General features: G+C 38.2%; 3 protein-coding genes across 3 annotated transcripts; 2 read left to right on the top strand and 1 right to left on the bottom strand.

Annotated features, from left to right (window-relative positions):
• Nucleotides 1-732: 732 nt before the first annotated feature.
• On the bottom strand, nt 733-9,756 carry LOC124170045. Its single transcript, XM_046548728.1, has 2 exons — nt 5,799-9,756; nt 733-767 (listed from the first exon to the last, which is right to left on the bottom strand). The coding sequence occupies exons 1-2, from the start codon at nt 9,754-9,756 to the stop codon at nt 733-735; spliced, it is 3,993 nt and encodes a 1,330-aa protein (XP_046404684.1).
• Nucleotides 9,757-12,247: 2,491 nt separating this feature from the next.
• On the top strand, nt 12,248-13,748 carry LOC124170043 (piggyBac transposable element-derived protein 3-like). The gene is made up of 2 exons (XM_046548727.1): nt 12,248-12,424; nt 12,651-13,748. The coding sequence occupies exons 1-2, from the start codon at nt 12,248-12,250 to the stop codon at nt 13,746-13,748; spliced, it is 1,275 nt and encodes a 424-aa protein (XP_046404683.1).
• A 17,456-nt stretch (nt 13,749-31,204) lies between these two features.
• Nucleotides 31,205-34,694, top strand: LOC124170042. Its single transcript, XM_046548726.1, has 6 exons — nt 31,205-31,459; nt 31,607-31,934; nt 32,350-32,445; nt 33,683-33,837; nt 34,121-34,334; nt 34,445-34,694. Exons 1-6 carry the CDS (start codon nt 31,205-31,207, stop codon nt 34,642-34,644), a joined length of 1,248 nt encoding a protein of 415 aa, XP_046404682.1. The 3' UTR covers nt 34,645-34,694.
• The last annotated feature ends 24,942 nt before the right edge of the window (nt 34,695-59,636 follow it).

The raw sequence follows: 59,636 nt of genomic DNA, 5'->3' as shown, positions 1-59,636 counted from the left end.
TAAATTTGTACATAAGACCCTGCCTTTTCTATCTACATTCTAAAATTAGAAACGCACCTATCACTGCGGACCTGCATTGAAAAGAGCGGGGGAACCCCGCTGGGAGCGGGCGCATTACGCTCATTTTTATACTAAATGGAGAGTGAGTATGCTGATCTTCTGCTGCATAATGAGGTACAAATGGTTATCAAGAGGGAACATTTAAAAATGTTTCGCGTCCCTTTTTCTGTAAATTAAAGCATTTCTCCATGAGAAGGGCACTCACTCTGCAGAACTACCAGACGATCAGAAAATCCAAAACTTTTAATTCCTGATAGACATTACGTCTCATCTAAATCAGCTTTATCGTGAACTACAAGGGAGAGGAAACTTAAATTTTTTGATGATAGAAGAAACAAATTATCCATATTTGATCATGATTTTGAAAGGGAAACATTGTTTCACTTCCCAGCCTTCTGAAGCAAGAAAGCAATTCCTCCTCTGATAAACACCTTTTTAAAACAATAATTTTAAACAAGAGGTAAGCATTTACCAGCAGGTTTCAGGAATTTAAAAACGGCATAGCAACGCAAGCATTTGTCAAAAATTCTCTTAATGATGACCGAGTGAAATTTTTTCCTTTTGAAATTGACATTGGTAGCTTTGAAATAAAAATGCTGGATTTAAAAAAGGAGATATGGCACTCTAAATTCGAATGTCATTGTGTTGAATTGGAGAAGAACATATATGATCTTAGATCACAACACAAGTGGTCTGCTTTGAATGACCTGGAGAAGGAAGACAATCATTTTCAGCTGATCATAAGTCAGGAATAGTAATGCTGACTCTTACAACCAGCTGAAACAGCTCATGTTTTCTGTTCTTTACCTTTTCGGATCTATATATACGCAAAAAATCTTTTTCACGCATGAATATTATGAAGAGTAAACTGAGAATTCGTCTCATTGGTGAGAGCTTGGAATCATGCCTAAATTCAAAACTACAACATACAAACCTGATTACTCATACTTTCCAAGGAGATGCCAGCACATTGCTCTCATTAATAAATATTTATTGGGCATGAAATTTAGTTTTATTAAGTGTAATAAAAGTTTACTAAACAAGTAGATTTGCCTCCCAGTATGTTTACAATGGTTAAAATGATCATTTTTGGCTCCATGGCTAATTAAGTTTGCCAAACATTGTTATAGAGCAGCTGCTATTTGTTTGTTTCCCATTGTTACCCAGATTTGTTGTCCATTGCGATGTTAAAACTAAACTCAATTAAATTTTATTGGTTAAAACATTGTTTCACATTAATTCCAATTTAGAATAAGGAAAAAATTATTCTTCATGAAACTTTAAGCATACGTAGAGAGTGAGCAATTTAACCACCAGTTTTAACATTGTAAATATTTTAATGACATTTTAATACATAAATAATGAACCAATTCCAAAATACACACTCAATATTTTCCTAACGCTATATGAGATTAATACTTGGAATACAAATTTTATCATTCATGTGTACACATGTCATAGCAATAAGAGTGGAAGTCTTTGAGTAAACACTGCACTTGTTAAGTCTTAATGTGTTCGCATGTGTCTTTGAAGGTTACCAGAGAGTGAGCAATTTAACCACCAGTTTTAACATTGTAAATATTTTAAATGACATTTTAATACATAAATAATGAACCAATTCCAAAATACACAATGAATATTTTCCTAACGTTATATGAGATTAATACTTGGAATACAAATTTTATGATTCATGTGTACACATGTCATAGCAATAAGAGTGGAAGTCTTTGAGTAAACACTGCACTTGTTAAGTCTTAATGTGTTCGCATGTGTCTTTGAAGGTTACCAGAGAGTGAGCAATTTAACCACCAGTTTTAACATTGTAAATATTTTAATGACATTTTAATACATAAATAATGAACCAATTCCAAAATACACACTCAATATTTTCCTAACGTTATATGAGATTAATACTTGGAATACAAATTTTATCATTCATGTGTACACATGTCATAGCAATAAGAGTCTTTGAGTAAACACTGCACTTGTTAAGTCTTAATGTGCTCGCATGTGTCTTTGAAGGTTACCAGAGAGTGAGCAATTTAACCACCAGTTTTAACATTGTAAATATTTTAAATGACATTTTAATACATAAATAATGGACCAATTCCAAAATACACGATGAATATTTTCCTAACGTTATATGAGATTAATACTTGGAATACAAATTTTATGATTCATGTGTACACATGTCATAGCAATAAGAGTGGAAGTCTTTGAGTAAACACTGCACTTGTTAAGTCTTAACCCTTTAGCGCCTAGCGTGTTCATATGATCACAGCAAACATTACTTACTCCACGTAACCCTCCCTTCCGCATTTCCCAAAATTTCGTTGTGGGTTTTTGGTTACAATATCTCGATACATTTTTGTCCAAATGACGAAATATTAAGTCCTTTCAACTGAATGTTTTTGATACACAGCTTTCTTAACCCTTATCCAGGCACCTCAAATTTCTAACGTAACCGGGCAAGCAGGGCCCAATGGACCCTCCTTGTTATTTTTTTCTTTTTACTCAAGTGGGCCAACCTGCTAGCATAAATATCATTGTTTTTTTTCAAATAGTGCAAATTAATACAAAATCAATGATTTCAAAATATTTTTTAATGTTCATAAATGAAAATTTTACATGTTAACTAGTAACAAAAATTTGAAATCTAAAAAAATTATGATTCATCCTTCATAAAATTGATCTCTGGTGGAAATAACTCAAATTTAGAATTAATTGACATAAGGGATAATTAAATATTGTTTATTTATGAAACGAGACACTGTAGAACATGAAAACTTATTGTTTGAGGGAAAAAACAAAATTTTATCTACGAGTCCAGGATAGGCTACCCCTCAAAGCTTTTTTCACTTTTGATTTAAACGTTTTACCTCACCATGTTCATTGCATACCGATTGCTCACAGTTGTTACACAATTGTTTTTATTCATATTGTTTCTATTATGGGCATATATATTATCTCATTTTTTGTCATACTATAATTTGATGAATATCTTGGCTCAGAAATTCCTACATCAAAAAGTCCTTAGCCTGTGTTCCCAGACAAACCCAAGTTGGAACGTCTTTCAATGTGGACCTTAACCAGAATATTGGAGGAACTTTGAATTAATAGTCTTCTTGAATAATGTTTACTCACATTTCAATCTAGATCAGTATTCATCCACGCCACATACACTGCTACTCTACTCAGATGCAAGTCACTTATGAAAAACGCAAAAGGCCAACCATTTGTGCGTCTTTTACTCATGTGCGTATTTATCAACTCATCAAGGAAATCGACTTCACCTCTGGTGCAGTTGTAGTGACTGATAATTTCAGGTTTAGCATTGACATCTTCAATATTTTCATTATGATGCATGAATCATTGAAGAACTACCAGCCAACTTTTCATCTTGGGCAATGACACTAACATACCATTTTTTGTGACACCAAACAATGAAGAAACGACTTTACCACTTTTATTGGCTTGAAAATTTCCTGGAATAAATCGCTAATACTTTCCCATAGTTCCAACATAACTCAGAAGGCTCTATGCAAAATTTATAACAGAGAAATGTTTGTCACTCCTTTCATTTCTGTTCTTATTTTGGTATGGTTCAGTGAGGTGCTGTACAACTCTTCAATCCAAACACGGCATTGCTCTTCATTGGAACTCTCCTCTTCGATTGGCTGGTCATCCAAATCATCGTCACTAGTTTATTCAATGTTCAGCAGTTTTTGTGTGCCATTTTGAGACAAAACTTTTGTCTAGCCATGATCTAATAATTATAAAAAAATATGCTTTTTCATAGAATTTCTCTAAAAATACAAATTACTTCCTCAGAACTCATCTATTAGAACTTACATGAGCATGTGATGTCTTCGTGAAGGAAACTTGTAAATACTTGCCATCACTCCGATGACTGTGTTACTTTTACCCAAAAACAATTGCATATTTAGGCGGTAGTTCCGTATAAAGCCCATATTTTGGAATCAGTTATGTGCAACATCTTATATGCCTTCATCTACGTTGCCCAGTAGCACTTTGCTAGCACTCTACTCTTTTTTCACACATACCGTAGTTTATATGGGAAACAAGGATGGAGGATGTAGAGGTGAAAGATGGTGGAAAGATGGGCGGGGAGTGCAGGAGAAGGAGGAAACAGGGATGGATGGATTGTCATCAATGCGTTAGGGTTTGGAATACAGGTGGAGGATTTTTAGGAGACTGATAATGAACAGGAGCGTTCAAATTCGAAGCGAAATCATCTGCATGCTTTCTGTATAACAGGATATATCCTTTCCTTTATCCCTTGAATGGACGCTACAAATAAATTCCGAGGAGCAGTGTTTTTTTTTAAACAATTGGATCGTTTTAGTGATCATTCCCTAGGGGTTTCCCGGTGACTCAATCCAATTGAAGGAAAATTTCTCTTAGCATATGCCCTTCAACGACCGCCACGGTACAATAGCAATAAGCGAAAGAATGAAAAAAAACTGTCTCCATCCTAAATTTATGGATAGAGATAATGATGTTTGTTGCGTATTGTTCATTCCTCTCCCATCTCACTCTTCTTTACCAGGATTTTCCAACCGTAATGCACCAGTGACTCTCCAGCCTACTCTATAATCCCTTTTCACCTTCCCCTATATCTGCCCCTATCTTACCACCCATGCTACCTAGAATAACATTCTGCGTACACAATCTAGTTATTTAATTTACACTTATTACATTCTCCTGCCTTGATAGCAAAAATAAACTTCGTGATTGAAGCTAACACAAACTGGATATATATGCTCGTAAGCATCCAAGTGCAGCGTGTTGCATAACTGGTGAACACTCACCTCCTGCCATACGCCATTGAGTTAGGGGTTATATAGATGTATATGTGAACATTCCCAAATAATACTTGAAAAATGACAACATAATACCTTTTATATTAACCATCTAATGATGTGCAACTGATCGCGTATGTGAAGGGTCCATCAGACCCAGCTTGCCCGGTTACGTTAGGAAAAGTTTAAATTTACCATAAACAAAAAAGAAATATTTTTAAAATTTAAAAATATATTTTTCTTATTCCATTTATCCGTATAAACAAAGTCACAGAAGTTCACAGCACTGGGATATTTTGTTCTCATGTTATAACCTGAAATAAAGGCTGTAGGGTCTGTTGGACCCTCCTTGCCCGGATAAGGGTTAAAGTGGTGGTCTACCCTTCACTGCTCCGCGTGAATGCATGACTTCAGTTAACTACATAGTACAAGAACATTGTTGCGTATTACAAAAAAATAAAGGCACGTTAGCTCCTTTCTGAATAGATTTAATACTTCAACAGTAGAGTAAGGCGGACGAGACGACGCGGAGTACATGAATAGTTAGGGAGAGAAGAGTTCTTTACTGCTCTGAGGTCGGCGAGAGAGAGAGAGGGGACGAGCGAACAGGTGCTCACCGCAACGTGAGGTGCGCGGACAATCTGCGCCGTAGTCTTCCCCTAGCGGCGAGAGCAGGGACTAAAAAGCCCGCAAGGGCGCACAATTGAAAACCAAAAAATATCTGCAACATACCGCCCGCCTCGTCCATGACGAAACAATACATTTGATACATTTGAAAAAATAAACATTTAAAGTAAATGAAAAGAAACCTTATCAACAACAAAAGAAATGCCGCCCGCCGTGAAAAAATAACATTTTTACATATTAAATAAAAATCTAATTTTGAAAAAGGTTCAGGCAAGGCAATTAATTGACAGAGAGGCGTTGAAATTTCTTCAGAAGTCAGCTTCTGGTCTCCATTCACTCTTCGGAGATGATGCTTCACAGATTTGACTCCGGCTTCCCACAGGCCGCCGAAGTAAGGTGCATACGGAGGATTGAAAATCCAATCAGTCCCACAGGTGCTGAGATCTGCCGATGCTTTTTCGTAGAAGGAGGAAGCTGCTTTAAATAGGCTTCTCAGTTCCCTGTCAGCACCTCTAAAATTGGTGGCGTTGTCGCTGAAAAGTTTCAAACAACGGCCTCTCCTCGAAATAAATCTGCGAAAGGCAAGAGTGAAAGCATTAGAGGACAGATCAGAGACACATTCCAAATGAACTGCTTTTGTGGACATACAAACAAATAGACAAATATAGCCCTTATAACATTTATGTCCTCGACCCTTCGTAGTTCTCAGAAGTACAGGGCCAGCAAAATCCACACCCGAAAAGGAAAAGGCCTTTTGGGGCTTCAGTCTCTCCACAGGTAGGTCCCCCATCAGCTGATGCGCAGTTTTAGTGCGGAATTTGGCACAGACACCACACTGTCTTATTACTTGTTTTACTAGAACCCGGTTTCGGATTATCCAGTACTTTTGAGCAAGGTGGCAACGGGTGAGTTGTTGTCCCCCATGAAGCGTCGCTGCATGAGCATGCCGAGCAAGTAACAGTGCAAGATGGCATTGCTTGGCGATGATTATGGGATGTCTCTCGTCATATGACAAGACAGCGTTATTTAATCTGCCACCCACTCTGATGATTCCTTTCTCGTCGAGAAAGGGTTGCAAAGGCAAGAGAGGTGAGGACTTGGGCAGAGGCTTGGAGCTTTTGAAGCAGTCAAATTCTAGTCCAAAATATCGAGACTGCGAGCATTTAATCAGGCAATCTAAGGCAGCGGCACGCTCCTCGGCAGTTATGTGGCCAAGGCGTGCACGATCTTTGTTCCTGTAATTATACAAAAATCTTAAACAAAAGGAAATTATCCTTAGCAAACGTAAAATACAAGAATATTTAAGGAAAATGTCACCAAAGTCTGACGCTTGAGCGACATGACATGTCAGTTTCTCTGCACCCTTTAGCTCCACATTTTCGGAGCCATCCGAAACTGTAGGTTCTCTGCTCCAGGCTGTCTCCTCTTTTGCAAGCCAATGTGGTCCATTCCACCACAAAGGATGCCGAATGAGTTCATCAGGGTCAATTCCTCGGGTGGCTGCATCGGCTGGGTTGTGGGCGGTACAAACGTACCTCCAGCTGACCGTGGGCAGGGCTGACTGGATTTCAGAAACTCTGTGTGCCACGAATGGTTTCCACTTGGACGCGTGGCCTCGGATCCAGGAGAGGGTGACCTTGGAGTCAGTCCATGCGAAGACAGCAGGAACCTTTTCCAGGCGGAGTCCACCGATGAGCTTTACTAAAAGACGAGTTAGTAGCACAGCAGCACACAATTCTAGTCTGGGGACACTAATTGTTTTAACTGGGGCCACTTTAGTCTTCGCTACTAACAAATTTACTGATACTCCATGCGTTCGGTCTGACACACGTATGTAAACTGCAGCCGCATAGGCACGTTCTGAGGCATCACTAAACCCATGAAAAGTAACATTTGACAAATTTTCATTTGAAAATTGAATCCAACGAGGAACACTTATTAATTCTAGCTTCTTTAATGACGAACGGAATTTTTGCCAAGAAATAGCTAGGTTAACTGGCAATAACTGATCCCATTCCAAATTAGCTAGCCACAAATCTTGCATAAACACCTTTGCAAATACTAACACTGGCGCCATCCAACCTAAAGGGTCAAAAAGACGAGCAACATCTGACAAAACTATTCTCTTTGACAGTAAAGTGACTTCTTCTGGATATTTAATAGTTCTAAGATGAAAGGCATCAGTCTCAGGATACCAATGAAGTCCAAGGGCGACAAATTTATCAGTTTCTGTGAACACTTTATGTTCAATGCGAGTATCCGGGCAAATTTCAGTGCTATTTGATGCCCATTTACTTAAATGAAAGCCTGCACTTTTTAAAATATCTACAAGTTGCTCTCTGACTTCCAACGCCTCTTCTAAGGTATTTGCACCACTTAGAATATCATCAATATACATGTGGTTTTCTATGACCTTTGCTCCTATTGGAAATGTGGCCTGCTCATCTTGAGCTAATTGGCGCAACACGCGAAGTGCTAAAAAAGGAGCGGAAGCAGTTCCGTACGTAACGGTAGTCAGTCTATAATCTTTAATAGGCTCTGAAGGACTACATCGCCAAACAATTCTTTGAAGGTTCATGTCGTCGGGGTGCATTCTTATTTGACGATACATTTTTATAATATCTGCAGTAAATGCAACACGAAAGAAACGCCACCGTGTCAGGATTATCCATAGATCAGGTTGGAGCTTAGGTCCTGACAATAGCAAGTCATTTAAAGAATAACCAGAAGCAGTTTTGAAAGAAGCATTGAACACCACTCTTATCTTTCCTTTCTGATCGCGATTTTTTACCACGGCATGATGAGGCATGTAATAGCCCGAAGCCGTTTCACAATTAGCGGCCTCCATATGATTCATATCAAAGTATTCTGACATAAATTCAATATATTTCTGCTTGATTGAAGATTGAGTTGCTAAGCGCTTCTCAGACATTTGAAATAATCTTAATACGGATGATCGTGATGAAGCTAAATTAGAAACATCCGCTTTTAGAGGCAAACGCACAACATAACGTCCATCTGAATTTCTTGTATGCGTTTCCTTGAAATGATTTTCACAACGAGTGTCCTCTTCTGACATTGGAGATTCTGAGGGAACCTCCTCCACTTCCCAAAATCTTTGCATTTCAGCTGTTAGGTTATTGTAAGCTTCAATATGCATTAAGGTCACGGAATTTTTCACCAGACAGTCCTCAGAAGAACATTCCACTGGACCTAACAATACCCATCCAAACGGTGTTAGCCTAGCGTTAGGAGAGCCGGCGGGCCCTTGGCGGAAACCATCTAAAAATAGGGGTCCGCAAACATCTGCTCCCAGTATGAGGTCAATTTTTGATGGGATTGCAAAGTCAGGGTCAGCAAGCGTTATGTCAGTTAAGTGAGGCCAATGTTCACGTTGAACATAATTAGACGGAATCAAAGAGGTTAACTTTCTAAGAACTAAAGCTTGTACTTTGAGTTCAAAACGAGGATCAAAACTTGAAAGAATACGTAAGTTCACTGCACTAGTTGAAACACCAGTTTCACACCCTTGAACACCCGTAACCGGAACATTTACAATTGTCTTTCTGAGTTGTAAAGTTTGAACGACCCACTCTGAAACAAAAGAGGAATCAGAAGCAGTGTCCATCAAAGCTCGAACTTTAAGCAATTTTCCAGACGGGGCTTCAATTTTAACGCAAACTGTGGCTAAAAGAACAACCCTTTTTGTAACCACCGAGCAACTAGATGCTCCTGCCTGTTCCGTGGGTACGGGAGCTGGAGGAACTAAGGCCGGTGACTCGGAAACAAAATAACTGTTCGTAGGAAATTGAGTTGTTCCTTGTGTCCTAGGGGGAAAGCACTGATGAAGTAAGGTATGATGTTTCTGATTACACACCAAACATCGGCCAACAGATTTGCAAAGTCTTGTCCCATGCTGTTTAGATAGGCAATTAAAGCAAAGTGAATGTTTATGAACCTGTTCTTTGCGTTCATTTGGCATCATACTTTTAAACACAGAGCAGTAGCTCAAAGGATGCCCATTGGAGCATAAGAGACATCGCAAGGCGTTCTTGTGCGATCGCTTAGTGGATGACGTATGAACTAACGATCGCGTTTTAGATCTTTGGTTACTAGAAAAATCACGTCTGGCTTCGCTTTGAGATGCAGAAGTACTTGCAGAATCTAACTCCTTCGACGCGTCCAGGGCATGAATTCTAGTCTCCAAAAAAATAGAAAATCCCTCGAATTTAGGAACAGTATTCATGTCTGTTTGTGACAACTCCCACATCAGACGAGTAAACGAATCTAATTTTCTTGTCAGAAGAAACACAAACCATTCGTCCCACTGTTCAACCGGTTTGCCAAGATTTTGAAAAGCTCTTACAGTCTGACGAAACTGATCTAACACCCTTTTTAGTTCAGCGGAGGTGGGCTTTTGCACAGGAGAGAGTTCAAATAAATTCTTCATATGAATATTAGAAAGAATCCTTTTACTCCCATAGCGCTTCTCAAGATCATTCCATGCGCCCTGATAATTAGCACTGGTAACAGGTGTATTTTCAATCACTTCTGCGGCACTACCACGCAAATGAGTTTTCAAATAAAGTAATTTGTGCACATCAGACAGTTCTGGCACTTCATGTACTAGTTTTTTAAATTGATCGCGAAAACTCTCCCACTCCAACACATTACCCGAAAAAGTAGGCAATTTAATTTTCGGAAGTTGCGAATGAATACTGACACGCGATATATCACCCGATGCGTCATGCTTGACGTCGGTTGGAGCACATAAGGAATTCAAACACGAGGCTATATTAGAACACGCGTCAATGTAATGCTCTTCTATTTTAGAGAAAATATCTTCAGAAACGTAGGTAGTCTTGGCTACCTCGGGTTTCTCTAGCAGTGCGTAGTGCTTTGACAAGAAATCATCACAGTACGAAGAAATTAATATTTTTCGCTGTCCTAGGACAGTGCACGAGAGATTATCTACCCCTCGTTTTAAAGAATTGGCCCAAAATCTTGAAATTAATTCTCCTCTCTTTAATTGAGATTGAATAAGTTTTTCAAGTTCCTCAGACATAGCGTTAAGCTAAATTGACACGGTCATTCAGATTAAAGGAACTTAATATGAAGACTGAAGTGAATAGAAAGCACATAAGGTCCCATTGGAAGGCACAATTCAGTCCCGTAGTTCAGAAAATGTTCTCAATCAAGTTTTCAAGGTCGGCATGAAAGTGGCCGTCGACGTTAGTATCATAACCCCTACGCCAAAAGTGACTCAGAACAAGTGTTGAGAATGAAGCACTTCAAGTCAATGAATAATATTTGATGCAAAATTTCACACGTGACTCAATAGAAGCAATATCCACGTTGAGGTTTAAATGAAAGTTCACTTAAGTTCACATAAAAGAAAGTTCTTACCGAAAATTTCACTTGAAATTAAGGCAGACACACTGCTGAAGAGGAGGAAAGATGATTTCTTTTCTTCGTAGATTCAGGAAGCAGAAGACAGGAACCAGCAATGGTGGATCAGGAACCACGTGGTCTCTTGAAAGTCGACGTTATTAAAGTTCACTTTCGTTTAGCGAAATATTTTAATAAAAATTATTAATCGGCAAGTTTTACTTCTCTCCTACCGCGATCTCAATCCGGCCCGAAGGACCAAAAATGTTGCGTATTACAAAAAAATAAAGGCACGTTAGCTCCTTTCTGAATAGATTTAATACTTCAACAGTAGAGTAAGGCGGACGAGACGACGCGGAGTACATGAATAGTTAGGGAGAGAAGAGTTCTTTACTGCTCTGAGGTCGGCGAGAGAGAGAGAGAGGGGACGAGCGAACAGGTGCTCACCGCAACGTGAGGTGCGCGGACAATCTGCGCCGTAGTCTTCCCCTAGCGGCGAGAGCAGGGACTAAAAAGCCCGCAAGGGCGCACAATTGAAAACCAAAAAATATCTGCAACAAACATTTTTCTTTTATTTCTGATAAATTCTGGTTCATGAGTTTAGAATACTTCAATGTACTCTACATAATAATATTTTTATAAAATGTTTGTAAATAATAATAATATTTAGAAGAAATTTTACCCGTGATAGTACGATCACGCTAGGCGGATACCGTAGCAATGGAGTTCCACGGGGAAGGCAGCCTTACGAACGCTTCTTTCGATAAAGGTAATAAGGTATTTCTCATTCGTGACAATGTTATAAGGCACTGGTGTTTCATAGCTTTTATGTTTTTCTTTTCACTTTATGGCTGCGAGTGAAGAATTGTATGCCGATTATTATTTAGCGTGTCTGCAGTGAAGCTACTTTGGATCACAATTTTCACATCTGTAAATACTCTCGTTTGAAGCGTTGCTACAAATTATATTTAGGTTCTCCTTTACAATGTAGCTACAAATAAAATAAGCCATGCAATACTATGTAGCAATATCAGGCAGAAAGCCATGAAACCGGAGTGTGGAGTTTTACAATGTAACAAAGGTGTTTCACGGTTTTTTTTCTGTGTAATGATTCGACTGAAATTTCATTGATGTGTGGGTCCCTTCAGGAGGTAGACGTTCTTTTCTTTAACTAAAAGGCTGAGATATAATACAATCACTCGCTTTTTATTCAATATTGAACGTGACGTGTGGGATACACGTGCATCGGAGACAATGAACTCTAATATGTAAGTATGCTTAGATTTACCACGGCAATTATAATTGAAATCTTTATAGATTATTGATTCAATGCGACTGTTTTTAGAGGAATGACTCTTCAAGAAGTTCTATCTGCACTGGAAGATGACCAGGACGATGTTTTAGGCATCTACATAGAACCTCCAGAGAGTAACGTGTTATCTGACAAAGATTCAGCGGAGGAGGATGGCGGTGGCTTCATTGATAATCTGTCTGGTCGTCAACTTCGAGCAGGTGCTGAAATATCAGTGAGTACTCTACAAGGGGAATGAGAAAGTGATGGACTTGAGACGAGTGACAAACGGGCAAACCCAAAGAGGAAGAAAGTGAAACGAGTATTGACTATTTGGAAAGATGAAGATCTCTCTCTCAAAAATTCATTATTTCCGGACGTAAATTATTGTGACATTGGTGAGAAGTCGCCTACAGAAGTTGTTTTTTGATGATGAATTAATTAACTTCCTAATTTTGCAGTCAAAAGAATATGCCGCATTGCAGAATTTTCGTAATTTGAATATAACAGCTGCTGAAATTAAGTTCTTCCTGGGAATTTTGATCCTCTCGGGTTATAATAATGTTCCCAGTAAACGTGATTACTGGGATTCATCTGGTGACTTACGTAATGAATTTGTTGTGAATGCTATACGCCGCGATAGATTTTTACAAATATTTAGGTTTTTACACTGTACAAATAATTGCCAGCCTCATGCAGAAGATAAAATGTGGAAACTGAGGCCAATTATGAATATGTTGAAAAACCGATTTCTAGCTATGTTCTGTCCTGAGGAGCATCTGGATTTTGATGAGTGCATGATTGAATATTTTGGACGACACCCGTGTAAACAGTTCCTACGCGGTAAGCCTATTGGGTTTGGCCATAAAGTATGGTCTCTAAATACCACTGCCGGATATTTAGTGAACTTTGATGTTTATCAAGGTAGAAACCCTGCATCAAATTCTGAGTACGAGAAAATGGTAGGGAAATGTGCTGCATCTCTTCTGCAAATGCTTGACGAAATTCCACAAGAAAAAAAGAACCTTGCTTATAAACTATATTTTGATAATTTATTTACCGGGTTTGAACTTCTAAAAGAGCTAAGGTCCAGGGGCTATGGAGCCACTGGAACTATTAGAGAAAACCGTATTCCAAAAGACTGTCCAATAATTCCATCTAACGAAATACGCAATAAACAAAGGGGTTTTTATGATCAATGCCTCAGTAAGGAGGACGGCATCCTTTTGGTAAAGTGGGTAGACAATTCCACAGTTCGCATGGCTACCACCTGCCATAGCATTCAGCCCGTAGCTCCTGTGCGGCGATTTTCACGGGCAGAAATGAGGAATGTTCGCATTCCTCGCCCATCAGTGATTTCAGAGTACAACTGTTACATGGGAGGAATGGACGAGAATGTGTCCTACTACAGAATAGGGATAAGAGGTAAAAAGTGGTGGTGGTGCATATTCACATGGCTAGTGGATATGTCACTGAACAATGCGTGGGTTCTTCATAAGAAATCAGGAAAAACGCTCTCACAATACAGTTTCGTCGTAGCATCATCCAAGTGTATCTGACAAAATACAAAAATCCTCCTATTAGTGTAGGGCGGCCTTTGATATCAAGGAATAGTAGTATCCACGTCCGAGTAAGTGATGAAATTCGCCTTGACGGTATTGGCCATTTGATTGAACCATGCAATCGACGACGCTGTGCAGGTGAATATTGCCAAAGTACTATTCGTACGCAATGTGTGAAATGTGGCTTAGGGCTTTATGTACCATGCTTTGCAAACTTTCACAAAAATTGAATTTCTTTGCTGTTCACATTACGTTTATGCCTTTTTGACATATGTTAATTTGACATGGCCATATGACATATATTTATTATGACATGGCTTAATTTGTTAATACCATAAATCCTTTGTCCAGAAGAACAAATAAATATGACTTAAAAATTGATATTTTTATATTTTTCAAAGACTTTAACCGGGGAGCAAGATAAATGCAGTGATAATTCGGAGAGTTGATTACGCGAGCTGGGATGCTACTGCTACGGTATCCGCCTAGCATGATCATATGGACACAAGTCATTTTCATGAAACCACTGCACATACTTCTATAATCTTTGGGATATATGTTTTCAAGTAAATAGCGATCAATCCCTGAAAAGAGGAAAAAAATCGGAGGAAAAAAAATATTCCGGCGTTAAAGGGTTAATGTGTTTGCAAGTGTCTTTGAAGGTTACCAACCTGTGTGAAAGCCTTACAGCACACACTGCATTCGTAGGGTTTCTCACCAGTATGTGTATGCATGTGTCTTTGGAGGTGACTACTCTGAGCGAAAGCCTTACAGCACACACTGCATTCGTAGGGTTTCTCACCAGTATGTGTTCGCATGTGACTTTGAAGGTGACTACTCTGAGCGAAAGCCTTACAGCACACACTGCATTCATAGGGTGTCTCACCTGTATGTGTATGCATGTGTCTTTGGAGGTTACCATCATGAGTAAAAGCCTTACAGCACACACTGCATTTATAGGGTCTCTCTCCTGTATGTGTACGCATGTGACTTTGAAGATTAGAATTCTTTGTGAAATCCATACAGCACACACTGCATTTGTAGGGTCTCTCTCCAGTATGTGTATACATGTGTGTTTGAAGGGTACCACTCTGAGCAAAAGCCTTACAGCACACACTGCATTTGTAGGGTCTCTCTCCTGTATGTGTATGCATGTGACTTTGAAGATTACAATTCTTTGTGAAAGCCTTATAGCACACACTACATTTGTAGGGTTTCTCTCCTATATGTGTACGCATGTGGCTCTTAAGGCTAAAACTGGAAGTGAAAACCTTATAGCACTCACTGCACTTGTAGGGTCTCTCTCCCGTATGTGTACACATGTGTCTTTGAAGGTAAGCTTTCCGAGTAAAAGGCCTTGAGCAGATACTGCATTCGTAGGATTTTACTCCTATGGTACGTTTTCTCCTTCCGTAGAACACAGGATTCTTATCCAATAGTTCTGAAGAGCCTGCTAGGATATTTCCATTGCCTCCTTGCCCAAACAATTTTCCTCCTACATCCCCATCATTCTTGTTCATAGGTTCATTTCCACCACTTTTATGTATGCGATTAGATTCTGCATTATCTTTTCCATTTTTGAGTATGGAGCCACACATTTTCTCATTACCATTAAGAACACAATGAGTCTTTAAGCTTCCTTGAGATAACATCCCTTCCTCTTGATGGAATGTTACAGCCCTGGAGTCAGTGCTACTTCCGGAAGCCATAGGAGACATACAGCCATCACTTTGATCAATCCTTGCTTTTCTTTCCTTCCCCACACGTGACATGGACCTTGTACGCATTCGCATACAGCTGTGATTTGGAAGGCCTAGAAAAGAATTATTACATACTGGTTACTATTAGCACTATCTTACATGTCTGAATTGTTTAATTTTAGGCAAGGGATTAGTTTCAGGTGGTCCATCAACTGAGTGTAATAAACAAAAGAACTCTCATACTGGTGAGATAAATGCTGGAATAAAATGTAATCCTACATCAAAGAGTGCAGATTAAAACTGAAATAATGTTATAAATATTAGATAGTGAAAATCATCCCATAAAGAAGGATTTGCATTGGAGACTCGATTTTTAGGACTGAATAAAAGTCGCGATTGAAAACTACAGCTTCCATTTATTTTTAAATAAATTTAGGCTTATTCGATTCAGAAAGCATATGAAAACCAAGGGTAAAATTTATTTTTTTGTTCGGATGGGGGATTTTTATCATTTTTAGAAACCATTGCAAAATTCTTACAAATGTACATAGCATCAGAGGTGTAATGATAGGACCACGGTGAGGGCGGGAATGTTAGAAAATATCATAAGGGAAATGGTTGAAAGGAGAATATATATATATATATATAAAGGTTATGCGAAGTAAGGTGGAAGGACGGTGGGGACTATAGGAGAGATGAGTATAGGGATATACATACAGTGGTGGGGAGGAAAGTCAGCGAGGGGTAGCATTCGTATTAAATGGGAAGATGGGTAAGCGTGTGGTATGTATACAATGGGTAAGCAATAGTATTCTGCTGGTAGAAAAAGAGGTGTGACCAACTACCCTTGGTGTGGTTCAAGTTTACATGCCCACTACATAGAAATCATAGGAAGGAAGAAGTAGATGAGGTGCATGAACAGCTCCAGGAAACAATTAGACAAACTACAAGGAAGAATAATCTAGTAGTGATGGGGGACTGGCACGCCTCATTGGAGAAAGGGAGGGATGGAAGGGAAATACCAGGGTTGTGCCAAAGGTAAGGTTCCCAATTAGCTACAATGTTGAGCGAAGGTGCTAGGCTAAATCCCACAACATTTCTGTGTGCAATGGTTCCCCTACTCTCTGAGACTGCCAGTCCGCGATTCACTTTGTCACTCATTATTGGCTTAGCAACCTTAAACAATGAAAGTGATGATCCTCGTTCCCGCCAAGTGTGAGGATCGAGCAGTAATCCCATTTCTCCTTGCAAGGAAGTTACCGCCATTGGATATTCATCAGCAACTGACTGATGTTTATGGTGAAGAGTGCATGTCCATTCAGCACGTCCGCAATGGTGCAGGGCTTTTGTTGAGGGCCACACGGAAGTTCATGATGAAGAACGGAGTGGAAGACCACCGGTTTTGGATTGTCTAGAAGATTAACAGTGAGCTGCCCAAAGATCGGAGGGTCACTGTCCCTGAATTTGTTGAATGCATTTCTGAAGCTTCTCACGGCACAATTGAAAGAAATTTAACAAAAACGTTGGGTTATCACAATATGTGTGCTTGCTGGGTCCCCCAGATGCTGACTGATGGACTCATGGAGCAACCCCTTGGCACTGCTCGCAAATTTCAACATCAATTTTTTAGATGGGGGCAACAAGGAGAAGTTGTTGGTCTCTACCATCACCGGAGATGAAGCGTGGGTATTTCACCATATCACGGAAACAAAACTCTTAGGTGTCAAATGCTCCAAGAGCAACGATTAAGTCCGAGCAGAGGTCACTCACTTCCTCAACAGGTTGGCGGGCGACTTCTACAACTTAGGGAAAAAAGCTGGAACATTGTCATTAAAAAAGTTGGAATAAAATGGAGACTACGTTGAAAAATATGCAAAAGAGTAAACTTTTCAACGATGTGAAATTTAATATCAATAAAAAAAGTTTTTTATAAGTAAAAAAATATGGGAACCTTACTTTTGGTACAGACCATCGTGTGTAGGAGAATACGGATTGGGAAAATGGAATGACAGGGGAGAGGAGGAAGCAGAGTTTTGCAGGAGAAACAAGTTATTCATCACAAACACGTGGTTCAAACCATCCTTAAGGGTGAAGGTACAGTAACTTTCATAAGTTTTAGGGCAAAGTCTGTGGCACCACTTCTGCTTCTCAAAAAAATTTAGTTTCCCTTACTCCATTTGTTTTCCTTGCTCACGCACTGCATATATTTCACTTCCATGGGTGCGTTCCGAATCACGCATCATGCGCATCAATGCATGACCTTGATGCAGCCGTTCCGAAATTGCATCAAGTAATTGATGCGCTTATGCTGATGCGTGATTCGGAACGGCTTGATGCGATATGAGCGGGAAGTATTCCGCCGTTCAAAATACCCGCAGGCACCAGTGCTGGAAAATAGTTCGGGTTGAACGATAACACAATGATCGATATGCCTAAATTTAATATGCATAGTACTTATGATGACGAAAAACGTTTATTGATGCGTATATTAATACTTAATTATATTCATTTCGGTCGTTCGAAAGTTCCAAGCCGTTACTTGCAACTCATATTTCCTTAAAATAGTGATAGACTGAGCGAATTGACGGGAATTGGTGCAGCTAACTCGAAAAACGGTCAATAAGGAAGCGTAGTGTATAATATATCTCAGCCATCATTGAGTTTTACGGATCAAATTGTTTTGAAGAGACGATTTTTACGATCAATAGCACGTAGATTTAGCTGCTAGACATCAATTTATGGCTTTCCGATAAGATATACGACTTGAAAACAAATTTTTTTCATAATAATCAGGAACAAATACTTAAAACCTCGGTAAAATTTCCACAAACGCTTTTTCATACCGCATATATAATGCTTAAAAATAAACTCCAAGACATTTTTATCTAAGTATTCTACCGCTTGGTATTAAGGTAGGTTTGCATGGAGTATTCCAAAAGTCCCCCCTGCCCTCATGGACTTCCCTCCTGAATTCACAACTTCACCCATGTAAAAATCCTATTCTCTCCTTTGTTTACCCAACATTCTATCCTCTAGTAGTGTTTTCAACATCCATTCCCAGCTCAGTACTCGTCTAATTCATACCTCCGGTCTCCTTTGAATTCTATCCAGAAGCTGCCTCTTCTCACTCAACATGTCTCGCACTTTGACCTTCTTTCTTCTCTCAGTCCACTTCACTTTCTCCTTACCCACATCTCGAACAACTCTAGTCTCTACCATTCCCCTCCCTAAGTGCCCATGTTCCCACACTGTAAAGTGCTATACTCCAAATGACAATGTTACCAATTTATCAACCAATGTGCTGTCTGAAAGCAAGCTAGTTAAAAAGACACAGCTGTCTTGCTTAATGAATCTGGGTACAGCTTATTTGATGACAAATCTTTGTAAGTAAAAGGAGTCATCTAGCCACTAGTTTTTGAGAAAATGGCATATGTTGTCAAGATTTGAAACAATATAATTCAGAAAGTAAAAGTAATGCAACTTGTTACGTAGGATTGACAGTCAAAGCAGTAGAGGACTGTTTACTATGTCTGTGGCACAAAAGTAGCTGACTTGTGACAGAGTAACATGCAGGTTATAATAAATTGTCAGTGGTGTGGATTGTCCCACTAATAATAAACTTCAGCCTTGTATAGCATATGTTGATGGCAAGTTAGCAAAGAAATGATTCGAGATAAGTGCTAGAATGGAAGCTGTATGTAATAAATTAAGTCTGATCCTCTCAGAATTGTGTGGTCTGATGGTATTATAGGTGAAGTTATAGGTGTATACTATTTGTGTAAAATACATGCTCACCTTCACTGATGACTGCAAAAGAAAGGTTTTTGTTTTCTTTATTAAAAGTAAGGAGTCTCATTTAGTCCTACAATGCTACTTAATTTTTAAGGCAAGCATGGAGAATGAGACAGGGAACAATATGAAGTGCCTGCATACAGATTATGTGGGTGAATATATGGGTCAGGCATAACAGGGGAGGTTAAGGGCATGTGCGATAAAAGATTCAACTACAAAATCTTATAATCTTCAAGCAGAAATGATTAGCTGAACTAATAGGAAGCTAGGTACAAACTCTCTGGCACCAATTTACTAAAATAATATTGGGTTGAAGCTTGTTGAGCAGCTGTATATCTCGAAACAGTACCATCCAAAGCAGGAGGGAATGCACCTGAGGAGAGATGGTCTGAACGAAAATTTAATCGAAGACATCTAAAAGTATTTGGATGTATTTTCTATGCTTATGTGGCTAAAGAGCAATGAAAGATGCTGGATGCCAAATCAAAAAGTATTGGCAATTGTGAGGAGTCAAAAATGGTATTTTTTGGCTGACCCTGATATTGCGGGAAGATTCATCGAAGCATGTGATGTAGTATTCCTTGTAAATATGTTTAGGGAGCTCAAACCAGTCCAAATATCTCTTGATAACTCTTTTATTCTACCTAGGCTCTTAGGGGGATAAAGGATTATTAGTTACTAGCCTCAACCTGACAGTGGAGAGAATGGCAGTGCTGAACTCACAAAGGTACCCAAGTAGTGAGGGGAATATCAGAATATCAAGTAATGAAGACTCCATCCCTGAATCAAGTTGTGAGGGTAATGACAAAGTTCCAACTAATGTAGACACTAGTTTTGAGAGTAATCAAGACAATGAGTCAGTGTTTGAAAGCGAGGGAGGAGAAGCAGAAGAGACATTTTCTTTAAAAAATGGAGTGGCTTGAAAATTACCAGATCACATAATCTCCTTGTCATCTACTAACTTGACCTGCAATCAACCTTTGCCTCATAGAAGCAGGTTTAAATGCAGCGACCCAAAAACTTTTCCTGATGTTCCATTTCTAGTTTTGATTGGTTGTCTTATGTATGCAATGATTTGTACAAGACCAGATATCGTCTTTGCAGTGTCAAAGTTAAGGTTTATTGATGATTTTACAATGCAATACTGGGCATATGCAAAGAGTATATTAAGATTTTCTGAACAGAAAGGGCAAGGCATTGCGGCTCTTATTCCAGAATTATTTTTATAAATTATTAAACTGAATTATCTTATTTCTTATTCTTAGTAAGGAACCTTTCTGGAGGCATACACAGACAAAATTGCAAATACACAGCCATAGGCAAAATAGATTGAATATCCTGTACTGGATACATGACAAGTTTGTTAATGGAGCAGTAGCTTGGGAAAACAAAAAGCAGTGCTGTGCAGCGGCCATGTATACAATAGAAGGCAAGTATTTAAGTTAGGCAGCTGGAGCAAAAAAAAGGTATTGTACTCTCCAGAATTATAAAAGAAATCGTTGGAAAGAACTGCATTAAAAAACTTGGTATTGATGTGGTGCATTTATATATGCAATGATGACCAGTCTGCAGTAAAAAATGCAAATTGTGGATATGGAAGGTCAAAGAACAGAGGTTAGACATCACTTAGTTAAAAACTCTGTTGCCAAAGGAAAAAATAATTGCTGATTACATGTCAACAAAATACGGTAGCAAATGTGCTTCCAAATGGGCATAACAATGGTAAGCATTTGAACTGCATTAATGAATAGAATTTTGTAGCTGATGGAAGCAACTAGTTGAAGGGAGGTTGTTGTGCTTGTAACCTAGTTGCAAAGTTAAGAAATAAATAGCTACAACATGTTAAAACAGTTCTTGGAGTGTAGGGCAATGTCTCATTTTTCAACATAGGTACATATTTAACTGTTCCGAGTCCATAAAAAGCCTAAATCACAATAAAATGAAGTACATTATGTGGATTGGATAGTTGGGCATTGTCCATTCACTTAGAGTGGCATTCATCAAATAGAATTTAGCATTTCCTTCTGATCTTACAAAATGTTATACGGTGTAATTATGACTGAAAATTGAACGTAAACATTGAAAACCGGTAATCACTATAGTTATGGTGATTTCCGATTTTCAATGTTTTTGTTTACTTTTCAATGTTTGATGATGCAGCTTCTTAAGACAAATACCCAAGTTCAACTGAGAACCATTTTGGAAACCCATTACTTTTGATATCATAGATAGAAGTGTGCCTTTAATAGGAAAGCATTGAGGAGGACACTGAAAATAAGTTGGCCGTGTCATCAATGCGTCGATTAAAGAGTATTTGAAGCCAATTTATGAACTAACTGCAGTACTGCAATACGTATTTACCCTGGCTTACCAAATCACACGCTATGAAAAAATTATTTCACTGAATACTCAATCAACTCGATGGAGTTCTTCAAGCACACATCACTGTAAATCAAGCACACATCCATGATCCTTGCATAAATAAATCAATTGATGATGTTATTTATCACCGCATCACTACCCTGAATGTCCCTTTACTTGTGATACCAAAACGTGAACTAATCTCTTTAACAGGGGGAAAATAATTTAGTAAATACCGAGCAAATTTACTTGCAATGAATGTATAGTTTCACATATTAAATAGCTAATAAGCGTTTGGCAAAATAGCAATAATTTGCAACATATATGCCTTCCAATGATAGACCAGTGAAATTATGCAAAGCGTAAGCAATTCTAATATTCCGACAAATAAATTCTTATAGTTATTTTGAAGATACTATTATACTATAAACCCGTCTCTGTGCTATAAACACTCCCTGCCCTATTGAAAATGCCCCATTGATCCCCGCAGGGAATTGAAATTCCCTGTAATTCCCCGCAGGGATTCTGAGTTCCCCGTAGGGATCTATTTTTCCTTATAGGGAATTGAGGTTCCCTATAGGGAATTGTGATTCCCTGCAGGGAATTAGAATTCCCTACAGGGAATTAGAATTCCCTACAGGGAATTAGAATTCCCTACAGGGAATTAGAATTCCCTACAGGGAATTAGAATTCCCTACAGGGAATTAAATTCCCTACAAGGAATTAGAATTCCCTACAGGGGATTAGAATTCCCTACTGGGAATTAGAATTCCTTTATACAGTGATTCATATTCTTATCCAGGGGCGGATCCAGGATTTCTTTCTGGGGGGGAGCACAAGGATATCTCGTAATACAAAATGAACGCAATGATAATGGGACCGTATTAAAAATCTTGCATCTTTTTGAGGGTCTGGGGGGGCACGTGCCCCCCCCCTGGATCTGCCTATGTTCCTATCAAGAAAGCTTTTGCAGGAAATACTCCCCGAGGGAAAAAAATCTGTTTAGGGATATGCATGGAATCGTCGCAGGTAATTATTATTGCGGAAATTCCATAGATGGTTATATTCTTAAATAACTAAGCATGAAGTACATGCTTTCTTGGAGAGCCCTTGTATATATTCCCAGAGGTTACAGTATATATAAGGGCTCAGTAATTATTTTTCACTCAGGTCTTCCTCAGGACACATCAGTTGGGCTACTGATGGAGGAAATGGCTACCTATTTGGAATTAAATATAAACATGTGAATTACAGTATGCAGCATGGTAACTTTGACCGAAGAATTAGAATTTCATCTTTTTTAAAGAATAAACTTAAGTGTGACAGTGAAAGAAATAACACCATCCATAAATGATTATATTTCCACCAATCACAATTTAGAAAATAACACTCATTAATGTAATGTGCACCACATTACAGTATCTCCTGTGGGGATAGGAAAGAATCACAATCAAACAACATGAAGGATTGAGTTGTCAATTTTTTTATTTGTATATAAATCTTTTTAATTTGTATATGTAATACCAAGGATTAACAACAGGCCAAATAAATTAGGGGAGGCATTGATAAAAGGCACCTAGAAAAAATGAGCTCTGATCATAAAAATAATCATATCATACAGAAATGTAAAATACTAAAAATCAGCAAGAACACTTGATATACAGTTGATTGGTTTGGTTGATAGTTTGAAATGTTGCATGCGAGGTTTACATTTTAAATCCCCAATGTTGACACCCTCGAACTGCTGAGGAAGAAATTCGACCCTGACACAGTTAACCCTTGAACGGCTAGCGTGCCCATATGGGCAAGCTGCAGTGGACTAAATAATTTTGTATAAATCCTGACCCAAACATTATAGAGCATGCTGTTTTCACCAAAAATGATTACAATGTATCACTTTATTCGGTCGGTGTGCTTACGGTCAGCATTTATGCCAGCAGTTGACTGTGACAGGATAGGTATTCTTACTCAATCTTTTTGAGGAGGCAAAAGAGAAAAAATGGCGAATGTCTTCAGTAAATACGATTTTATCCTTTTTATTTTTTATACTCGGCTAAGTATTTAATCTTATCCTCATAATGAATGTTGTCAACTTTGGTTCCTTTTGCCAGCAATGTGATATCTTTTGTATGAGACAAGGAATTTGAATTTATTTTTGGGTGATCCCAAATGGGCTATTTTCTAATATTGGTTTACATACTCAACAATCAAGGGCATGGTGGAAGAGGAAAGGATGTTTGATAAATACAGTAATGAAGCTAATGGTGAAGCATTTTGTATCGCATATAAAACTTTGAAACGATAAAAAGTAGATTGAACCTTGATCACAACAACCACATTAAACTCGAGGTAAAATTTTCCAACTAAGTCAATACCTGGTTGTAAGTCACAAGGAGACAATCAAGGCGAAAGTTAACAAGCAACTATTACAAGCTCTGTCAGTTTTAGTCCTGAAAAGGATGGAGGAGACAGCAAAATGACCGAGACATACGCATAGGCACGATATGACTTGTCATCCGCTGAGAATATAAACAGTCTGGTTTATAATGCCATTCACAAGGTTGCAAAATATAATGAGGGTTTTTTACTGTACAGATAATAATCACTACGATAACAGCGGCAAAATGTGCACACTTATGCCATACATAAATATGATAAAGTATGTTTGTTTAGAAAACTATGCACAACCCTCAAGCTAAAGCACGATGAATCCATGATAAAATATTTTGGCAATCATGGCTGCAAACAGTTCACACGGGGTGAACCTCTAAGGTTCGGCTTTAAAATATAGTGCTTGAATACTCCTCAAGATTACTTGGTGGACTTCAGCATATAGCAGACTGAGTGTTAAAGAAAAAAATAACTACCATAAATTCATAGGTAAATGCTCTTCCTATTTGCTTATCATGTTGGACAATTTACTAGAGCAATCGATAAATCTTTTCAATTTATTTTGACAATTGGTTCACTAGCTTTCCAGTTAAAATCTCAAGGATATGAGGGTACTGGAACAGTTCTGAGAAAAAGGGATACCCAAAGGTATCCCATTGATCGAAAAAACAGCTATCTAAGCAGCCCCACCAATCCCATGCTTTCGCACGGGAGAAAAAAGGGAATATTGTTGTTGCTAGATAGAATAACTATTCGGTAGTGACTGTCAAGTAACCTTGCCAATGTGTGCACCCACTCACAAAGGTCACGAGATTCCCACGTGTTAACTCAAAAATTGTACAAGTTAGGCAGCCAGCAGTGGCCTCTAGCTACAACATATAGATGGGCGGAACTGATCTCACGGATCAAAATATCAACAGGTACAGGAATGTTATCACAGGAAAAAATGGTGATGGTCCACATGAAGCTATCTCCTTGATGCTGTCATTGTAAATTCCTGGATCTGTACGGGAAATTCTGGTTCAAATATACCGCAGTAAGCCTTTAGGCGAGAGATTGCACAAGTGTTTTTGTAACGAAGATGTACCTTTCCCAGACCTGGTGGTCGTATTTAACATTCCCCATCAAGTGCAACTAATCATAGAAAGTCTGATGACATAAGGTATGATGGCAGAGATAACCAATTTGTCCGGTTTCATAGACGCCAATGTTCTTATGAAGAATATTCTTCCCGCGCACGCTCAGCATGAAGTGCCCAGGTCTTCGCCTTCAATGAAATTCTGACCTTCACGCTCAGCAATTGAAAACCCAATATATAGTATTCAAAGACTCTACCAGCAATATAGGACTATTTTTTAATAAACTCATTGATAACATGTTTTTTTTTCATTCAATAACTGTTTTCAAATCGGAGTTTTATACTGTTAAGTTCTTTGGACAGCCAAAAAAAATGTTTACACCAAAAAAATTTAGTATAATGATTTGAAATTACTTCCAATTGCCAAATAAAAGAAGTACTATTGGTAAATGCAAAAACATATGGCGTATAACACAATAAAAATTAGAATTATGATGGTTCGAGCGATTCTTCTGCAGAATGAAGACCGGCGGCTGGAACGGTTAGCATGCCCATATGGGCACACCCCCTCTAGCAAGAAAGAAGCAACAGACTTTTAAAACTAAGTGTTCATCTAAGTCAATTCATTGCTCAAATACGCCGAGAAAGTCCCTTCACACATAAAACATTATACATTCATCAGGAAGTGCTTCCTTGGAATGGAGCAGAGATATAAGTCTCCTTCCTTCCCAACTGCTACCGCCACACTTTTCACCTTCGAAAAAGCACAGGATATTGTCTTTTCATACCCTTGACATTTTTTTATGTGCTTTATCTTGGGAATAACCACTGTCTTACACACACGCATGATAATGAATATAGCATCATTTCCATCCTCCTCAGTGCAAACAATGATGTGCAGAATGCGAGCAAACCTCCCGTCAAACAATTCCACATATGAATTGTCTGTATGGCTTTCCTTGTTTTTTGTGTAGCTGGAATAGAGCATTCCCTTCCTCACGATTCTCTGGTACTCTGTAAGAGGGGAGTCTACAAGCAAATCATATTTTGAACCATGATAAGGAACGCCACTGCCCAAGGCAACAACTTCTGGGCCCAAGAGATCACTCTTCATTACATGGCGATAGTTTAGTAAGTTGGAGCAATAAGAAGATGCTCCATCGCCAATGGCAGCATGCCGCGCAATGAATTTCCGAGACAAATTGAGCTCCATCTGCCTCACTATCTGGTGAGGTACACCTCTTGTTGCCTTAATAACCCTAGTCATCTCCCCCAATGCACTTTCAAAGGGATATGCTGTCCTTGTCCAGAGTGGTCCCCACCTACGGACACTCTCGGCCATATGCAATAATTGATGCATATTATAAGTCATTTCATATTTCCCATACAATTCTTCTGTTTTACACACAAATTCCAAGAGCAGTAAATCTGCTGTGTCTATGTCCTCATCAGTAACTACATCTTGCAACAATAAGTTGCAGGCACTAACCAAAAGTTTCCAATGGTGGAAATAAGGGGCACTTAAGACCCCATTAAGCACTGGAACACTATAGAATAGAAAAAAATTTTCTAACTCCCTTGCTTTCATTGTTCCCTTTGCACTTAAAAGAACAGGGGCCCGCTTCAAATATTGAGGTGGTTGAATGCTTTTTAAAAATGAATCAATTAGGTTCACGTTAACTGGATTCCCGATGTAGTAAGGAGCACCAGTGCCATCAATCCACAAGCTCAAAAATCTGCGTACAGTACCTAAGAGCACACAATGCATGTAATCGGGCACAAAACCCCATACCATGGAAAATGATGAAACATTAATGAGTGGACTCACCATTTTTACCCCAAGAACCCTTTTTTTTGTTCTGGCCAATTCTTGGCAGCATTCTAAAAATTTTGGTTCTGTTCGAACATCAGGATCCACAGTAGTTAATGGGTATTTAATTGTACCGTGCACCTCCTCTCCTTTCACTAAGCACCAACTACAGCAGTAATACCCATTAACAGCTGTAACCCCTTGCATGGGGGCACGAGCAACACTGTCAACACAGCAGCAAATTGCTGACATTTTAACAGTTATCTGCCTTTTCCCAATAGTTACAGGGAAACCAACCTCACACAAGTCATTGAATAAATTTTTAAAGGGTTTCAGGAACACTTCCATGCGTGGTTTCTCCTTACCATACCACAGGCCTGCATTTATAATGTTCTTGCCACGACACTTGATGGAAGCCTCATTAATCATTAATAACATCGGTGTTATTGTGGTGCGGGAGTGGCGATTAATTGGTGCAGCATCACAGTTGAATGTACATGACAGATACATGACATCCTCCACACCTGACGAAGTTGGGACAATTGTTTTGTACATGCTACCACAATTTATATCCCCATAGCTTTCACTCACAGTTTTCCTATCAGTAGCTAATTTTAGATCACCATCTATGACCATCCTCTTCAACTGACTTTTCACATCAAGAGTGATGAAAGCATAGTCATACCTGTAGCCCTTAATAATGTTCTCATGGTCGCAATCATTACAGGCAAAGGTGCCATTTCCAGTGTGTTTTCCCAAATAGGCTTTGCACTTCTCACAAACTAAATGGACCTCACAGCCAGCATGGGGGTTAAACAAACTTTTGAACAAGTATCGGGTTGACGGAAATATTGATGTTCCCAGAATGAAGTTCAACATTCCGAATATTGCACAAGTAGCACTCATTGATAGGTTGTGTACAACAGCATGGGTGACAACAGCTAAGAAAATTTCACCTGGGTTTATAGTAATCCTTTTTTCAAATGGATTTTTGTTGAGGCGTAGAAAATCCATTAATTTCTGCAATGGATGATCACCATCTTGGTAGGCATCATTTACATTGGTGTCAGGATCTTCATCATCAGATGTGTCCACATCATAGTCCGAAAATAGGTGGCTGTCCTCCTCCCCTGGGTCAACTCCATTATTGTCGTCATTTTCCAGCGTCTCGACATTGGGGGCAGCAACGATTTCCTCAATAGCAGCTGCAGCCTGAAAAAATGATTTAGATAATGCTTGATCAGTACTAAGAAAGGCATTCACATGGTAGAATATATATAATGGAATAAAGCCAGAAAAACGCCCTCCCTTACATAATAAACCAACTCATGAGACCTCACTGGAAAGAGAAATGAGATAAGAAGGGAGCACACTGTCCTGACGGCAGAGCATAGAACGATGTCAATAAACAAGAAAACATGAGCATTTTGCTAAATAATGTACCTACATACTTCTCAAAAAGAAAATTTAATTCTTCTATACATGCGGCTAATATGGTTTGTTCTTTCATTTTTGAAATGCGTTTTATATTTATAGCATTGAAAATTACTTTAATGACAAATTATCTGATACGTTAACAATATATCCTTCAATTTAATCCGACCTCTTCTCGTAAATCTTCAGAGGTCATCACAGAAAATTAGATTTGAACCATGGCCATAAGGTACGATGGTTGCAGAAAATACATATGAACCCAAATAAACTCACCATAGCTTGGAGTCTTTTCCGGGTGTGCGGTGTCATGGGTGAGTTGCTATCGGGTAGTAAATGTCTTTTGTATGGTCCTCGGGTTTCCATTGCTGATATATTGTCAAGCAGCGTGATGTACCAGCGGTGATACTTCTGCGAGGAAAAGTTAAGTCGCTACATAAACTATGCCAATAAACGAACACAAGAGAAGAGGCAACCCTCACAAAGAGCGGTACTTACGACAACTAGTTGAGATGAGTTGTAAGTCAGCAACAGTCAGCAATACAATGGATGCGAGTTCCCTCTTCGCGGATAATGGTCGGCGTACAATAGCAAGCAGGGTAATTAATGACTATCAGTCAAGCTATCTTTCGTGATCGCTAACTGTATGTTTCTCACCAACAAGACGCCCTAATGAATAAAACTCTCGATGAATGAATGGAATGAATGAAAATGAAAGTGCCCGATCACACCTCAAACTTCAACCGTATACGAGCTATTGCCGAAACCACAAAAAGTAAATAAAAAATTACAAAGATGATGAAATAATTATGCAGTTAAATAACATATCCCCGTCCTACTGCAGTTTCTAATCAAATCAAAATGCAACTAATTATGTTATTTTTTATGACAGGTAAGATACGAGAAAAAAAATTTCGTAAGTTACTTGTCATGAATTTTCTCGAGCGTTATGGGTACCGTTATACTCCGTGGTACCGTTATCTTTAGAAAGTGGCGGAAAAGGTTTGTCGCTGAAAAATTTTCTCGTTTCTAACGGTCTTTCATCAATGATAACATGATAACGTAGATCTCTTTTGGAAAGACCATGGTTCGTAATATCACAACCTATTGTTAGTCTCATAAACGCTTTTGTTCTTTAGTTTTCGCCTTAGGGTCACTTGTATTTGCCATTATGTCCGTGCTTGGTGGGTTTGCAGTGGTGCGCTACATTAGTGATAACGTTGTGGAAGTTGTTCCCACAACGCACATTGAAAATTTTTCGCGAGATGAGTTTGACGTGCAAACTGTTTATTGGGTGAAGTATAAGGTCGTCGTTGGGGCCTATTACGTAACTTTTACTCGGAGCTTGAGCTATCTGTAACTCCGCCCGGATTTGTTTTGATTTGTAGCTCCAACCCTATTACGTACCGGCAGGAGTTACGAGGAGTCTCCGAAAGAATGCGGAGCTACAGTGGCTATGGAAAATTCGGAAAGCAAATCTCCAGAAATGAGTCAACCAATAGGAGCTTAGGTATCCGATAGTTTATGTTTCTGAGCAGACGGGTTTAACGTGAATTTCGGAATGGAGTCCCAAACTTGTATTTCGTAAGTTAACGTGAAATAATTAATATAAACTACATTGTTGAAATGTTTATACTTTAAAGCTTATTCATATACAGTTATATGTCATCCATTGTATACAGTCATTCATTTATCGTCGAATCCAAACCTATTCTCTGCCCATGTTGCTATTATGGCAATGAATACAATTTTAGATACCGGCAAAGGTCGGAGAAAATGAGCAGGAAGCAGTATGTGGTGCTCACTAATTTTATGAGTGACCACAGAAGCTTTGCCCTTGGCGTATTCCAAGGAATAAACGGGGAGGCAACAATAAATAAAATGTGGGGTGACAAACCTTAATATTTCATCGACAATTAACAAAAATGTGCTACTGAGATTGACAGATGCCTACAAAGAACGAAGATATTTGCACACACACCGACATGTTTTTTTAATACCAATAATAAAAATAAAAATGCCTTATGAAAACTCCAGCCCCTCCAGCCCGATTTCCTTCGCTTCTCATCTGTCATTTGTTGATGTCTGCTGTCTGAATCTGAAAGATAAGGCAATGGATCGACCAATAAACATATATTGGGGAAGGATGATGAGGGTGTTTGCGGAGTATGTAAGAAGGAGGCATCTGACATATGAAATGAGACGAATAAGGGTTTCCCACAATCCGATCGAATTAGATGAAGACCATTTTCCAATGTTTTTCAGAGTGTCGAAACACATTTTTCAATATCTCTGCCGGTCTCTGGGACCCACACTAAGGAAACGCAGAATATCTCAGACGCAGAATAAGAAGATTCAACATTACACACGCCCATAGTGATATAATGAAAACTCTTCAATAATATTTATCTGTTTTTCCACGCTTAGTGATATTCTGCGTTTCCTTAGTGTGGGTCCCAGAGACCGGCAGAGATATTGAAAAGTGTTTTTCGACACTCTGAAAAACATTCGAAAATGGTCTTCATCTAATTCGATCGGATTGAGGGAACCCCTTATTCGTCTCATTTCTAATGTCAGATACCTCCTTCTTCTTACATATATGTATACTCCGCAAACACCCTCGTCATCCTTCGCCAAATATATGTTCATGGTCCATCCATTGCCAAATCCTTCAGATTCCGACCTTCCGACGGCAGAAATAAACAAATGACAGTTGAGAACCGAAGGAAATCGGGCTGGAGTTATCATAAGGACGGGTCAGAAGCCTGCGTTATTCCAGCCCCGAGATAGCTCCAGTTCGCAACTCCTATCGGAGTTATTTTGACTACTGTAATCGCAAATTGAGCTATGGCAGCCATCATAACTCTTATAGCTCCATAGCTCCGGAGTTATGACTTACGTAATAAGCCCCGTTGACCGCCATCCGGAAAGTGCTGAAAGTAGCACTGATGAAGAGGACAGCCACCAAGCAGTTATATTAAAAATCTATGAAGATAAGGAGGACGCGGAGAAGTACCGCCTGATCTACCTCCGATCGGAAAAGCGGCTTACGAAGCCTGTAATCCGATATTATATGCCCAGAAAGAGGAAGGCTGACGCAGACAGGAGGGAAGTGACAGGGAAGGCTTCAAGGAAGGTGAAGCAGGTAATGGATGATTTATTGCCGAATATTACCACTAGTGTGTTAGCATCTAAATTGTTTGGTTTTCCTTACGTCCCGTAACGCACCTTGGCTTTAAGCATTGTTCCAATGTGTCTCCATCCAATCAAGATTTCAACCTTGTATTTGCAGGATCTTTCTGAGGCCTCGAGGAATATAGCGGCTTCTCGTATGAAGGCGTTGAACAAAATTTTGCAAGAAAAGGAGGAGACGCTTAAGGCACGCAGAAAGGACAGCAGGAATGAGGCAGATGACCGCCGTGTCAACTCACCAGCTGCGGACTGCCAGGAATGCCAGGGAAAGGCCTGGCAAGTGGAACTGCTGGAGAAAGAGGTGGCCGCCCTTACAGCGGAAAATAAAATACTGAAGGATTACAACGATTCCCTGAAGGAAACTAACAAAGTCTTGCAGGAGGTTGTGGGCCAAATGTGTTCAGCCAAGCAGACTGGAATTCTAGAAGGTGTTGTTATTTTCTTGACATCTCATTTTACTTCTTTTCCGTGGGGGGGGGGGTGCAGTTTTCCTTGGGCCGTCATCTGTTGGGAATCAGAGGAAGACTCACGGCAGAAGAAAATAAATTGGTAATAAATGACCATTCTCACCTTGAAAAGTGGGAAGGGGATGAGGGAAAGGGATAAAATTGCTCCCAGGGCCCCAATGGCATCACTTTTCAGACTTTTTACTTTTGAGTTCTGATTTTTTCGACATTATGAGTAATTCGACAGTAGTAGATGACTACATTCAGTTTTTATCTCATCTCATTTCATTAGCTGGGGAAGTGGGTATAAACATACTGGTTATCGGTGGTTGGAAATATTTGAAATCATTGTTACTAGCGAGTACTAAGTATGTGCCCTGAATGTTTATCTTTTCAGTTGCCAGAGATAATGAAGTAGTTGTTACAGTGGAGCGCATTGAAAGTCCGAAATGCAGTGCAGCAACTAGTGTTACACCCGTTGCTCTCAATGGTGGTAAGTTCACTTCCGTAAAATGAAAAAGGTGATGAGAAGTTTTTTACTTGCTATTTTGTTTTCGACTCCGGGTTTAGTTGTGCCAAGGGCCTGAGCTTATTTTAAATTAATGTAATCCTGGATAATCTCATAGTTTAGCTCATGTACTAGTGGTTTACCTTAGTTGTTTCTAAGGGGATTAATTTAACAAATTTTATTGGGTGTTTTCAAATGCTTCATTCAGGGTGTCATTTTCTTGAAAACCTGGAGATTTGGGGAAATTTATTGTGCATGAGATTCTAGGAATGTCTGAGGGAGAGGGAAAGGTCTGGAAAATATTTTTTGTTGCACAAGTTAAATGATGCTATTTCCTCATAATCATAAGTGTATGTGTGAGTGTCTCATTCTCAACAAGTCATAAATATAGCCATTCAAAATAATTTTTCTTATTTTTGCATTAGGTGAAGTATTTAGCAGGACTAAAAATTTGCTTATTATCTAAAGTGATGAAATTCCACAAAATTCATGCTACCAGAATGTCTTGAAAATTCTGGAGGAAATTTTGAAAAGTCAGGGCATTGCAACTAAATGTGAAAGTGGTCACTACGTCCCTCTCTTCGTATGTTTAAGACAGGTAGTTTACCTCAGAGATGGATTGAAACTAGAATTAACTATGAAAGTGGCTGTGGAAGGGCTGGAGTAAAGAAATATCAGCAGTATTTAAGATGATACCTGATAGCTGTGTTAAAGGGAATGCGATTGAAGGGAGCTTGGCCAACCACTGTTTACACACACTATTTGTAATAATTCGGGTTAAGAGATTGGATATATATACAAATTTGACTTAAACCAATGGGATGGAGAAGGTTTGCTCCTAGATTCCACTAAAACTCAGACCTTTGTAGACTTTCAGGTAAAGAGTAGTACCCAAATGACATTCTCGTCATTTAAATTAGGTGATATAAACTTACTTTGTGGTCAGCTTATATCATCTTATAATGATCACATCTGTATTGCTTGTTAAAAATGCTCAATGGGATAGTAATGTGTATGCATTTTTCCCAGTACATAGCATAGGAATAGTTGGGTTGGTAATCAAAGATTGGGAAAATTGATCTGTGGACACAGGTCATAACAAGTGTCAAGTAAGGAGGAGGGCAACAGTGGTTTTCCAAGTTCCAATGCATTGCATTTTATGTTGAGCGTAAATTCTTGCTAGAGTGGATCATTGTTTAATTGTATATGTATCCTATTTTAGGTTCATTGGACATGGAATTGGAGGTGGAAAATTTGGCAGTTGACTTTATTGGGGAAGCAGGAGTCGTTGGTGATGTGGAATATGAAGAATCTGGTGGTCTGCTGCAAACTGCTGGAGGAATGGAGGAACCAATTTGGGCTGAGACCAATGGGAAGGTATTGGTCTTAATTTTTTTGTTTACCCAGTCTAATTCAGTGCTTGAAGTGTGTGCTAAATCCAATTCTCTATCATAGTTTATTGTTCTCACATGTTGCAAGTTTTGACTATTGGTTGCTGTCATGTTCATATTCAGTATGGTATTATTATTGCTTCTAAATGTGGCAACATGCAGAAGTAATATTTTTGTGCACTCAGAAAATTTTCAGTGTAAGGAAGAATGAACTTTTATATGTATACAATTTCGTGAGAGATATTTGTTAATTTTATTTTTAATATCAGGTTCATTGGGGATGGGGACAATGGGTCCCAAAAAGTGCAAGTAATGCGGTGCTTGCGCAGATCAAATTGAAGAGGGTGGCCGGGGATGCTACCAGGGTACTTCTTGGAAGAGAGGCAGAGAAGTACAATTATACTGGGTACAGGTCTGCTAATGGAGACACAAGAAACCCACCAAAGAAGCCTTTTCCTGATTGTATTAAGAAGGCTGTTGAAGGTGAGGCTTTCAGGAAGATGTATTGTAGGGATTAGTATGCCACTATTGATGTTGATTAGAATTTTAAACCAATTTTTTTTTGGGTTTAAACTGAATTATTTTCTTTACAGCTGTCATGCTGAAATGGTGTGAAATTACTCAGCAGCCTGAGAATGTCATCAGAGACATTCGAATGTGTCCTGCGAGTCAGGGCTATAAAGCGGCAATGACCCAAGTGGGTATCACAATGGCGAAATCGAAAATTCCTGGTTTTGCTGAGAAGAAGAAGCAGGAGAGGATGAGGAGGCTAGAGAAGGCTACAAATAAATAAGTTTGCATTTGTCCAGTGACAAATTTCTATTGAATAAATTATTGAATATTTTTAGTGGTTGATTTTAATTTTTTCAAGGAAGATCTCCACATTTTTCCTGTTCCCTATATTCCCTTTCCTATTCTGTATGGGGATTGATTCCCTGCGGGGAATAATTCCCTACGGGGAATGATTCCCTGCGGGGAATGATTCCCTACGGGGAATGATTCCTTGCGGGGAATGATTCCCTACGGGGAATGATTCCCTGCGGGGAATGATTCCCTGCGGGGAATGATTCCCTACGGGGAATGATTCCCTACGGGGAATGATTCCCTGCGGGGAAAATCCCCATTGCCAATTCCCCGCAGGGAATTTCCCTGTAGGGATTTACAATAGGGTGATGTAGCTTTTCAACTAATATTTTCACAATATAACCTTAAAGTGTCGAAAATTTCCACAAGTTAGTGTACAGAAGCAAAATTACGGTTAAAACTACCACACCTGCATTTCAATGTGTGAAATTATAGATCGTATTTTGCATTTTTACCAACAATAAGATTAATAACGGTTGTAAACAAGTTACATACACGCACACTTCAACGCATCGGATATAGATTTCCCCATTTTCCATTTTATATGGACTTATCATTTCAAAAAATAATAACTATAACTCCTTCAACTCTTTCCTATGATTGTAGAAGCACAACAGAGCCAAGTAAACACTATGCAAACACCAAACGCAGAGTGACAATTTTAAAGGTTGCGCCCTTTTTTGCCTTCGCATCAACCGCATCAAGAGTTTCTGATGCGAGCCGATGCTTCCGAAACCTTGAAATATGCTCGATGCAGGGCCGCGTCAATGCTTGATTCGGAACGGCCTGATGCGCATCGATGAAAATGATGCGTGATTCGGAACATGTGAAGATATATGAAGATATATGTGAAGTCTTGAGGAAAGTGCACTACGCGATGGTATAAGTATGTAGCGGACAAAACAAACACTAATAAAAACGTAGGAACACATAGAAAAGGACACTCACAAAGAAGCTTGCAAACGTTTCAGCGGGTTGACCCGCTATCGTCAGTGCTGAAGGTGAACTTAGAGTTCACCTTCAGCACTGATGATAGCTGGTCAACCCGCTGAAACGTTTGCAAGCTTCTTTGTGAGTGTCCTTTTCTATGTGTTCCTATGTTTTTATTAGTGTTTGTTTTGTCCGCTACATACTTAAGATATATGTGAAGATATATGAACAATGAGGGAGAAGTTACTTGCTGCATTTATCGTTTTGTTTCAATCTTTGATGGATTAAATGATTACATTTGTGTGCATACTCTGTGTCCTTGATTTGGTTTTCACTGCTGGTCTGATATGTTGTATTATAAAGACCTCAACGTCAGAAGTCGCGGTGGCATAGTGGAGTAAATGCGTCATCGTCTTAGTGAAGGTTGTTAGATCAAATTCCATGCTCGGAATTTATATCTCAAGTTCACAAAAAATTTTGCTTGGTAACTCCTTTTTTATTTAATAATGAGTTTCAAATAATTTAAACTCACTGTAACTGTTGTATACTATTTTTAATGGTAAATGGTAATATACAAGTTAAGAATTGGGCAAGGGTTGACATATCCTTTTTATGAACTGCTAGTACACATTTTGAACGTTAGGGATTTGCAAAAGGGGTAATCGTAACCCGACAGTAAGGGGCGCATTCAAACCCAGCGTTCGTATTAACTTAATGATTTTAGATTGGCGATGAAGGGTCATACATAACAGTTGATTATTGCATTTGATTAATTGGTTTAGAAAGCTGTTGATTATTATGATTTTCTGTAATGAGCACCATGCTTCATCACACGTCTCTTGAGACGGGTTATGTTTTAACTGGTCAAAATTTAGACGTGGTTTCATAAAGCAGTTAATAAAGTCCAAATTGTGGGGAGCCATATATAACTCGGTTTGGTAAAACTGCACTCCGTAAACGTGCCCCGTATGTACACTAACCCCAGTGTACACTACACATTTGGGTTTATTCTGCACTAGCACCTTCTGATATACAACAGTTTTTGCTTTGTTATTTGACGAATGAACAAATGAAGTGGATAGTTTACCAACACTGAACATGACACACACAAATGTTCACGAGAAAAACATGGATTTCCTAAATTCAGACCACAGGCACTCAACGGTTGACAAAATAATTACCCTGTAAACACAATGAGTTGCAGCAACGTTGCAGTCAGGTTGCACGAGGTTGCAGAGGTTGCAGGGCTGTTGAGGTCTCTTTGCAACGTCCTGGCAACGTTGCAGACAGGTTGCACGAGGTTGCAGAGCTACTTAGGTCTCTTTGCAACGTTGCAGACAGGTTGCTTTGCAACGTCCTTACAACAATTTTCCCTCATTCATTAAAATATGAAAATATTGAGCTAAAAGAATAGGTACCCACACAGCAGAGGATATTCCTGGAATATCCTATTTTGATCCCTTATATTCCTATTTCGTCCCAGAGACATTGCGAACCATTGTGGGATATTCGCGGTATATATTTTGACAGTAGGCTTTTGTGTATGTAATAACTGAGTCACAGTTGTTACAGTGTGTTTCATCATTTCTTTTCGGAACACCCAAGAACGCCGTCCACCTGGGGTGCTACGAAATGCAGATTAATTAAAAAAATCAATCATTTCCCTTAAGATGTAAAAAAAATCCTGCCATGATAAGTTTTCCTCGTTTCATAAAGAAGAATGTTCTTCGAAATGTGATTTCACTCGTGCTTTTTAATCTACTAAGGCGATGATACAAAAAAGATATATTTCCCAGTGGGATTTATTCCTCAAGTCATAAGGCGAAACTTAATTTTTCGCCTACCAAGATTTAGACTCCCGCCCGCGATGTCGAGCTATCGATTGTGGATACCATCGATGGTCGATTCCACCAATAGTCGATTTCCATCGAGAGAAAAACAACATGCCAACGGCCATGGCCGTTGTCGTATTCATGTGCTCATTAATAATGTTACGTGAACTGTGTTGTGTTCTTCGTGAGCGGAATTGATCCTGCCGAAGCATATCAGCCTCTTAAGTTCTTCTTTTACTTGTTTCACCAGCACCTAGGCAATCATCTACTGTTACTACGTAATTTTGTAGTGTTATGTTTGCGAAACTTCTCCAACAAAAGTTTATCAACCGCTGAAGTTCTACTTTTGCTTCCTTCATCAGAATCTGGGTAAGTAGAAGTGTTGCTTATTGCAACATTTTTTATTTTAAATGAAGCATATTCTTAATATTTTCAACCTTCTCACACTTCTTGAGACAGCTCAGTCAATCCATCTTCTGTGGATTGAAAAACATTGCATATGCATAAACTTAAATTTATTTTAATGCTTGACGCATTGCATCACCGTAGTGTGGGAGGATTATGAAGAAAAACTTCTCGGCTTTACTATTTATTGAGTCATTTAAAGTTATTTACATTTTTTCTAGTGTTTATTTTTCATTTAGGTGTAGTGGGTTTAAGTGTAGCTTCATGTCAAAAACATCTTCATGATGATGTAAAAAGTTTTGGATCAAAGTTCCAATCAGGTAATTGTTATTAAAAGAAAACATTTCAATCAATTTTGTGTCTCATTTTTGATAATTTTTTGTAGTTAAAGATGTCACTGTGATTTTGTTAAAGAGGGGATAAGTAATGGGATTTGATTTGTTGAAGGCAAGTCTATTTGTGCACATTACTCAGGGATAAAACCATTGGGCCATAATGATAAAGTGAATATCAGTTTATCTGTGGTAATATTATTAATACCCAGCCCAGTATAGGAAATGGTTTAGATTCATCTTCCTTTATGTTTGCTTGAAGCACTTTTCAATAGAGTGATCAAAGACTTTGAGATGCGTTGGCTCCCTAATATTGTTTTCTTCTAAGCAAGCAGACTGTTTGATCTTGATTCCAATTATGCAGGGTATCCCATTTATCTTGACCACCCGAAATAACTTTTTGTTCAGATGGAAGTTCAAAAATGTGTCAAGCAAATGTTCATAAGCCCTCAGGGGGACATTAATCAGCATGACTGCCTTCCTTGTATCTTTGTTTCTACAAAGATTTGAAGAGTGGTATGTCTTTTTTAAATGACACCCTATATTTTTTATGAATGACTGGTGGAGTAGTTCCAATACCCGCCTTCCTGCACTAAGTGCTATTGAGTCAGACATTTTTCATAACACTGTGTTTATGTTAATGGTCCACTGTGCTACATTTTTGAATAAGTCTTTAGGAGAGGAAATGAACTGCCAAATAAAAAATATAGGGTGCCATTTTAAAAAGACATACCGCTGTTCATATCTTTGTAAATAATAAAGCTACAAGGAAGTAAATCATGCTAATTAATGTCCCCCTGACGGCTAATGAACATTTGCTTGACACATTTTTGAATTTCCATCTGCACAAAAAGTTATTTCGGGTGATCAAGATAAATGGGACACCCAGTATTCTTCATGTAAAATTGTCATAGTGGATGTGTACAGCCTTTGGTTCAATGAATTATCCCTAATATAATAATTTTTATTTCAGATTGATTTTTTGAAAAGAGTTGGGGGTTCTACTCCACCAGATGCAACAAGGCGTGGGTTGAGAGCATCATTCTTAGATGATATTGCAAAATATTATTAATTGGAAGGCCTTAAAGGGAACATAAAGTTTGGACAGACACACATTCATTTGGCTCTAAGCTGTAAGTAAAGTTTTCAAATTTCTATTAATTAAATACTTCAATGAGACCAACATATGTCAGTAGCTTAGGTATTTTCCTTGAGAGCTATCAGCAATCCATCCTTGCATTTTGTTGAAATTCTTGCAAGGACATTACTTTTGTTATTTTGTGCTGTCCAGCGCCCAGAATTGAATTATGCTCTCTAGTCTCTTGGGTTGTATTCAAAGTTAGTACTCTCCCTTTCAATACAACCCTAGCATTCGATTATTTTTATTACCATTCCTATGATTTTCAAGATTGGCTGTTCTAAAAAATATCATGAGATAATTTCTGTTTTCTTTGAATGACATTCAATTATTGTTGTGCTTGCTTATTTCATTAACATTTGGACTAAACTTTTATTTCTCTAAAGTAAAGAAACCACTCTCCAGCCTTAAATTTATCAGGTGGATTTTGTGGGAAAATTAACTGCTTACGCCTTAATTATCGAGGTCATTTCAAGATCTCATGTAATGACAGTAATGATAATAGAATCGCTCAAGAAAATGACTAAGTATATGCAGCCAAGCTCGTGTCTCAAACCCTTGTTTGTCATTTCATATGAAGTAATTTGCCAACTCTTGCCTCATAGAAAGTCCAAATTTGTGGGCTCTGACCTAGGTGGCAAGTGCAATACTAATCCTGCTGATTTGATCAGCTGACCATCACATCTTATTGGTTATGTGCATCTATTTAAAAATGGCCCTATAAAAACTACTGTCTTAATTATATTATAGTCAATTTACTTCTCACCTTTATAATAAGATGAAAAGTACATTATACATATTTTTTAGTAATGTAAACTTCTTCTGGTCCCATAGTTATTTCTGAAGACCTTCTTCAGTATTTAAAGAGAATTGAGAAGACGCAGCTGGAAATTTTAAAGGAAATTCGGGCTTTGAAAAGAGCTAAGTCGAACTGCCAGATGCCAGATGAAAGTGACAACGACTTATTATTGACCTGGAAATTCCCCATGGATACAATGGAAGAATTTGATGCCCTGGAGGTGGAACTCCTCAAAAAGCCATTCCACGCAGCTCTGGTAAAATAAAACTTTTGAGTGTCATTTGTTTGATGGGCTTTTATAAGTAGCTATTTGTGAGTTTTTTTGTGTTGTAAAAATTCCTCTGATTTTTCAGACTGTAGAGTTATGCAGACGAGGTCGGAATAACATTACTGAGGGTGTTTTCGGCATGTTATACCACCTATTTACCAATAACCTTGGTCGGAGATTTTCATTTTTCGGCCATTCCAAAATGAACACTAAAAAAATCCAGTTCTGTGCCACCAGAACGTGTGCCTGTGTTATTGGTATGTTGTGCTTATAAAATTATTTCAAAATGGGAACTGTTCAATAAAACTACTTGTGTCTAAAATCCTTACTAAAATTTAATTTCAGATGCTTTCCGTTGCAAGCCCACATTAAAGGAATATGGCCATAAGCACATAAAGGAGAAGGCAATTGATTGGTTCAGGCACGCTGAGTCAAGGCATCAGAGGGTGGAGGAAAGGAAAACAAATTGTAAATAAGGAATAATAAAAAAATTTCCTTTGAAACGACACAATTTAAAGTATTATTTATTAAAGGTTGCATCACGTTACGCTTCTGGTGGCGAAGATTTGTGAAAATGTAGTAAGGATTAAATTTTGGCAGTAAATTGGTTGACGTGAGACGTAGCTGCAACGTTGTGGCAACCTATATGGTTTACAGAAGGTTGCAGGCAGGTTGCAATCATGTTACGTGTCACGTTGCAAAGATGTTGTGAAGACGTTGTGAAAACGTAGTACGGAGGACGTTTGGCAGTAAATAAGACGTTGTCACAACGTTGCATGGAACTCCCAGTTGGTTGCCGTGAGACGTTGCTGCAACGTTGTGGCAACCATTATGGTTTACAGGGTAGCTAATCATCATCGCGAATGAAACACGAAGCCGAAATTTAAATTTATTTGAACTCATAGGGCATATCAGATGGGATCATGGGAATCCTTGGAATGAGAATATCCTCATCTTTGAATTTCCCTTTGAATACAACCATGTCAATCACATTGACTATCGGTTTTTTATCACCTAACATGTTCCATTGCATATTTTAGGTTTCAAAGGTTCATGACCACCGAGTCAACCTTCAGCTGTAAATTGTGCAGTGGTAAGCCAGTAGTCACATCTAAGAAGTTTAAAAATGCAGATGGATACTTGGTGACTTCATCTATTTCTGTTACACAGTCAATAGATTTAAGTAAATGTAGATTACCAATTCTTTGCAAATTTCAAAGTTTCGAAGAAGTAATCCACATCTTTGTCCTGAGCCACCAAAATTGCTCGCTCACTCTAAAATTTGTGATTATTGTGCTTATCAGTCACATTCGAGAGCACTTTGTTGAGGAGTACATCTTTCGATGAAACAAAATTGCAAAAATGCCGAGGATATGAAATAAATCCACTAGATTTGTCGGCAAGAACACGGCCTTTACCGATAGTCAAAAATTTTTAAGAGGCTCAGTCATTAAATGGGTAAAAACAAAACAATCATTTAGTCAGCAGAATGACCGACTTGAACTTGAGCTGTTGAAGTGTTGACAACTCCTAAAAATGTCTCCTAGCATCAATATTAATTTCTTCCATGAACTGATATTATTTTCAAATGTAATTCTGCTATTAGGGGTTGATACGAATCCAAATAAATCTATTCATCTAGAAAATCGTTCAAATCTATGTAGCCATTCTCAAGTTATAGATAGTGTAACTCACACGAGTAACGACTTTTTTAAGAATATAAATATACTTAGATTAAATAAATAAATAACAAAGAAACACTGAAAAAGGGACACTCACAAAATGTTTTTCAGACATTTCGATGGGGTGAGCCACCATTCTCAATGAGTGAGACAGGATTGCTGATGTCTTCTGGGGAGTTTAGGGGGGGGGAAAGGTTGAAGGGGTGGGTGGAGGTGAGGGGGAAATGGGACGGGATTGGCTGGTGGCTACTGAGCAACGTCCAGCACTGGCGGTTTGAACACTGTTTCCACCCAGGTGTGCTGGGTGAATTTTCTGGTAGTGTTTCGATTTAAGGAAAGGGGAAAAGCACTGCTCGAAGGAACTATTTTGTGTTGGAGTACTGGTTCAATGAATGGGGGGGACTTGGTGGAGATGCGATGGTTGTTCATTCCAATAGATACTGCCGTAATGCATTTTCCAATGTAGTAGGCAGGGCAGAAATTGTATGATAGTCGGTAGATGGATTTAAAGGAAGTATTTAAAGGAAAAAGGAGAAGAGGAAGATTTGTTGATGGCTGGTGGGGAGGTGGGGGCGAAACAAGAATCGGCATTTACATCTTGGGCGGTTGCACGTTGAGGAGGAAGAAGATAGGGGGGCAGGGCGGGTGGATCGGAATATTTACGCACATTGGGTGCCTCTCTGTAGGTGATAGAAGGGCGAGAAGGGAGGAGATTGGAAGTACTGTGGTTTGCGATGAGTATGGGGTATAGGTCCCTTGAGATATTTTTTATTTCTTAGGGCTCTTTAGGCCTTCTCCTAATTCATTGGATAAAATTCTAGATTGTGCATTTGCAATAGGGTATAACATCAACAGGTTTCCATTTTCAGCTCGCCGATTACTTGGATGAATCCGTTCTGACAAATTAGTTGGATCTTTGCACTGATTGAAAACTAGAAAACACATTCAACACAAAACCCAAATGTAGTAGTATGAGATGATTATGAAGGCTATTTGCAGTATGTAAGTCAAGTTGGACGTCATATAATGACACACATATCACCCGTCTCTAGGAACGGATGAAAAAGTATGGAGCTCATAACAGAGAATCATGTCAATCAACAGCTCACTAAACCAATTAATAAATTTGCAATAATCAACTGCTATGTATGACCCTTCATCGCCAATATAAAATCATTAAGTTAATACCAACACTGGGTTTGAATGCACCCCTTACTGCCGGGTTATGATTACCCCTTTTGCAAATCCCTAACGTTCAAAATGTTTATTGGCAATCCATAAAAAGGATACGTCAACCCTTGCCCAATTCTTAATTTGTATATTACCATTTACCATGAAAAACAGTATACAATGGTTAGAGCGAATTTAAATTATTTCAAACCCATTATTAAATAAAAAAGGAGTTACCAAGCAAAATTTTTTGTAAACTTGAGATATTAATTCCGAGCAGGGAAATCGATCCAACAACATTTACTAAGACGACGACGCATTTACTCCACTACGCCACCACCACCTCTGACTTTTAGGTCTTTATAATACATAATAAAAGATCAGCAGTGAAAACTGAAGCAAGGACAGAGAGTATGCACACGAAAGTAATCATTAAATCCATCAAAGGTCGTAACAAAACGATAAATGCAGCAAGTAACTTCTTCCTCTTTGTTCATATATCTTCACATGGAAGCGAAATATTTGCAGTGCCTGAGCAAGGAAAACAAATGGAGTGAGGGAAACTAAATTTTCTTGAGAGCAGAAGTGGCGCCACAAACTTTCTCCTAAAACTTTTGAAAGTGACTGCACACATGGATAAGCCCATGAGATGTGGGGAGATATCAAATACATTACATCGTCGTGAGAGGTTTACGAAAAGTGTGTAAAACATGTGCAGCATCCCTCCAGTTGATGCGGATTCAGACCACAACCTGGTATTTATGAATTATTCGCACTAGTGTATAATTTTAATTTTTCGTATGAAGACCCAAATATTTACATTTCCCAGACATAATGCACTGGCGCAAACAACCTGACACTACTACTCCCCTAAGACTGAAAACGCACACTCCACCCCTCTAAGCGAGTAAGATCCACCCCTTACTCACACCCAAACTCTCCGTTGTCGTGTGATTGGGCACATCCAGTCCACGTGATGGAAGAAGTTTTTCAATCACTCTCTTCTGCTGAATGCTGAGGCCCCATCAGCCCTCTGCCTTGGATCGTGCTCAAACGATCGGGGGCATTGAGTTCACCCCTCTATATAGTCCAAGAATTGTCTGAGGACAGCCACAAGGGCCTTGTTGGGGGTATGGGGTGAGGTTCCGAGGTAAGAATGGGAAGTGCACACGTTACTAGTAAAAATAAGAATGCTTCCATGAAGAAAGGAGCCGGAAGGGACAACGACTTTGTTTTGGTGATTCGAGGGAAGGGCTTGTTTTGGTTTCTCGGGCTGGTTTATTTGCATCATGCGCATGTGACAACTGTTGCATGGCTAGGCGAGAGCGTGAGGTGCATTTTGGGGCCAGTGATTGGCTGCATTCCGTGCTGGTGGAGGGTTCTCTAGTCCTCCTCATTGCTGTGTCATTGGGTAACTCTCCCTGGCCGGACTGTAGTCAGGGAGTTATCTGGAGAGTGATTGCGATAATATTTTACTTAATTTACAAAACCATCAGTTCCTCAGAAAATAATAACCCTAGACGGTTTATATGCCTACGATAAAAGCATCGCAAGGGAACGGATAGGCAAGGACACATGTGCTGATTCACAAAATTCGGAACGGAGTATTATTTTTCACATAGGAGTCTTATGTAGGAGATTTTAATCATTGCCAACATATTCAAAGGATCTGATGCATGAAATAGCATTTCTTAATAGCGCTCGCATAGTACATAGCCACTGAGGGTAACCCACATCTAAGTTAGGGCATTAGTTTAAACAAATTTCAAGGATTGCGCAGAAGTACGTCACAGTTCTGCTGATATGATGTGAAATTGTGAATTTTTAAGAATTTTGGAAAGTACCAAGAAGAGATATTGAAGATTCACTATGATTGGTCGCCAAGAAGAGGATTTCTGCTATCGGCACAATAATTCTGCTTTTAAAATCTTTTTACAATCGATAACTTGGTTATACTGAGTACTTACTTGCCTGCCAACCTACACTTGATTGCTATTTCACCATCTTGAATATAATTGTGATTTTCCTACATGGCAGTAGCTGACAATATCTTGATCGAACTACATTCCGATGCACATCTGACATATCGAAATACGCATCGCCAGATAGCATACAATGGCAGGTAATGTGGCTCTAGTTTTCCAAAAGTGGGAAGTCAATGTAAGTTTGCCGATCTAACTACGACAGTGTTGCGCTTTCAACTTCCACTCCTCACACTGGAGAAGATGGAGTCGGATTTCGGATGGAGTTCACTACGAAATAAATTCCCCTGCTTAAAGGCCTGGTTACATGGTACATTAACACCAACAAGTTAATGTACGTTTGCGCAAATGATGTTGGTGGACCAGATAAGAAAATTTTCGAAATCATGAACCAAATTAGAATAGGCCGGAGAGATTGACTTTAGAGGAGGAAAGTGCAGTGGAGGAGGATAAATATATGGCCAGGGATCTTAGATGCTGAAATCTAGAGAGCCCTTCATTACATGAAGATTAGGAAAGCTGTGGGAATGGAAAAAATACAGTGTGAGCTTCTGAAGAATTTATGGAGGGAAAGAAGGAAAGATTTTTCAAACTAGCACCAAGGAACAATGAGGACGTATGTTGGGCAGAGGATTTTGTGAAAACTGATTTAATACTTCTAACAAATAAGAAAACAGCAGTGGAATACAGAGATTATAGGAATAAGAACCTTATATCCCATATGACGTAACGTATACTGAGAATATTGAGCAGATGATTGGAGGCAGGGGAAAACGAGTGTTGGGGCAAAAATCAGTTTCGTTATAGAAAAAGGAAGTCAACTCGTGATGCAAGAGCGATAATGAAGCCGTTGCTGCTCATTCATCATCCCAGTCATAATGGAAGTTGCAACCTTGGTTGAATTTTTCACTGAAAAGCAATCATCTAAAGACTGAAAAACTCTTAATTCCACAAAACTCATGCTTCAATGACTTTCAGATTATCGACCTTCAACTGCAGGTTAAAATAAGCAATGAAACTGGCTCTACATATATAGCAATCGTAGTACTGTACCCACCAGCAGTGACCTTCCCTGCACGCATGACAGACTTTGATGCCTCCATAGTGTCCAAAGTGCAGGTCCTCTGTTAGCCTTCCCGTGGTCCAAACCGCCAGGCCAGCTGCTGTTATCTGGGAAGCTGCAATATGGAGGGAGCTCGGAACTATGCTTATGATATACTTGGAATCAGGCTAGACTCCTGAACCAATGGCAACCTAGATATGAAGAAAATAACTATAGCCAGCTTCGAATATCATTTGTCAGGGTTCTAAGAACTAGACAAAGCTATGATATGACGTACCAAAAATGTGGTGCTCACAAAAAATAATGAAGATAAAATAATTTAACTGATTAAATAATGAATAAGTAACAAGATGAGTGAGAGAAATGAGATATGTTATGAAAAACGATAGCAAAACATGGAATAATTTCAGCCACATCATGACATAGAGTGGCCTGAGGAATACAACTAACTTTCACTGAGAAAAGTAAATAAAAGCTTTGAATGACTTGCATTATAGGAAAATTCTTTTAAATAAATAAAATGAGATTAGCGGATGGGAGAGCTTTGTCAAAACAAACTACTGGTGATAATTTATTTTTCCATTTGTTTTTACCAAACTACTTGCTATTGAATGTTATCTATGTTTGTTATTAAGAAATACGTACATAGGTTAATGCTCCAGACAGAAAAAATATCTCTACATATGTTTGTAAAACCTCTGACCTGGCAAATTAAAAATGACTGCAAAAGGTAACATTTACATGTGAGAGGCACAATCTCTCACTTACGAAGGGTGAAACTCTGACAGATTCCCAGTCTGAAGGTTAAAAAGTTTCGCTTCTTATAGATTTAGACCATCCAACGAATGGGAACAATTCAGTGTTAATTCCAAGACAAGTTGGAAGTGCAACCATATATAGGAATTGCCTATTTTTTGGAGTGTTTTGGAAATTTCATCACTTGCATATGTTGGTGGAGAAAGCCATTGAAACATCGGCAACAGAAGACCAAATCACCTATGAATTCGAGAAATATTCCTCCCATTAGTCAGCAAAGAAAGAATAGAATCCTATGTCAAACGCACGTAAGGGGAGAAACAATTTCCACCGCACAAGTAGATGGGATAGCTTCTCAGCTTGCTTTCCTTTCTCCTAAGGTTCCAGGTCCAGGACGATAAAACAAAATTTGTCAATATTAAAACTGGGACTGAATCCCATGCGGCAAAGTGCATCACGAAGAGGGTCACTTAAGTGAGAGGGAATGGAGTGGTTTCCAATTTTTTTACTGCCTAAATCGAAAGTATATTATTTCTGGAGTATCAATTTCATGCTTTTCCATTTTAAAATGACATATTTCTGTGATAAAATGAAAAGCGAAAATTATCAATCGCCCAAAACAGCTACGCCTAAGTAAGAATGCTGGGACAGGACCTCGTGGCGTCATTCCGGTAGCGCCTGCCACCGTGTGAGGACACCTTGGGGCAAGGCTATGAGCACCGCTACGATGTAGGCTGCTAGCAGGTAGCAGAGTACACTGCTAGCTGGTAGCACTTGGCTTAAATAATGATTATTAATATCCTATCAAACGAAAGAAATTTTCCAACCTAAGGTAATTTTAATAGGCAATTATTAAGACATGTTTTCCTGAGCTCCGTACCTCATGCATGCAATGGTTCTCTCAGACAATGTAAAACTACTATCTACTCGTATAGAAACTAAGTCCCATTGACGTCACGTTGAGTGGCATCGTATGGGCATCAATCTGGCCTTTTCAAATGACGTTAAATTACACCATTAACATTCATCTAAACTGGGATTTCTATGTCATGAATACACTAATGGTCGGTAAAAAAATCACTGCCACTGATTATTGATAAACTAGTAAATAAACTAAGCTAAAATAAATAAATAATAAATCTAATATATTAAATCTGAACTTCTTATCAATAAATATTTACAAAGTTAAGCCCTGATGATAGTATAAAATAAACAGGAACGTTGAGCTGTAACTTTGTTGCATAACTTACGTTGGTCTACACTCTAAGAACTATTTTACCAAGATTTAAACAACGTCAAGATAAGAAAAAAAAATAATGATAAAGGCAATGTCACTATGGTTTCAATCTTCAATCAGGTCTTGGTGGCCGCCCGGTACTATCATCAATCGCTTCACGTTCCCTTCACGTTCTGTCCAAACAAAGTGCCTCATTCTGACTAGAACAGCCCATAAAAGTGATGACTCTTAATATTCAGTGTTTGAGAAATAAAATAGATTGTTTAGAGTTATTAATTAATGAGAATTATGCTGATGTAGTGTGTATTACTGAACATTGGCTCAGGCCGGAGGAACTCATTAGTGTGAACATTGATGGTTTTTATATTGCCGCAGCATACTGTAGGCAAAATTTCAAATGTGGTGGTGTCCTTATCTTTGTCCGTAATGGATTATGTTCCAATGACTGCAAGAAAATTGGTAATTTATGTTTGGATAAGGACTTTGAATGCTGTGCAGTTGATCTCCTCATCAATAAGCAACATGTCTACATAATGAGTGTATATAGATCACCAACAGGTGATCAACAGCTATTTTTTAATAATTTAGCTAAGGTTTTAGAGATATCTTTATGTACAACCAACTTCATGATTGTGTGTGGGGATTTTAATATTCATCTAGATCAGAATGACAATGTGAGGGATAATCTAGTGGATTTAGTCTCGTCATTTGATCTAAAACAAACCATTTTCCTACCTACTAGAGAAACGTCTAACTCTTCAACTATAATAGATAACATATTCACAAATCTGACCTTCTAGTGGTACTGTGATAGAATCCCATCTTTCTGATCACAAAGCCTTAATAATGTCTGTTAATATACCAGTTGCTACAAATTCCTCAACCAACAGTGAATCTTGCCCTAAAAAAAGGTACTTTACAAAAGAAGCAAAGGAGGAATTTTGTAATATTTTGCAAAAAACCAATTGGGAATTAGTGTATGGCACTAATTCTGTCAATGAAAAGTTTGACACTCTTCTCAATATTTTTCTCACTATTTTCAATGGCTGCTTTCCTCTACAAGCAACCAAATCAAGAAAGCTCCATTATAAATCTTGGGTAACCCCAGAGATTTCTCGTATATCAAAGGAATTAAAATTCCTTTGGTCAAGATTTAGAGATACTAATGATAATAGAATAAAACACCAGTATTCAAATTGTAAAAAGTTCTACTCCAAATTAATAACTGATACTAAAAGAAATTTCAACGTTAACTACATTTCTTCTTCTGAAAACAAATCCAAATCAGCTTGGAAAATCATCAACAACTACTCTGGTAAATCACAGAGAAAAAATTTTATTGACTCAGTCCTTGTTGATGAGGAACTGGTGTCTAAACACAGTGATATAGCCAACCATCTTAATCACCATTTTCTTAGCTCCCTTGAAAATTCCTTGCCCACAAATCTTGCTCCCCAATCACCTAGAGGCCAAAACATAGTCACATCAGCAGCCAAAAACATTTATCTCTATCCAACCTGTGAAAAAGAAGTGGAACAAATTATAAACAAAATTAGCAAAAAATTTTCAGCTGACTGGGATGAGGTGCCATGCTCACTCCTTAAGGGGAACTGCATTAAATATATTTTAGCTCCCATTACCCACATTATTAATGCTTCTCTGTCTTCAGGTGTATTTCCCGAGAAATTGAAATTTTCAGTTGTCACGCCTCTATACAAAAATGGGGATCACGAGGTAATGGATAATTATCGCCCTATATCAAAAATCTCTGTATTCTCTAAAATATTTGAAACTATAATTGCTAACATAATAATGGAATTTCTAATAAAAAATAGTATCTTATCTAAGTCCCAATTTGGCTTCTTAAAAGGGCATTCTGCTGAGCTTGCTTTTTACAAATTTCTTGATTCTGTACTTGATGGCCTAGACAAGCACGTTCACACACTCTGCATATCCTACGATCTTAAGAAAGCTTTTGACTCGGTTGACCATGTGATTCTTCTTCATAAACTTCACTGCTATGGGCTAAGAGGTATTGCAGCAGATTTAATACAATCTTTCCTGTCAAAGAGAATGCAATGTGTAACTATTTCTAGTAGTAATATGAAAAAATGGTCTTCCTCCTATCGGGAAGTTGCCAGAGGGGTTCCCCGAGGCTCCATCCTGGGACCACTGCTATTTTTGGTTTATATTAATGACCTACCTAACTCGTTAAATGGTGAAGTATTTATGTATGCAGATGATACCAATCATTTGATAAAGCAGGCAGGAAATGTTGTTCTACCAGCTCAGGAGGCTGTCTCAAATATGGAGAGTTGGTGTTCCCTGAATAAGGTTGTAATAAATAAGACTAAATCATCCTATACGTTATTTCATCCATTTCAGAAAAAAATTGACCATAGTCCATACATTAAGTTTATGGACAGTAGTCTTAGACGTACCACAGATACTAAATTCCTAGGCTTGTATTTAAATGAAAGCCTCAGTTGGGACAGTCATATTGACTATCTTGCCTCTTCAATTGCCTCTGGTTGCTACTTGATCAGAAGAATGAAAATATTAACAAATACTGACACAGCCATCACGCTATATTATGCTCACATATATAGTAGACTGAAATATGGCATTGTAGCATGGGGTAATTCCCCTAAATCCGAACGAATCTTCAAATTACAAAAGTGGGCCATACGAATTATTTGTAATGCAAGACGAAGAGACAGTTGTAGAGACCTATTTAAAAAACTGAAGATTATGCCTCTGTCTTGTATTTACATGTATGAGTCAATATTATTGGTAAAAAATTTTGGAGGTAAATTTAACTTGAAGACAAATGAAAATGTTCATAATCATGATACGAGAAAAAAATCTAATTATATAACTAGTACTCACAACCTTTCTCTGTTCAGCAAAGGGCCTGCATATATGGGATGCAAATTGTTTAACAATTTACCAGATGGAATAAAAAATGTGCAAAGACTAGAATGTTTTAAACATAAATTAAAAGAATATTTACTTGACAATTGTTTTTACAATGTAAAAGAATACTTGTATAAAGACATGTAATATTGCTGTATTTTGTTTAAATTTCTTTATATATGTACTGTCACTTTATTGACGGGGCCTATATATGTCACTACATATCAACGGGACCAATAAAATATTTATTTATTTATTAATGAAGGATACCCCCAAAAGATTCAGGAGATAATGCAATGTGATACATACACACCACTGCAACAATAGCCCCACCGAGAGTGCAGTGAGGAAGACAAACGACCAAATCAAGAAAGTGGGAATTCCCATTGATGTAAAGAGAAGACTCATAATGCATGCCCCTGCAATTCCCAGGCTGTACAGATTGCTATTAAAAGAACAGGAAGGAGCCCCCCTACAGCTGATTGTGGTCGAAAATTGTTCCACCACTTACAACTTGATAAAGTGTCTCTAAAGGGTTTGAGCACCATTTGTTGTCACTACCATTACCACATCAAAAATGCAACAGAGTACGTCAGCACCCTGAGGAACATCAGCTAGGATCAAGGTGACATACTAGAGATTTTTAATGTCGAGTCCTTATTTAGCTGTGTCCCTATGAAAGAGAAAATAAAATTCTAGGAGAAGAATCCGCCCATAGCACTGTAAATCCTCACTACTACATGCTAACGATATTTCTAATACAAGGGAAATACACTACACACAATGCGACAGTGTTTCTATGGGTTATTGGTGATTACCTACTTTTCAGTATAATCCATAACCACGATACTAAAACCAAATTTGCTACCTCCACACACATTTGCTGCAAACAACAAACATTTTAATGTAAGATTTCAAGAAAAGGCACTTGCTTCCATTAAACTGAAGCCGAAATACTTTCATCACTATGTCACAACACATTTTTTATGTAGCAGCATTATCCCATATACTCCCCGAGTATCTGGATCACATGAACAAACAACATCCCATGATCTAGTTGAAATTGGAAGCACACGTCACAATAAACCCACAATACCCTGATATTCAGCATTGAATCAAGGATAACTGAACCCTAGAAATTACGGTCACATTACGGTGAACTAGACACCAACACAATCAGATCTTTACCATCACCATCAGTCACCACTATCCATCCCAAAAAAGTGCAGTACTATCAACCATTTCTAACCGTGCCCAATTGATAGCGAATAGAGAAAACTTCCCCATGCGACTTTAATACCTCAATCAAATCATTTGTCAAACAGAGAGACACATTTACGCAGCCCTAATAAGAAAGAACTTTCGGAGAAGATTACCACGATAATTTGGGTAAGAAAACCATCTGCTCCCCGAAAACCCTAGAGAAATGATAACTGGTCGGCAACTTGCCTTTATCACATCTATTGTTGCAATTATTAACTAATTTCTTCCTTCTAAGAATCACACCGACAGCAGAGCGAATAAAAGGAACTTGAACGTCTTTCTATTTCATTTTCTTTACTTAAGACTCACAAAACAAGACATGGTTACACGTAGCAACAAACAAAGACAACAATGGTAAACTAAACGGACTACTGGCAACATTAATATGGACCATATAAATGAAACATAAACAATAAAAATCAAACAACCCAACATATATCGCCACTATATCTGGAAAATTGTCAATAACATTCAGGAAATAAAGAATACAAAATATTCAAAAACCACCACCGAAGCTAAGAAAGCATCATGTTCACATAAAGGACAGACTTGGACTCAAACATCCACGATTACCGTATAAATATTAATATAGTGCCCCCCTTTCTCCAAAATTGAAGTGTAAGAAAGTAAGGGACCATATTCGAGTTTAATACACTTTAGCGTAATAAATACGGTCACTATCAAGTTATAAATACGTGGTGTAAGCAACGATAATGCTGTCGTAGTCTTATTATTGGAGTATTTTTTTAGTATAACAATCGGATAGATGATTAAATACTGCCAAGTTTAACTGGAAATTAAAAACATTTACCACCACAGATGAAAAGATGTCTTTCGATTAAAGTACGTAGTTACCATGTAGAATGTGCCTAATCAAGGAATTCAGGGGATAGCTGCAATTTCAGCTATATTTTTCTTGGAAAAGTACTGATTTAAAAATTGAATCAACACCAATGACTATATGATATAAAAAAGAAATGTTTACCATCAAAATTAAACGGACACTACTGTATTACATTATTTCAACACCATATTTGAAACATTCGAATATACCCACTGCAATTTAGAACTCATTTAACAGTTATACGATTTAAACCATTGCGAAAAATAAACTGGTAGAGTGAAAATAAACCTTACGTGATTATTTAGCATTCCTCTCGTTGACAACAAATGCTTTCACTGCCTTCCCGCGCTTCCCGCCTTCACGGAATAATAATGCGCAGCACTCGAAGCTGTTGTTTCTGGGAAGGCGCAATTATCGACGGCTTTTAACCCTTTAGCTGCGGGAGCGTCAAAATTTTTCTGCCACTGTGTGCGGGACATGAACGGGGAAGATATTTTTCCGTCGACCCCGGGCGTGTGTCTAGCAGGTAGTGGACCCTCATAATCCGGGACTACCCACCCTACCCCCTGACGACAGACCATGAATACAATTGAGCCCTTTCTAAGAATCATAATTGGAATTAAAATATTTGAACGTTACTTTTTCTAAATTGAATGTTAATAAATTTTTTTCCTCAAATTTGGCCAGCATGACATTTTTATGAGCAATTTGATGACAAACAGTAAAAAAATCCATTGATTTTTAACCATATTCCTCAATATTTCAACCATACTTCAGCCGATTTGAACTTTGGGGAGCATTTGGAACGTATGTTTGGATGCGGTAGGTAAAGGTTATGGATAAATAAAGGTTATAATGGGCATTCTCATGAAGGTGGTCTGATATTACACCAGATGAGGAGCTGTCGAACTGGAAAATCTGAGGAGGAAAATCATCAGTCCTGGACCAAGAAGATGATGCGGATTCAATGTCTTCAGCCAAATTGAATGGACCACCATCGCCGGAATCATTTGCATCATCTTCATTCGTCTCAGTATCCCTGGTAGACATAGAAACATCGGAAAAATTTCCGTCCTCACTCTCACAATCAGAGTCGAATAAAATATTGAGAACTTCATCCTCGAGAGAAACCTTTCTCCTTTTTGGCCGAGATGGCAAATTTTCACTATCCATAGTGAAAATAAATGAAGAGATTCACAAAATGTAGTCACTCGAGTAGATACTTGATTAGGAGCAAGCGTACACAACCGAAACTCTGGAAAAACTGAGCAAAGGTCAATAGAGCATGTGGAAAAGACAGGATATTCGAAGGGAAACACATTTGGTGGGAAATCCAGGACGAGATCATAATACTCAAAGGAAAGAAATGTCCTTGGTTATTACGCAGGTGCGACAGACCCACTACCGAAAGTATAAGAAAGAATAACCAATGCTTTCAAATAAGTTTCCCCGGCTAATGGACAATGACAAGATTAAAAAATTCCTAGGAAATGTAAGGATTCATTGGAATTGTTTTCTTCGTGAATGTGCCGCGGAGAGCAGAGAGACCTCTCTCTCGAAGAAGGGATAATCTGGGTAGCGGTCCCCGTGGTGAGGGTGCCCAGTCCTCGAAAGATGCCTTTGTGCTCTCTGCCACTGGGTTGGGCCGAGTTCAAGCAACCGCGGAAAGGGTGGCAATAAAATCCTAAGGAAAGTCTGCCAGTGGTAAGAAAATCTGGTCAAACGTAGAAAAACGTTTTTCCCGCACTCACCATGCAGAACGTTTAAAAACGTTCCCGCAGCCTAAGGGTTAAACCATTGTATCAAGTAAAAGTGCCGGTTTTACTCATGTGTTTGATCGAAATCCGGCAACTCTTCATCAAAAGTGTGATGAATTAATGGAGGAGTCTTCTCATTTCATCAGGGTAATTAATATTGATTATTTACGCCACATATGATGTTCTGCAATTATATACGCTATGTTTTCTTTATGAAATATTATTTTGGGTAAGTCAAACGTGAGTAAAAAAAAAAGTTCCTCACCTATTATATTTAATAGTTTCCATACTTCATGATTTGCTTTTCAAAACACGCTTTTCTTGGAACTTATATTTTTGTGTCCTAACATAATATCAGCAGATGATGTCGGTCCTATATAGGCTGCCAATATCGGACCAACATTGGCAGAATGATGGCAATGAGGGGCAGATGTGCCAGGCCACAAAAATGGTTAAGTCCAACGTGAGTAAAAAAAAGTTCCTCACCTATTATGTTTAATAGTTTCCATACTTCATGATTTGCTTTTCAAAACATGCTTTTCTTGGAACTTATATTTTTGTGTCCTAACATAATATCAGCAGATGATGTCGGTCCTATATAAGCTGCCAATATCGGACCAACATTGGCAGAATGATGGCAATGAGGGGCCGATATGTCAATCTAATGCCAATACCGGTCAAATATACAGCCGTCATTCATGGCTACTTGGGCTACTACTATTAATGAAATCCATGTTCGCATTGTGTTTCACTTTTATTGCTGCGGAATGGTACTCCTTATTCAATCTTTTATACACTTGTTTAAAATCCTCAGTGGGTAGTCGCTTGTACTCATGATGGGCGTGAAGTACCCTTTCCCTTTGTATTTGGACATTGGGATTGTTTGAGTGGCCACGTTATTTAAAGAATTTTCGGACTGGGACAGCTTTTCTGGGAAAGGATTCATTAAAAAGGGAGATTAAAGTTTCAAAGAACACAGAGAAATTTGAATGACTGTCGTTGTGTGAGAGTAAGCTAGTCCAATCCACACCACCAAGCAGGCCTTTAAAGACTTCAGGGCCATGAATGGTGATTGGGCTTTGTACCTAGTGCTGGATTCCCCAGGTGGACTATTGTTAATTGCAATCAACTGAAAGAGTATGGCCATATGGTCTGCAAACAAGAGGATCGATGACAGTAAGGTAATATGCATGAACATTAAGAGTGGTTATCACATTATCAATACATGAAATGTTACTCGTGGGTTCACTGTTTACACAGTAGAGGTTGAAAGATCTCAGGAGATTAGACAATTGCCTGCTACTCTTAGAGGAATATCTCATATCAATGTTTAAATCGGCACCAATTACAATGTTGGCATTAAACTGCATTAAATGACAAAGGAGATACCCCCAAGATGGCCTAACCACCTCCGCAAATCATACTGAGACAATTATAGACCATTAATGCAGCCGCGATTAAGTGCATGGAATGAAATTTTCAGCGATAAATGTTCAAACCTTATTTTTCTTTCTTATACACCTTTAATATGCTGTGATTGTAACATTAACCATTAGCTGTGTCCATTTCGAACCATATGAGAGCATACCTAACACAAAATAAGAAAAAATGATATCCAACTATCCTTATCATTTTAGGTGACTGTTGAATTAAGAGAGATCACATCGTTCTCTCTTGAATCATGGTAAAAATCACAAGATAGGACTTGCTTTGTGTTATAATTAAATGATAAATATATGTTCACTAATGCATGCATGTTTATTTAAATGCATAAATATAATGGTTTAAAAGACAGCAGTGTCTTTCATTTCCAAAGGATATAAAAAATGGTGCATATCATTAAAACCTCTCTATAGTGAACCTCCATACATCAAATTCATCAAATTTTGGTCCCCTCCATTACGATGAAAAGAGGTCTTACTGTACCATATTTTTTCAGTTGCAATGCTGATTTCACATTTATTCAATTTGAAGAACATTTATTGATGAACATTATACTAATAATACAAGAGTCTTGGATACTTAAAAGAATGGTCTCATTTATCCATTACATCAGGTTAACAGCCTATATAAATTACTGATGCATGCAATGAATCACAACATATTTTAGGTATAACTATTTTGTTATGATGAAGAATATGTTAACAGAATTGTTCTTCACGTCCACAAGAATAAACAGTTTTTGTTGACTCTGAAAGCTTAAGATGTTAGCCATAGAAAAAATTACCAACATAAGACTTCCTTTGTGTTGAAAATTTTTTTCCGAAATCTAGGTCACAAACTTAGGAGGGACAATAATTAGAGGGGGAAAACATTTGGAGAAATATGTTGCATTGAATTTCATCAAATATGGTGAAGATTACAAAGAAAAAAACTGGCTGAACTATCAAAACTAACTATACAAGAACACAGATGGTGCATAAGGACAGGCTATTCCGAAAAATCAGTCATCACCAAGCAAACCCTAACACAAGACCACTGAATCTATTTTGACAAAATGGAATTGATCAGTACAGAAGAAAGATATTGGGGTGGAGAATAAAAGAAGCCACATAGATCCCAATGGAGGAGAAGAATTTAAATATTATAATTTATATCATCCACAGCAAAAGAACTTATTCGGTTGGAAACCCTAGAAAAAGTCATCTCAACAGATACACAGCTTTCTAAGATTGTTCAAATGTACTATTTGTGTACAAAAGGTGAACAGCTGACAACAGGTTTTAACCATCATAGTTGCAACAATCGCTGTAAGAATTGTAATCTGAATATAACAATTGTTTGCTCTCAGCAGTGTCATTAACGACCTATGATCACGTCACCCGTCTCATAGAGAAACTTTTTTCAAAGGCCGGTATTATTGAAGATGCACGATCATCAAGAAAACATCTCTTGATATGAAGTTTCTATTTATAAAATTATTTTTACCTGAAAGTGTCTTCTGCCCGTGGTGAAATTATGCAATAAAATGTGCACGATACATTTTTTGGGGGTAGAGTTATAGTTAAATAACTAGAAAGGGGTATGGGAATAAAAAAGTTTGGGAACCACTGCATTAGACAGACTTCAACAAAAATAAAGATGGACAAAGTATGCAACCGGCATATGCATAAGTGAAATTTAGTGCAGCGTGTAATTCAGGATAAATGCTTCATGAAATTTCTAAAAATTAAGACTTAAAGGTCAGTCCCGATTCCCCAGTTAGGGACCTAAATCCCAGGATTAAGGCAGAAATATAGACATTATATCTCTGTAGTTGACCATGAAGCCAAAGTTTGCATAAGTTTTTCATATACTTTCTATTTAAATTCTGTAACAAATAAATTTTCATATTATCACATACAGTGCCGAGCGTTTTTTTAGAAAAAATGCCCATTGGCAAAAGTTTGTATTTTTTTATCATTATCTTAATGACGTGATAACAATCGGAGATACGGGCATTTTTGATAGTTCTTGTATGAAAAATAAGGAGAAAAAGTGGTGAAACTCTTCCATCGTTAAATATTTCCATCCAGTAATTTTCCTTCAGGACACATATTGCTTATAATATATCCTCATATGTATAAATCCACATGCCGTATCAGTTTCTCTGAGTTCGGCTGCATGAAACTGGGTTAGGGGAAGTTACTCTCTTGGGCATTTTTTGCGTAGCATGGCAAATAAAATGCTTTTAATGGTTTCGATGTTATGGAAAAAATCAAGTAATGAGTGTGTAATACAAATGTCAGTGAACGTAAGAATGGGGAAATATAGCATAAAATGTAAATAGTAAACAACAAATTAAAATATTAAATAAATGTGGAACTAGGATAGTTAGTTATTGAAATAATAATTGTAATATTGATGCAAATATGGTTATCATGTCAAGTGTAGCAGCAAATAAACATAGGGTTGTTAAAAACAAATTTTGCCATGATGAAATCATAGAAAATGAAATTCACTCCGAAACTTTAAAGATATGAGAAAGGAAACATTTATTATTTATCGTGAGGATTGAATTACACATACCTGGAGTACCTACGTCCCAAATTAGGCAACCAGCCAAGCAATTTACCACGTCAGCGTTAACAGAGGAGTAGAGAGGGTGAAAAAGATATACAATGTGTTGTAGTGCGAATTGCTGTCAAGAGATGGCAGTGAGGTGCTCCCCCTTGGGAAAGCTGACCTTGAACACGGCTCCTCAGCGAAAGGGAACCATAGGCGGCTCGTGAGTCAAATGCTCGGAGGATTAATTTTTTTTAATATTTTGAGTGTTTTAATGGGTTTTTAAGACTAACTTGGTATTAAATTTGTTTAATTTAAAATAATATAATTTAAATTTTGTATTATTTTGTTGTTTAATCGTATAAAGATATGTTTTGTGTACGTGTCATTGAATCCAATTCAAATATTATTATTAATTTTGTATTATTTTATTGTATACAGATATATCTTGTTTATGTCATTGTAACAATTTCAAATACATAAATTTCATTATTAATAATAAAATGACAATATGATATTTTTCTGATATTATTTTATAAATTGTAACATTCTAAAATTTTGTA

The sequence above is a fragment of the Ischnura elegans genome, chromosome 13, assembly GCF_921293095.1.
Source record: "Ischnura elegans chromosome 13, ioIscEleg1.1, whole genome shotgun sequence".
Lineage (NCBI taxonomy): Eukaryota > Metazoa > Arthropoda > Insecta > Odonata > Coenagrionidae > Ischnura > Ischnura elegans.
Note: the sequence above shows the minus strand (reverse complement) of the source record. Positions and strands in the feature narration are given on the sequence as shown.

Excerpts from the sequence above, each read along its gene's own strand:
- LOC124170045 (XM_046548728.1), bottom strand. The coding sequence starts at position 9,756 with ATGAATACTGTTCCTAAATTCGAGGGATTTTCTATTTTTTTGGAGACT. Across the intron at positions 768-5,798 it reads AGAAATTTCAACGCCTCTCT|GTCATTCAAAGCAGACCACT; the intron begins GTCAATTAATTG and ends TTCCTTCTCCAG.
- LOC124170042 (XM_046548726.1), top strand. The coding sequence starts at position 31,205 with ATGACTTACGTAATAAGCCCCGTTGACCGCCATCCGGAAAGTGCTGAA. Across the intron at positions 31,460-31,606 it reads CTTCAAGGAAGGTGAAGCAG|GATCTTTCTGAGGCCTCGAG; the intron begins GTAATGGATGAT and ends TTGTATTTGCAG. Across the intron at positions 32,446-33,682 it reads ACCCGTTGCTCTCAATGGTG|GTTCATTGGACATGGAATTG; the intron begins GTAAGTTCACTT and ends ATCCTATTTTAG.
- LOC124170043 (XM_046548727.1), top strand. The coding sequence starts at position 12,248 with ATGACTCTTCAAGAAGTTCTATCTGCACTGGAAGATGACCAGGACGAT. Across the intron at positions 12,425-12,650 it reads GAGCAGGTGCTGAAATATCA|TCAAAAGAATATGCCGCATT; the intron begins GTGAGTACTCTA and ends CTAATTTTGCAG.